A 72,089-nucleotide genomic window follows, 5' to 3' on the forward strand; every position below is an offset into this window, starting at 1 on the left:
AGCACCCAATTTAGGGGCGATCAAGTGATTCCCTGAGAGTTGTAAGCGGTACTAAATAACGCCTGGATTTACGGGTGTCACATGAGTACCTGGGTGTCACAAAAGGCGCCAAAAAGCACCCTATTTAGAAGGGATTCGTTGACTCCCTGAGAGTTGAAAATGGTTTCATATAATTCCTCTAATTAGCAGTGTAATATAAGTACCCGAATGTAACAGAGGGCGCCTAACAGCACCCGAAGTAAGGGGTGTCGGTTGAGGCCCGTGGACTTTGAGGGGGGTGCTAAGTGATCCCGTATATCTGGGGAGTACTTGAATTCCCCAACTTGAGAGGATACCACAAACACCCCAGGGGAGTCACATATGGGACACGGTCTAACTCCCCTGAGGGGAGTACCCGTATACACCCTTTTTTCTTAGAGTGTACATTGACTACTATACGCAAATATTAAAGAAAGACCCCCCCCCCCCCCTCTCCGAATATAATTCCTGCTGCACCAGTGGCTGTGTGTATGCATACATAGTAGACATATTCACCCCATAAAAGGCCAGTAGGATGTACAGGAATGCTGTTTTCCTGATTTCAAGTTCAGCCTGACAACTGGACACTGCACTTTCCGGCATTGTGGCAACAGCAATTCTTCATAACATGATGCTTGAACTTTTAGAAGCAGTACTCCCTGTGGATCTGAGGCTGTAAGGCGTTGGTGTGTTTTCCTAGCTGTGCCAACCGAACAGTCGCCTTGCAGACTATGATAAAAGCAGCACTAAGACCATTCTCATCAACTGTGTGTTTACGACAAGCCTAAGTGCTCCTAGGCAGACTTATACACGTTACTGAAAAATAGTAAGGAATTACATTTACAATTACTCAAGGCTAAATTGTAATTTATTACAATTACAATTACCCTCCCATAAAAGTAACTGACCGTTACCCCAGAAAGTAATCCATTACTTTCGTGGCGTTACTTTTAACATTATTGTCCTCAAGTAAGAAATAAAGGGAAGAGGGTTATTCAAGTTCTTATAGTTGCAATCTGTTCCATTTAATGACCTCGAGAATTTTGAGCAACAGCTGACTCTCAAAAGTCTCGTCAGACATTTTGCGTTATTTCTTACTCAATATGTCGACTGCTACGCTGAACACCATTTGAACTGGGTCACTGGATGGGAGTGCAATATTGTTCCTCACGAATGCTTCATGCTCTGCATTGAGCTTTTTCAGCGAAGCATTGGAAGTACTATTTACCTCGAATGTAGAGCAAATCTTCGTCGTTGCAGCCGTTGCCTGCTATTCGGGAGATTTAGTAGATCGTTCCGATACGTCCGATACCCGCAATAACGGTACCCGATGAAGATGTGATGCATGCGCCAAGACGGCGGCGAAGTATCGGATATCGTTATCGGAGTCATCGGACCTATCTACTAAAATTCTCCATTGTCGAAATTGCGAAGCTGTGGAAGCCATCATAGATATAGCCAAGAGTAGAATAAGAATTGATTTATGTCCATCTTACTATACCGGCATATACTGCCAGACAATAGCAAAACATACTTAACCCAGTAAACTTATAATTAAATAATAAATAATCTCTGGCTCGATATTTTTCTTCCCTTGGTTCTGAACAGTTCGACGTTGGTGAATAAAAAAAAAAGTTTCCACTATATAACTATAAGTAATAAAAGAAAAAAGGACACTCATAACAAGAGTTAATTAGAACGTCGGTTAAAACAAGGAAACGTAAACGCACGTTTGCCGTGTGTGCCATTCTTGGTGCCGTTCAAAAACGCACGGAGCACGAACCACTGCAGTTTACTCCGGTGTTCTCCAGATAGACATCCGCTGATGCCACGGGCAGCGAAGGGTAGAGTACTAAGTAAGCCGCGCTATGGCCCCACTCACGAGTTTCACTCTCTCCCCAAGCCCAGAATATCAAGTCTACGTCAGCCACCATTATGTTTTATGCGTAAAAATATCTGCTTCAGATAAGATGCGTCCTCCTGGGGCAAAACAGGAAGAAGAAGAAAGAAAGACTAGCTATTACCATTTTCGAAGTGCTCGCAAAAAACTGACCCACAAAAAGGGTGACTGAGACGCAGATAACCTGGCTGGAATTCAGAAATAAAGTGGGCCAACCATAGAAGTTGAACTGCAAAAAAGTAAGTAGCTTTAAAACAGGGTTAAATGAGGTGAAAGATGCAGAAAAAACATCCTGTTTTCTAAGAGAAGATGATAAGTGTGCAGCAACAAACGAAGATGCTTGTGGCAATAACACCATCACATATTATCACATCTCTTTTAGTGGATTTTAGGGTAGACGAAACGTTGTCTCGTGTTTTGACATCATGAAAATGGTCATAGTCACTATAACGGAGAAGGACATTGTTAATTATTTTCAGTGCATGCACTTACCACCTCGAGCTTCTCGAAGAGGCGCCGAATCACTTGGTGTACTTTTCTCCGCGTCTTCGATCGCAAAGAAAACACAAATGGACTAAAAGAGCGGATATAACTTTTTTTTTTTTGTAGAAATGTTTATTTGGATATTTTTATATTCAGAAGCTTGGTGTTGAAAAAAAAAAAAAAAGGTTTTGCGGAACTGGAGAGTGCCAAGCCTCCCTTTGCGCTGGTCAATTCGCGTGACAGTGTCACTGCGCTCAACTTAAAAAAAAAAAAAAATAATAATAATAATAAAAATAAAAAAAAAGTTAGAAAAGGGGGGGGGGGGGGTTGGTTCTGAGAAAAAATGTCACGGATTACAGGGAACCCGTTACGTAAAAAAATGTAAGGGAATTACTTTAAAATTACTCTAGAAAATGTGTAATCATTCCGTTACTAAATTACTGATAAATGTAAGGGATTACAAGTAATTTCGTTACTTGGAACGGATTACGTACAAGTCTGCTCCTAGGCATGGCTTCAAAATGCTGAATGAGCATCATGAGCGCCACCAACCTTTGATAAGTTCACTGGTCAACGAGTGGAGGCTCTGTAATGTAGAAAATCATTTTTACCTTCAGTTTTTATTAATTTGGCAGCTAGCTTTTTTATAAGTAATATATTTTACTGTACTCATGTATAATGGAGCAGCTTCTACAGTTATATTCTCCTACAATTCATTTGTGCAAGTAGTCTGGTACATCATTTGCACTGGTGTCACTGCCCCTAACCTCATTTTGTTATTGATAGACCAGAAGTCCAAGTTGGGCTAGTCTCACATTTGCAAAGAGGAGGAGGTGAACTTAACACTTTGCCACCCTAGGCAGTCTAAAAGTGCCGCCTCCCCCTACGCTTACATAAACATACATGCGCACAGATTGTTTCATCCCAATTCTAGGATATCCTTGATGGCGGTTAACAACAGCCTTTCTGTAACAACTTGTATGAGATCAAAGTTACAATTGTCTGCAATGCCGTCCAACGATGAGAAGTGCAGAAGTTTGAACTTGATTGTAGTAAAGTAATTTTTGATGCATTTCAAGCACAATGAAAATTGTTTGTTGGTGCAGTACCCCACAGACAAGCAGAGCAACACAAAACATATCAGACTGGATGAAGTCGACAATTCTCTTTATGAAGGCATCTACTTTTATCAATATCTTCTAGTAATCATTGGTTGGTGTCTCCTCCGTTCTCTGGGTTTTTCTTCTGGATCCGTGTTCCTTTAATTACGTGAATTTTTCGATATCTGAATCACATACTTGCCTAGAGCCACTTTTCAAAATTTGAAACCCACCAGCTTCTACCTATGCAGCTGCCATAAACAACTACATACTTTGCATATTGATAAGTTTCTCACTCGAGAGAGAAACTTTAAGGAGAAACAAGAAACAACTGGGATGGAGCACTAGATTGTCAACCTTGTAAGTGCTTATTTCAATTTTTCTTTATGTTTCACTTATTGCTGGTGTTTTGCTAGTCTCTAAGCTATCAGTTGTTTGTCTCGGTCTCTCCCTGTAGCTGTTTATAATTCCCTAACCACATACTAAAAATAATGTTAGGAATACCATAGATGTTTTCTTTTTATTTTCATCTGTAGTCAGGAACTATCAGGAGAATCTTTTAGTTCATTGGAACTAGGAAATATGTGAAAGCTGTGAAAGTGAAAATTGCATTCATAATAAGCTTAGAAGCACATGACACATATTGTTATCTAATAGGTGATGGCGTGAGTGCCAAACTGCATATACAAAGTTCAATGTGGCACAAGCCAAACCTATAGTCACAGTATTTTACTCGTACCTACAAGCCTCTAGTCAAAGTGACAAGTGTGGTGAATGTGCTCATGTAGAATACCATCTTGAATGGTACAATAATGGATTCAGCATTCATCTGTGTACCTAGGACCACACCGTACCAGAATCATATTCACCCTGTGATGCTGTGTACTGTGCCACAGCATATCTGCCATGGCCCTCTCGGTACAGATGTTACCACATGCCGTACAGTGTCGTAGAAGCTAACAATCGTTAGGTAATCATGTCCTTCAATATATTCTATTTCATTATTAAAATTAAATATAATTTTACCTCTGGATTGTGCTTTCTTGCAATGCACAAGTGTTGTGTGGTGAAGTAGGCATCATGAAAACACCCGACACTGGCCCACAACTTTTCTTGGCAATGCAGTGGAGGGTACAGACACGCGTTCCCTCTCCCATTTTGAGCGCTGAATAAATCTGTGCCCGGGCTCTCCTCCTCTTCACTGCATTGCCAAGAAAAGTTGTCGTTGAGTATAGGGTGTTTTCGAGATGCCTGCTTCACCAAACACCACGTGCGCATTGCAACAAAGCATGCCCCAGAGATAAAAATTCAATTTAATTTTTATAATGAAATGGAATATATTGAAGGACATGATTAACTAACCTAAGGAGCCGACCTAGTGTTTGTGAGAGGTGGCCCCCTCCGGACCACCTCAAACTACCTCCCTTATACACCTGTAATAAAGTTTTTCAGACAGACAGACAGAGTACAGTATTTTAGTATTTTGGCTGCAGTTCGCATTTCAATAGATATGTGGGCTTAAAGTATTCTTGGCTAATAACTCGGCACTAGCCCAAGAGTCATACCTTGCTTATTCAAACTTTTGATCATCAAATTGCTTACAGAAGAGATTTGCATAATTAGCAAAAACACAAAATGTTCATGAAGTCTGATTTGGGCGTCTTAATTATTTATTTTAGAAAACAATGTACTAGGTAAGGGGTCGGCAACCTGTGGCCCACGGGCTAGCAGAACCATAACCACCCATCTAGTACACAGAAGATCGGAAGGTAAGGTTTGAAAGCTGCATGAAAAAACCACAAGTTAGCAGTCGTGCTGCATATGGAAAGTTTGCCCTCTACAGCAGTTACACAATCCATCTAATTTCATAGCTGACTGACTCAGCACTCTCTGAAGATTAAACATCCCATTTAATTTTGACGTTTATGATCATTATAAAGTCAAAGTAGATAAGTTTGAATATATAGAAAGATATAAATCACATATGTAGTGGATATGACCATACAAGAATGCCTTAGTATAAATGCTATATGTATTCAGTTACCAAAATTGGCTGATGAAATAAAGAAATCGAGAAATACGTATGGTCAGAGCCAGAATATAGGCGCTAAAAAGGATTCATAATTATACGACAGTGATTACAAAATTATTAGCACTTTTGTTATCTTGCACCTAGAGTTGGTCACACTTTCTTGTCAGCCCTTTTCGTACAAGTTTGCTGTCTCTATGGTCACTGCTGTGCAGGCAGTTGTGACTGTGTGGTACTTGTGGCAGTGGTGCAAAAAAGAAAGGCTGCCCCGTCTGTAATTTGTATGCGGCTCTCTGGAGTCGAAATAAATATCTATATATCTATCTACAAGTGGAGGAGTCATTCTTTTCGTGGTCTGAAGGGGTGTCTGGTGCCAATATCTATCAAAAACTTTGTGTACAGTATATCATGGAAATGTTTTGTTGCAAAAAAGTGTGTTTCAATGAGTACATAAGTTATATGAAGGATCCATAAGTGTCAGCCATAACTGAGCTTATGCCCGTGCGTGTCGACGACTGATGATGATTATGAGTGTGCTTGTGAGCTCATTCTGCCGGATAGACGAGTCGCAGTAGATGATATGGTAAATAATGTGCGAATCAGCCAAGGCTTTCGCCATGTTATAATTCAAGACAGGCTTGGGTATTGAAACATTCTTATCTAAATAAAATCTACAGGCATGAATAATTCTTCATCACCCTTGTATTTAAAATTTTCCTCTTTTTTCCTCAGTTTATAATTGACAGATTTATGGCTCCCACCGGAGAGCATGGATGCTAGATTGTGCTTTGTCATTTCTAAGTGTGTTCTCTTTCAATCAGCCAGGTTTTTGCTTTAGGACAGTGATTTTCAGTGCCTGTAACCTCTTCCCTATAGATAGTTGCAACTGCCACAGTGAGAGAAAAGATCAGTATAGTCCTGATAAGTGCCTCCCGAGGCTGGACATGCTTGAACCATTCTTGTAGCCTCGTTTTGGAAGGTGCTGAGACACATCCGCAGGGCATTGGAGGACCTCCAGAGGGCACTGAAATGCTGAGGACTATCACGTAATCGTCGTCGTCCGCAAATCATAGCCAATCATTGGTCTTAGACATCGCTGTTGCGACAAAGATTTCTATCTGATGAATCAACGTCCCTCAGGACAGCACTGAAGTGATAAAAACTACCACGGGATGGTCGTTGTCCTCAGGTTGTAGTCAATCATTGATCTTAGATGGTGCTACTACAACAAAGTTTTCTATTTCGTAACCCAACTTACCTCCAGACGGCATTGAAGTGCTGAGAACTACCATGGGATGGTTGTCATCCTCCGATTGTAGTCAGTCATTAGTCTTAGACGGTGCTATTACGACAAAGTTTTCTATTACGTCACCCAACTTCCCCCCAGAGAGCACTGAACTGCTGAGAACCACCACGGGATGGTTGTCATCTTCCGATTGTAGTCTGTCATTGGTCTTAGACGGTGCTATTACGACAAAGTTTTCTATTTCGTGATCAAACTTGCCTCCAGACGGCACTGGAGTGCTGAGAATTACCACGGGATGGACATCGTCCACAGATTGTAGATTGATCTTTGAAATAAAAAGTGCGATCACTTAAAATTATTCAAAATTATTTACACATGAAAATGTAATCCTAACATGGTGCAAACATACAGATGCTTAAGCAACTAGATCATGTAAAATTTACTGAAAAGACAGACATAAGGGTACTTCAATTCTAATTACGGGTGCAACACTAACATTAAGCACATTAAGTTTCTCTAGGTGATATCTTACTGTGCTTAGGTGTTTCTGATATTTGGTGGCATAACCTGAATTGCCCTTTCCCATAATCAAACTGTACTGAATTTGTACGAGCTGCATTCTGTGCAAGACTTGCTACTCACGGTAAAAATCAAGCGAACAAAGCTTAGAGACAGCTAACCTGAGCCGTGGAAAAATAAATTAATGAAGCTATTCGACGACAGCTGTTAAACAAAAAACTGTGTTGAAGAAAGTGTTGTGGGGTTGTTAGCTTACATTTCAATCTATTAGGTGACTATGACTGACCAAGCAATATTTTATAAGCGAGACCTTCAGTGTTATGTAGAAAATAGCCTGATAAATAGAATTTCAGTTATGTAGTTCGTATAACTCACTTCAAGACTATGCAATAAGACAGACCATCGAAGGAAGCTTACATAATTGTTTATATAAGTGTCTAAATTTTATAAACAATCGATTCTCTTTAATTACATATACACTAGACAGGTACATATTTCCATAGTTTAACAAATGTGTTGTTTATGAAATGGTAAGTTGAGTGAGTTGGAATTCGCAAATAAAGACAACAGTGAGAAAGACAAATATGAAAAAAAAACACAGCATGATGCTTTCAATAAAGGGCGATCCTTTATAAATAAAGGCATAAGAATGAACAGCAACAAGAACTTTATTCTGACTAGTTCAAGCCACCTTTTGACATGACATACATTGGTGAGTTTAAAGTTCATAATCCAAGAGCTTCAGTGACCGAGAAAGCTCAAAATTTTCCCGATTGTGAATGTTTTAGCTTGTTTCCTCTACGCAAACAGCCTAGCTTCCGCCTCTCATCCTTTTGCAATTTGCAATAAATGCAGTCAAGGTCACAAAGAAGTTCCAGGGAAAAGTCTGGAGTAATTTGTCTTGTGTATTCTTTCGATACGCTAACCAAACGTCTCGGGTTTGAGTTATTGGTATAGGGATCCCAAGGCTGCTCAAACCGTTCACCGTGTTTGCCATTTTCAAGATATTGGCGTACTGGGGCATATATAAAGTTGACAAGTAATCTGTGCATGCGGAGGGACACATCGAGTAAAAATTTCACTTTTTGTTTTTTTGTGAACTTGACAGTGAACTGAAGTCTGTTTGAGGCTGCAGCTGACGTTCAACGACGGTGCAGTGCCGTTCTGTCACCTTGCTGATAGCAACGAGTACGGTCGATGCAAGGACCTTGCGACGATTTCTCGACGACTTCTATTCGGCGATTTCTAGGCATTTTCGCAACTGCCATGGCGAGTTCGTCACTGTTTTGGACTTCATCGGTCTCAGGCATGACTTGATTTTAGTAGTCACTTTACCTGCCAACTTATTCTCGACAATGTTTTGTCTTCTCTTCAGCGATGTAGCGAGTAGAGCGTCCTTCTCGCGTTCACTGAGATTTGGGGCCCCCGATCAAAATGTGAGCACGAAAACTACTGTTACTGTCAAGATATTCTGCTATCAACGGATATTAAACACAAAATCACAGATGTAAAGAGCATACGTGTTTATTTGAAGCTTTGCCTCCTCTTTTTGAAAGTTAAGCGAAAAAATGATTACATTTGGAGACCTTTAAATCGTCACTCATCGAAGAAATACAGCGAAAAGCAGACGCCTACGACGCCTACAGCAGCAGTTGTTTGTTTACATCACGTGATTCCTCTCCACCAATTGTATTCGTCCCTCTGAGCTTTCCTTAGTTTGCTCTGTTTGTTCCTACATTCCCTACGCAAATCCAGCGTTTGGCTAGGGGCGCGTCTGTAAAACCGGCTTAACGTTGGTGCAACCGGAATTTAAACCCGTGCTTACCTGAGCTCGGTTTAGGGCGCTAAGCCGGCTTAGGAAAGTGCCGCTTTGGGTTAAGGTAAGCGGCGGTGGTGCAACCGGCCCTTAGTATTTCTTGTTTCAGACACTAGGCCTAAGCGGCGCAACCAGAGTAATAGTTCATGTTTGAACAATGCACCCACCACTCCCAGGCAAACCCAATCTTTCTTGCTTCAGTCGTTAGATAGCGCCAAATTAAACATCATTGCAGGTCGCCTATAGTATACCAAAGACCAACAACAGAACGTGTATCGACCTCACGTTTAGCAAGAGCATATCCGAAGTCAAAATACAACAAATGGCGGTTAACCATAGCGACCATAAGGCAATGATCACTTTATTGATAAGAATTTGTTAAAGACAATTAAACAACGAACTCGTGTACGTGCCTTCATTGCAATCATATTTAAATCGTATAGATGTCATATAGTTCTCGTAAAGTTGTCGTAAAGATAACAGCTTCGCTGGTCCTCCACCTTCATGCGAGGTGGATGGGCTCTACAATTTTTGTACTACGCACGATAGGACTATATTTTAAAAGCCTCCGTAGTGTGCACTTTTTTTGTTTGCTGTGCTGTTTTGTTTCCTAGCACGTTGCATCGAGACGATGCATTTTTAAAAGGGGAGAGTAGTTCCAAGCGGCGAGCACGCGCCTGACCGAATGATTACAGTCATGGCCTCCTCTATACTCACAAAACCTGGCAGTTCGATGACGTAGCCATAGAGCGCCCGGTCGCAGATTTAAAGCGCGACGATGTGGTATCGCAGATTGTTTCTCGGGAAGTGCGGTAGTGAGCGCACAGCTTTTGAGCGGCGAAGACCCGAAACACACTGTTCGCTGTGGCTCGGGTGAAACCAATGCGAGTGGCTGCTGATGTCGAGGCTACGGCGATTGCGGCCGCAGAGAACTGTGGTGGAGGCTACGCGACAGTCCTGGGCACTCACTACCGCCCTCCAACAGCCACAGACCAGCCGAGGACGTCTTCAGGACCATCTGCGTTGTCTGGGCAGCATTGTGCCCTATGGCGCATCGACCGATGAAAACTCCAAGCAGGGGATGCTAACCTTTCGACGCTGTTCCCGTGTATCAATATCTGTAATCTCTAATCAATCAGCCTCGGCAGTTTGCCCCACAATTTCGAGCGTTACCAGTGGAACCAGCTGCACAATGAGGGAAGGAGAATAAAAAAAGAAAACGTATCCCAGGTATAAGGTTTAAAAGCGCGAACAGACAGGGACAAAAGAAAATAACACCAACGACAGGGACAAGCCGCCTTGTCCCTGTCGTTTGTGTTATTTTCTATTGTCCCTGTCTGTTAGCGCTTTTAAACCTAATACCTACCATGGACCAACTATCCCAAACCAAAGTTTTAAAGACTTATCCCTGGACTACCAACTATTTTAATAAATCGTCCTCCTCCTCTACTAGTTTGTATGCGTATCCATTTTTAAAAAAAAATCCTTAATTTTCTTGCTTCTTTTCTTCTATTTATACTGAGCCGTGTTGCAGTCCTGCAGAAAGAGCTTTTCTTAAGGTTACGGGGTTATTGAGGCTCATTCTTCAGCTAGTTCCACCCGTGATGTATAGTAACCAACTAGCTCAACTAATCTCTGTAGTAATTTTGAGCGCGTCACGTGACTTTCTGCCAGGCTTTGTGAGTATAGAAAAGGCTATGGTACAGGACTTGAATTTCGTGCGGAGGCCCCAGGTTAGATTCATGGGAGCGGACGCTTCTTTTATTTATTCTTTGAATTTAGCATTCTCATAAGTTCGATAACCTTGTCTGATATAGGTACGAATGCTTTACTCTCCAAACATTTTACGCCCAATGTTCCTGAGACCCCCGCGGGTACAAAAGGTGCTCCGCGTGGTGGTCCAAGATCAGTCTCTCGCCAGCGCTCGAGCCGGCATCCTCGCCGACGCCGACGCCCGCAACGACCTCTTATTATTCTAAGTTATTCCTGTTTTGTTTGTAGTGGCACAAGCTCGCCATTAAGCTTCAGTCCCTTTAGTTCTTCGCCGCCACATAATTTGTCACTTGTGACAATATGACTCTAAAAGGACTTCGTTTGCAGAGAAATACACCAAAAGTAATCAGTCAGTATTTCTTGTTCATTACAATCTAGCCTTTGATATCTCTAAAATACTTAACACTTCAACTTTACTTTCTAAAACTACTATAATTTTGTTGCTGAAGTGCTGCGAGAACAATATTGCCCGACTTATTGTGATACTGCCACATATTTGAGTTAAAAATGCCAGAACAAGGACAGGCCTTTTGTATTAACCTCCGCTTTGAAAATTGTAATTCCTATCGGAGAACTCTTGGTTCTAGAAAAAAGATATTGACTTTGTTACGGTTATTTTATATAATATCAGAGAACATTAAAGTATTCAGATTAATAAGGTTGGGTTGAGTTGAGTTTGTCGAGACTTCATCAATAAACAGTGAGCGTATCCCAAAAGCGGGCGTGGTCACCCGCTATCTGTTTTCGAAAAAAGTGTTCTTCAGCCCGAAATGATTTTATAAGAACAATGTAACAATGGGAAACGCGCAGAAAAAAAAATCTTTTCAAATTGAAAAAGGCCAAACTTTTTGCATATCGTGTTTCCGTAATGTAAAAACGTAAGAAATAATTTGAACATTGTCCTGTCTGTATATTTGCTCTTGTCTAATTCTTTCTTAAGTTTTTTTTTCACACTCTACCAAAGCATTGATATAAAAATATGTATGGTATGTAATTTATTGTCTACTATATTACAAACGCAAGCTTCGATCCTGACTGCATGAAGAAAAGACGAAGAACACATGATGAATAATATAGTAAACGCAGGAACGAACATAGCGCAGGGTCCTACGTTGTGGAATATTGTAAAGCCTATCGCTCTAGTAAGTGTAATCCGAAGTTAGGCGGTGGAGCGCATCGGGTGTGGGCGTTGTTAAATTATAATCCTAGATATCAGACGAGCAATTTTACTATGCAGCCGCGTTGTTTGAATGAAGTATATTCCCTCTAGAATTTGCCATCGTTGTTGTACGGCAAACGAATTGTTTGATGTCGCCATTTTTGTCATGAAAACTCGCTCAGACTGTATACAACACTCTAGGCTAAAACAAGCCTACAAATACATTTTGTTTAGGATTCCACGTGTGTGTCGCACGTATTAGTAAGGGACCCACTAAACAAAGAACGTTTGTGTCGAGACATGTATTTGTCCATTGCGCCCATTATGGAAGAACAAAGGAAGCCTCTCTCGGACCACATCCCCTCTTGCGAAGCTAAAGAAAAAACAAAAAAAACAGTGGTTTCCTCACAGTCACGAAGCCAAAACAGCCAATCCTGAGGACGAAGGAAAATGTTATTCTCTAGTGCCGTGTGTAATTGCATCACCGCCCCATAAATGCGAAAGCGATCCCCCCCCCCCCCCCCCATACAATGGACATAAAGGGAATACGTTGTAACAAGTAATTAACATAAAGCGTCACCGATTGACCTGTCGGATCAAACGGATGTAGGCCTTTCTTATGGGGACTTGCCCATTGCAAAATCCTATTATGAGGAATACACAGGCGCGGGCGCGGGTTCGACTTGAGTGTACGCAGTTTGAAGTTTGTAGCTGTTTGTAGGTCGCTACTTAGTAGAGTGCCTTCAACCAACTGTCTGGTGCACACGCACGTTATTCAAAGCGGCATTCTGCTTTGTTGTGGTCGATTTGTCCACGGCTTTCTGCGTGATGTCGGGTTTGTTCTTGCAAGGTTCGAAGGACGGCACCATGGCAATTGATGAGGTCTGCATCAGCTCCAAATTCTTGATGTGGCTCTGGCTGATTCTGACTGAACTTTACGTTCGTGTCGCCTCTGGAGCGCTCTGCATTTTTGCAATCTTCGTTCGCAAGGGCATGTGTGACACCGACACTGACATGGAAGGGAAGACTGTAATTGTGACTGGTGGCAGCTCAGGTAAGCAAGCGGCGCTGTTATGATTTGACCCTGTAAGCAGATAAATTCAAGCTCCTCTCTGAGGAACGGATTTAGTAAATGTTTTCTACTTCCGTTTTCCACACATGCTGATAACTCAAGACTGCAAAAGCTAATGTTTGCTAAGAGACTACTCTTATGGTACATTCTAGCATTTGACTTTCTTGCACTAATTCGTGCTCACGTAAGAAGAAAGCCAAACTCACTTTGATGCAGTAACGCACTTTTGCAAGGTGGATCTGAAACAAATCTCTTTTCGCATGATATTCGTTGCTTCGAAATTCATCCCAGAAATTTATAAGAAAACCTAGGTAGCGTTAGGTAGGTTAATAGGATACGGCGTTTAACCGAGTGGGAAATGCAGAGGCCAAGCATTCGCTGTGAAAGGGGCAAGACTACGAGAATAAAAGCAAAATCTCAAAATGTTCATCCTGTTTATCAGACAATACTAAATAGGACATGCCGTTGGCTGGTCTTCTGAAGGTCGTAGTGCAGTTATAAACAAGAGTTAGATTATAGTCTATCAATGGTGCAATGCGTTTCCCGTCTTCAAGTTTATGTTTTATCGTTTTAGTCGGATGTCAGCAGTTTTCTCGTTGTAAAAAGTTATACGTTCGCCGATCTCACACCCCTCGCTTCGGCAAATCGGTAACTGCAGTTCGCAACTCTAAGGCACGAATTAATCAAAAGGTGTATCTTGTCTAGCCTTTATGACTCAATTACCCGGGCTTGAAAGTGCGAATTTCGCTTGCACGAATGCATGCAACATACAGAGGCGTTCAACAAAAATGCCGCACGATGATAACATTGTTTTCAAACAGACTCTCAAATACCATCCTTTATTTAATCCCTGGTAAACGATTCGTACATGAGACACCAAATCAGATACTTTAATTGAGCTGAACAATTTGCGGCACACGCAACGCAGTTGTCAAATTCCGAAATATGAAAGATACTAAATTCAATGAAACTACAGGAGTCCATCTTTGAGGAGAAATAATGATATAATATGTCTTGCTATGCGAACGGAAAAGGAGATAAAGGGTACACAAAAACACTTCAGACACGCTGTCCGTGTCTGACGTGTTTTTGTGTGTTCCTTGTCTCCTTTTGCGTTCGGATACCAAGATGTTTACCAAACCCACTTTTACGGTTCTATCTATAATATGTCAACGTTCTTTTCATTAGGCAAACCTTTATAGATATCATGGGTTTTTTTCATCCCATAATTCGGCCTTCATTGTTTTACTTACAATGTAGCGTAAGAATTAGTAATCACCAAGCCTGTTAGTAAAATTGGTAAAGTTTCAGTGCTCCCTCCGTCCTATGTGTTTAATTCTTGTGCGTATACTAGCTTTAGAAGTGGGGATAATACTCGAGTACTTCAGAGCTCATTGTCTTTTACATTCAAAAGCGATTTCCGTAAACAATCAACAAAAGTGTGGCGACCAGTGATGTTTGCGAAGAACTAGTATTTAAGGGGTCAGCAGCAACAAAATGTATTATGAAAAAAAAATACATATATATATAATTTTTTCCATAATACATTTTGTTGCTGCTGACCCTTTAAATACTAGTTCTCCGCAAACACCCACTGGCCGCCATATATATATATATATATATATATATATATATATATATATATATATATATATATATATATATATATATATGCAGGGTGTTTTTTTTAAGCTTAACAGAATTTTTGAAAAGAAACCATGAAAGATAGAATAATGCGGTCTGCGCAGTTAGGTTATACGGCCAGGGGGACATAGTATAGGGGGCTAATGGTAACGATCAGTCGGCTAGTTAGTTAAATTCGTTAATTAACTTTTTCATTAATGAGAATAGAAATATAGTTCCAATCATAAACTTGCCCAGCGTCATCGAAAACCGCTAAATCAGTAATTTTCAGAAAGACTTTGAACGCGTGAGAACCGTAGTTGTGCACTAAACTTACCGCTCGTGGAGCAGGTACAAGGCTGGGGCTAGATAAGAGACGGAAAAATTACGCGGGCGCCTTATCGCAACCGCTAGCATTGTACGTGCTCCACGAGTGCTAAATTTAGCGCACTGCTACGCTTCTCACGCGCCCAGCAAGTTACTAATTAAAACTATACGTCTATTTTCATTATTTAAAAAGTTAATTAATGAATTTTAACTAATTAGCCGACTGATCGTTACGATTAGCCTCCTATATTATGTCCCCCTGGCCATATAACTCACCTGCGCAGACCGCATTCATCTAGCTTTCACGGTTTTTGAAAAAAAAAGTTATGTTAAGCTTAAAAAAAGGAGAGGATTTACATATGTATTATATATATATATATATATATATATGGGTGATTTCATCTCAACTCAGGCACGGATTTAGGGTCGAATTTTTAATTTTGACGAAAAAAATATATGTTTTGGGGCAACTCCTATAATAAAAGAAGACGCAAACGGTTATTTCGTCAGATTTTTTGTTCTCAAGTTATGGACCGTTGAAGCGGTCAAGGTGGAAATTGATGTATTTCCAGCCTATCGGAGGTGCCATATTTCACTCCATCCCTTTCCCCTACTTTTTACGCTACATCAATATAACTTTTTGGGAACACTCTAGACATAGGCGTTTTCATGCTAATAAACCGTCTAGGTCATAACATTCTTAATGATTTTTTTTTATTTGTCAAACCGCCTCTCTGTGACGATATTTGACGAAGTTCAGCAAGCTGTGCTGTGTGACCTAATCAACATATTTTTATGATCTTTATATCCCCGTAAAGCACCGATTATGCTCTTTCTTTTGAGTATAATTTAAATATTTTGCCACAAGTATATAATGCGCTACATGTGCCTGAAAAACGAATATATCGAAAAACTAGCAAGTTTGGAATCGATTTTCTAAAAAAACCCACTTTTATTTTTTTCATTTTTTATTCACAGTTAGTTAATATAGTAGTCTATCAGGAACTACCAACAGAAATTGTAATATATTGTTTGTATGGCCGCTATTAAGACTCGAATCTCGTGCTATGAGCGTTTTGAACGGGACTTCGCACAGGCGCTCTGCTGAGCAGAATTTTGGCCTATATAAGGTTTTCTATTTATCGTTAGCAGTTACGTAATATCCAACCATAAACATTAAAAAAAATTTTTCAGTAGTGCTCTTAAAAAAAAGTTGCTTAGAAGTCCGTATTCACAAGTGCGAGCGCATCTTTTTCTCCAAAACGGGGGAATGCTGATCGTTAAAGAAGTCCTCTGAGGCCTTTTGCTTTCGGCTCCGAAATTTTACAGATGCCACCCCAGTCAGGCGGCGTGTATAGAATACTTTATCTTGAACATCACGGGGCTATCGCCTCTATCTTCGTCGGGGTCCTGGAGCCTCTACGGATTATGCCTTTGGATGCGACCGACACGGAAACCCTGATTGTCGGGAGAACAGGCGTTTCGAGGTTAGAGTTTACGTCAACAAGCCCCCATCTGTCTCTCCAAGCTCCCCTCCTCGTCCTTCTAACACAACCGTGCCACTAATCCGCGGGCTCTAAAAGACACGCCGCTGCTTGGTACTCAGATTACGCGCGAGGCGGAGAGCGAATGTTTAAGTATGGACCGACGGGAAGATTGGGGACCCAAAGGAAGCCGAATCTTCGCACGTCGTCTAACTGATAATAGCCTTCTCGGTCCCTTTCTGGCTCTTTACTTGAATTCCTAAGCCACGGCGGAAAGCTGGTACTCATTCTACCTCCGAGCTGTCCGAGCTGGATGAACTTAAAACTGCTCCTGCTTTCAGAAAGCCAGAAGTGTTCGTTACTGCCATGGCTAATACATAATTCAGTTCAGACCGGAAAGTGTGCGCCGACTATTCAAGGAGACACAAGAGAAGAGTGTTTTACGGACGTCATTTTCGTCAAGTCTCGGAGCTAAACCTAAGTTTTCTTAAGCAAGTTCTACCGGCTGAGGACACCCAGCGCGTAAGCCCTGGAGATGTTCTGTGCAATTACTGCTACACAATGTTCTTGGGTCAGATTGAAGAACATAAGCAAGGACAGGAAATGTTGTCATCAAGCTCATCGTCATCATCCCTGAAACCAGCGGACAGATCATTCGTTGACGAGGAAGCCCTGGTCCAAGGAGTGTCTGAAGCAATTGATGCTGCCGATGTAAGTGTGACACCACTTAAACTCCCTTCTAGCGTGACCCCACGAAGTCGTACCGGCTATGTTAAGCGAAAAAAATCCGAGATAACCGCGGACTTCAAAAATAAAATTGGTCGTAAACTAAGTGACGTGTACGGAGAACCTACGGGCACAGACAAAGAAGATCCATGCTCCTCGTGCTCCGACTGGGTCAGCAATTTACGAGCAGCCTACGTCAAGAGCGCGTCGCAGCTAGAACGCTACCGCCTCTTAACTCTCTTTCCATCTAACCTCAAAAAGAAAGATATCCTGAAAGCAATTCCTGAAGTGACGAAGCATGCTTTAGACCAATCAAGAAAGCTGAAAAAAAATGGGGGTCTGTGCGTCACCTGACGCATACCAAGGACATGCTCTCAACGAAAACGATGTCGCTCTTGCGTTGACTTACTACACATCAGATGCGAAAGACTGCTCAAGACAAAGCCTGAACAAGATGGATGTCGTAAGGCTTTTTATTGATGGTCAGGAAGTCTTCGTCACAAAGCGATTTATGACGAGATCTATTAGGGAAACCTACAAAGAATTCAAGGCGGCCAATCCTGAGTCAAAAATGGGCCTAACAAAATTTTATTCTCTTCGGCCCAAGTGGGTTAAGAAACACCCTGTACATGAAGAGTGTGTGTGTGTATGCTGCGCCAACTTCATACTCTGTCTGACATCTCTGTCAAATGCGGCGGGGAAGACCATGACCTTTGAAGACGTTCAGAAAATTTTTCCTTGTGAAAATCCTTCAGAAAACCACTTCTTGCTGAGGTGTGAAGCCTGTTCGAACCGGAAGTCCCTCGAGATGCTAGGGATGAGCGCTGAAGATGAACTGGAGTTGGCACTGTGGGAATCTGGTGGCGAGTTGGTGAAAAAACATTTGGAGGCCACTGCTTTTCTTAACGAACTCAACAAGTGGACGAAGAAATACATACCCCACTATTATATTCGGCGCGCAGAACAGAGAGCTATATGGCTTGAAAAAGCAAATGTGAAGCCACGCGTCGGAGTCCTCCACTTTGATTTCGCCGAAAACTGGAGTATTGTGCTCCAACGTGCAGTGCAGGGATACCACTGGAAAACCAAGATGGTGACAATCTTCACCTGCGTTGCGACGACCAGGAAGGGAACACCAAGTTTCGGCGTCGTGAGTGACGATACCTGTCATGATTCTGCACACGCGCTCTTTGCGCTCACAATGATTGAAGACAGGCTCGAGGAACTCTTGCCCGTTTTTTTGGAGCTAATCTATGTTTCGGACGGCGCTCCAAGCCATTTCAAAAATCAGCACCAATTACACGATTTTCAGAAGTTTGTTGTCAGCAGGTGGATATACTCGGCGTCAGGGCACGGCAAAAGCGATGGAGTGGGTGGTGTGCTGAAGCATTATGCGTCACTGCATAACTTGAAAACAACTGAGCTGAGCTCCATAACTAACGCGCGTACGTTCGCTCCCTATTGAAAATCGCTCTGATGGGACTTCAGGATTTTTTTAAAGGGTGTGAAAGGGACTTCAGGAATTTCTGAGATGTTTGACGGGGGCACCGATATTTCCTGGTGGGTTCACTGGCCCCGTCAGAGGCTCTCCTGAAATGTCTAAAGTCCCCTTTACGATGCCTTGAAATGTCTGAAAGCCTGTCAAGAACTTTTCTAATGGGGTCGGGAAAACCTTCAGGCCTCTTGATATGTCTGTGTGGGCAACGGCCCAGGTGGAAAAAACACATTTCGCAGAATTAATGAACATAGCTGCTTATTGTACGCTACGGGGGAAAAAATAAGTATTTGGAGAATGCCGATCGTGTGTAAGGACGGTCAGATTTTTATAACTGCTCTTCTATCAAATACGAGTGGGCTCCTGGACCCGTCTGTCACTGCCCGGGTGTTCGGTCGCGAAAGAGCTACTGAGGGCGACCGCCCATGTGGAGAATTGACGAGCCGCGGGCCGAGTGGTGTTGGCCGAGCGGCGTTTTGAGGCAAACGCAATCCTGTCCGCTCGAGGCGAAATACGTGCAACCATGTATAAAAAAAAAAAAAAAAAAAAAAACAAGAAAAAAAAAAAGAACAAGCCGAGAGCAGTGCACGCTTTCCAGGAACAGGGACGCACGCGGGAGCGACTCGTTCCGGGAACCGGTCTTCCACGGGGGACTGTCCCCAAAAAGCAATCGCCTCTCTCCGCCCGGCGATGGGGAGAGGGTGCAGGGCTGCCAGGCCAGCGGTCGGGGGGAGGAGGGTGGTGTGTGCAAGCGGGGGAGGCCATAGCCATTTTCTCTCTGCTCGTGTGCGGTTCCGGTTATCCCACGAGCCGGGATGTTTGGAGCGGACCAATTTCCTCCAGGAAGGTGAGCATGCATGGTTTTGAGGGCTCGCCCCTTGGTCTGTTTTGATCCGTGCAGTTTCTTTCTTGGTACCGCAGGTGAACCATAGTTCGGCGCAGGCCGCCTTCAGCACCGCTCGAGCGCCTTTGTGTTCAGCGCATTCAAGGAGATGGTGGCCGGTGTCGGCTTACTCGCTGCAAAGCCTGGCAGTCGGGGTCAGCGTCCCACCGCATGTTGTGCCTGCGCACCGGGATTATGGCACTGTGGGTGTTGAGACAGTGGATGACGGCCGCTGTCCGGACTTGTTCCTTGCGCCTCTTCGTCCGTCCGACTTCCGACCAGCGAGCGAAAAATACGCCGAAGACTCCGGCGCGATGTCATCATGGACGAAACCGTGACTGTGCTCGGGATTTCTCAACGGCGGCGGGTGCTGCTTACGAGTTTGTGGTTTTCGCTAAACGTGCTTACTGAGACTGTGCATGTGTCCGTGAGGTGCACCTGCTCGGTTTTATTAGCTGAACTACCGTACATCAGGAATATACCCAGCGGCATTGTGAGTACTTTGAAAGGTATTTTTCTTTGTGATAAGGATGTGAGTTGTCCCTGTTTGATGTGATCCCTTTCGTCTACAGCTCCTTGCGCCGGGTTTGAACAAGCGTTGCTTTTTGAGTTATAATATGCATGTAAAACTAAATGTCGGCAATAAATTTTCAGTGTTTTGACCTGCATTTTTGTCTATGGTTCACAGTCATTTGGGCGTCTAAAGGGTTGATGGGCTAAAGGGCCTGACGGGTTAAAGGGCTGTGGGGCTAAAGGGTTTTTCTATGGGGTATCCTTGAAGGGTTTTTCTGTGGGGTGTTTTTGAAGGGTTTTGAAGGCCTGTGAGGTCCCATAATCATTCAAGGCTGACGGGCCCTTTAGAAATATTTTCAATAGGGCTGAAGCTCTCGGCCAGAAAATCAAGGGGATAACGCTTCTCTTCATCGACCAAGAGGAGCTGTCCCGTTATCGGGAGCTTAAAAGGAAGGGGTGGGAGAAGGTAACCCCATCGAAAGGCATGCAATCTTCTCATGTGTGGAGCAAAGCAATGGGGGAAGGGGGAGGTGATGTGGTCCTAGAAAAAGTTTACCAAACCCCAGAATAGACAGAGCTAAATGGTGGGACCGTGAAAAGGCCGCACCGTTCAAACAGTGCGTTCATCCTTGTCCCCCTGTGAGTGTGCGCTGTGTGATCAGACGACGCGCCATAGCCCTATTGAAAATATTTCTAAAGGGCCCGGCAGCCTTGAAGGATTATGGGACCTCACAGGCCTTCAAAACCCTTCAAAAATACCCTACAGAAAAACCCTTCAGGGATGCCCCATAGAAAAACCCTTTAGCCCCACAGCCCTTCAACCCGCCAGACCCTTTAGCCCATCACCCCTTTAGACGCGCAAATAACTGTGAACCACAGACAAAATGCAGTTCAAAACATTATTCAAAATTTATTGCAGACATTTAGTTTTACATGCATATTATAACTCAAAAAGGTGATAAAAAGCAACGTTTGTTGAAACCCGGCGCAAGGAGCGGTAGACGAAAGAGATCACATCAAACAGGGACAACTGACTTCTTTAACACAAAGAAAAATATATTTCGAAGTACTCACAATGCCGCTGGGTATATTCCTGATGTGCGGTAATTCAGCTAATAAAACCGAGCAGGTGCACCTCACGTACACATACACAGTCTTAGTAGGCGCGTTTAGCGAGAACCACGAAGTCGCAAGCGCTAGCACCCGCCGCCGTTGAAAAATCCCGAGCACAGTCACGGTTTCGTCCATGATGACAATACGCCGGCGTCTTCGGCGTATTTTTCGCTCGCTGGATGCTTCTGAAGTCGGACGGACGAAGAGGCGCAAAAACCAAGTCCGGACAGCGACCGTCATCCACTGTCTCAGGGCCCACAGCGCCATAATCCCGGTGCGCAGGCACAACATGCGGTGGGACGCTGACCCCGACTGCCAGGCTTTGCAGCGAGTAAGCCGACACCGGCCACCATCTCCTTGAATGCGCTGAACACGACGGCGCTCGAACGGTGCTGAAGGCGGCCAGCGCCGAACTATGGTGCACCTGCGGAACCAAGGAAGAATCAAAAGAGACCAAGGGGCGAGCCCTGAAAGGCATGCACGCTCACCTTGCTGGAGGAAATTGGTCCGCTCCAAAAATCCGCTGTGTGGGCTAACCGGAACTGTCCACGAGCAGAGAGAAAATGGCTATACTGGCGGCTGGCCTCCCCCGCTTGCACACACCACCCTCTCCCGCCGACCGCTGGGCTGGCAGCCCTGCACCCTCTCCCCATCGCCGGGCGGAGAGAGGGGCAGTGTGACTTGCTTTTGGGGACCGTCTCCCGTGGAAGAACCGGTTCCCGGAACGAGTCGCTCCCGCGTGGGTCCCTCTTTCTGGAAAGCGCGCAGTGCTGTCAGCTTGTTTATTTTTTTTTTTATTTATGGTTCCACGGATTTCGCCTCCAGCGGACAGGATTGCGTTCGCCTCAAAACGCCGCTCGGTCAACACCACTCGGCCAGCGGCTCGTTGATTCTCTACGTGGGGCGGTCGCCCTCAGTGGCCTCCTTGGCGACCGAACCCCCGGGCAGTGACAGACGACCCACTCGTAATTGATAGAAGAGCAGTACTACAAATCTGACCGTACATACATACGATCGGCATTCTCCAAATACTTTTTTTTCCCCGTAGCGTACAATAAGGCTATATTCTAATTCTGCGAAATGTGTTTTCTCGACCTAAGCCGTGGCCCGCCGACATCTCAAGAAGCCTGAAGGTTTTCCCGACCCCATTAGAAAAGTTCTTGACAGGCTTCCAGACATTTCAAGGCATTGTAAAGGGGACTTCAGACATTTCAGGAGAGCCTCTGACGGGGCCAACGAACCCACCAGGAAATATCGGTGCACCTTTCAAACATCACAAGAATTCCTGAAGTCCCTTTCACACCCTTTAAAAAAATCCTGAAATCCCATCAGAGCGATTTTCAATAGGGAGACTTTGACACTGAACTGACTACAATTTGGACAAAGCGAAAACTGGCTCAGAATTGCATCAACCTATTGTCTCGAAATGTGCTACGTCGAAAGATGACTATCCCTATCCCAGGTGTTTATCACTATTTTTGTGTGAGCAGCGCCGTGTAGTATTGAAAAGGTACTGCGTCGTCTATCCGTAAACCAGGCGGAATTTGGCGGTGTTCAATTCGTTTTCAAGTTTATATTTGTATTAACTTTGAGTGTATTTTGTGTTAATTAGGAGTATATGAGACATTTGGTCAACACATTTTGATATGTTTTATGCAATGAACATGTTTAGGCTACAACATGAAATATTACTTCCCTTCTCTGGTTACGTGTCGCATCTTGAGTTTAAAATTCCGAACTTTATATGTAATTGTCATATTTTCTTATGTCAAACAGATACGCAGTGCATATACATATGTGCGATTCAGTATCTGACGCTGAGGAAGTACGGTCTATTTTGTGCACATACGGCCTCTTTCGTAAAATAACGAACATTTCGTGGCGTGTAAGGACAAGCATTTCGTGGCGTGTAAGGCTTGAAATGCGTTAGTCATGTGTTTAGGTTTCATTTCTATTTGCAGTGATTCATGCCAGGTCACTTAGACTTTTCCCTCGTGACTTCCGTTTGTCCGTGAGTTTAGATGTTACGTACTTCTCCGTCAATACATAAGGCGATGCTCACACACATTTCAAATCACCCCAGTGCCAAGTAAATAAATATTGTAAGGATAAATTTGTTACTTCACTTGCTTTTACGCTCAGATATTGTGGTAAGTACTAACATTAAATAGAAAACTTTACATTGGCCAAAATTCTGCTCAGCAAAGCGCCTGTGCGAAGTCCCGTTCAAAACGCTCATAGCACGAGATTCGAGTCTTAATAGCGGCCATACAAACAATATATTACAATTTCTGTTGGTAGTTCCTGCTAGACTACTATATTAACTAACTGTGAATAAAAAATGGAAAAAATAAGAAGCGGGGTTTTTTAGAAAATCGACTTCAAAATTGCTTGTTTTTCGAAATATTCGTTTTTCAGGCAGATGTAGCGCATTATATACTTGTGGCAAAATATTGAAATTATAATCAAAATAAAGAGCATAATTGGTGCTTTACGGGGATATAAAGATCATAAAAATATGCGAATTAGGTCACACAGCACAGCTCGCTGAACTTCGTCAAATATCGTCAAAGAGAGGCGGTTTGACAAATAAAAAAAATCATTACGAATGTTATGACCTAGACGCTTTATAAGCATAAAAAAGCCTATGTCTAGAGCGTTCCCAAAAAGTTACATTGACGTAGCGTAAAAAGTAGGGAAAAGGGATGGAGTGAAATATGGCACCTCCGATAGGCTGGAAAAACATCAATTTCCACCTTGACCGCTTCAATGGTCCATAACTTGAGAACAAAAAAATCCAACGAAATAACCGTTTGCGTCTTCTTTTATTATAGGAATTGCCCCAAAACATATATTTTTTTCGTCAAAATTAAAAATTCGACCCTAAATCCGTGCCTGAGTTGAGATGAAATCACCCATATATATATAAAGCCTCTGCTGCGCTGTCATCGCGCGACGCAGCAGAGGCCGTTTGCACTAACTCTCCACGGGGCGCGGCGCCGCCCGGGCCGAGATGCGCTCCGATAGCAAACCGAAACTTTAAAACCCGGCGAATTTGTGCGGTTTTTCAGAAAGCCGTACAATGATGCGCGTGCCTTCTATCGTTCTGCAATTTGTTGATTTACTGTTTTTCGAAGATGCTGTACAATTTTCTAATTGAAACCATGCCCTTAAACACAATATTAAAAACTAATTACGCAAAAATAATGAACAACTTAATTATCACGGACTTTAATAATTTTTCTAAATGGGCCCCTGGCCCGGGACCAAAACGACACAAGCCTTTTTTTTTTGTTGCGATGAGTAGTTTTCGCAGGAGCGATTTGGCCCGAGTTTTCTGAAACACCCTATATATATATATATATATATATATATATATATATATATATATATATATATATATATATATATATACATAAGTCAAAGATGCGTACTGTTGGAGTTACTAATTCGAAGTTTATTACGACGTTTCGAGCTCGAAACGTCGTAATAAACTTCGAATTAGTAACTCCAACAGTACGCATCTTTGACTTATTAACTTTTCCCGGTCCATTGTTTTTATATTTACCTTACTGTACCTACATATATATATATATATATATTTATATATATCATAAATTTCTTTAATTTCTTATGTCTTTGCGTTGTGAAACATCTTATTATAAACGCCAGAGTTGCTTTGAGGTTATTCTATGCCGCTTAGAATTAGACATTTTCGTTTGACACATTCGTACCCGTTTAGTGGTAAGAATGTAGATATCTGTCACCATTGCGTGGAAGCCTTCCTTTCCTGCGATAGTTTATGCCACTGTGGGTATTATCACCAACTAGTCCTAGCCTAATTTCAAGAATTGTCTGGGGGTCATCTTCCCTTTCCCTTGCCCAAGCAGGGATGGGCAAGGAGACTGCCAGAGAGCTAGCTCGACGGAAGGCTCGTGTCATCATCGGCTGCTGCAACCTGGACGAGGCGAAGAGGGCGGCCAGCGAAATCTTCGAGGACACAAGGCAGCTCGTCATCGTGAAGTACCTGGACCTGGCCTCGTTCAAGTCGGTTCGAGCGTTTGCCAAAGACATCGTTGCGACGGAGACGAGGCTGGATGTACTCGTCAACAACGCCGGCGTTTTGCTTGGTGCGGGCAAAGAAAACTCGGCGAGCTATTTACGGTGACAATTTGTATTAGCGATGGCTTCGCTGCGAAAACCCGAGTTCCTTTTATGTAGCGTCTTCGTGGCAAGTGTTGTAACAGCCTCGCATGACTTCATGGTGTCGCGTGAAGTGATAGCGGGACGTGACGTCATGGTGCGACGTGACGTCAGTATGCAACGTGATGTCATACTGTGACGTGACGCCATAGTGGGGGCGTCTCGTCACAATATCGCGTAACGTAGCGGAGAAATGTCCTTGCTAAATCTAACGAAAACATCTATACCACTATATTTCGCGGTAAAATTTCTCTATAGATCTTTAGAAGCAATAAATCCGCTAAAGAAAAAATAGTCAGAATGCAGGCGAGCTGGTGTAAGTTGAACATGATTGTAAACCTGAGACTGGGGCTGGAAAGAGAACACAACAGAAGGTAGTAAAAGAGGAGGCAACGTCTCAAACTCAGCCTGAGTTTGAGACGTTGCCTCCTCTTTTAGTACCTCCTGTTATGATCTCTTTTCTGCCCCAGTCTCAGATTTACAATCATAATCCTCTAAAGTTGTCGACAAAATATTTGTGGGCAGTTTGTGTGTAGACCGTAGTAGAACACGGCAAGGGAGCCGTACTTTTTCTGAGGCCAGGGTACTCAGCCGGACCAGCTGGTAGTTTATTTGTATAATAAAAGATAAAACAAGGCACAGACCCGCGAAACACAAATATTTCACACTGAACCCGGTTTTATACTATGAATTCTGATACATTTCTCCTACCTACCGTATTTTCGCGATTCTAGGCACCCCCCCCCCCCCCCCATTTTCAAACATAAACACCCGAAAAAAAGTTTGCATGCAAATGTAAGCATGTTCCGAATCCTAGCACCCCCCCCCCCCCCCCCCCCCCCCCCCCTCTTTGAACATCGCGGGTATGAAAAAAAGGGCGTGCTTAGAATCGAGTAAATACGTTTTTATTTTGTTTCATGTTTGTGAGTGTGTTTGGAATTCAGTAAAGTGAATATCAGGGTTGTAGGCCTATTAAAACATTTTGAACCCAGTAAGAAATTATAATTATTCGATTGATTAATAGGTTCCAAATTTCAGAAAATATAAATATCACGCTCTATATTTCGAAGTATGATTCGCACACGCTAATATCCCTAGCGACGCCGAAAGATTACGTTTTAATTAAACAATTTCATTTAAATATTTGGTTCGCTTTTCGTACAACCTAATGCTTGACGCAAAACTAGAGGAGAGGACGGAACAATGCATATACATCTTTTTACTGGCGTAGATTTGATAAGTACGAAGTACTTTTAAGTAATTCGAAAGTGGGAAATACGTGTTTTTTACCTAGAAATATTTTTCCATTTAAATCTAGGACCGCGAATTGAAAAGCAGCTGTGCGGAACTCTACGATTCCTTGTTAACTTAATGGCAGTCGATGACAACAAATAAATAAACGAAAAAACATGTAAGACGAAACAGCAATGCCGATATAAAAAAAATATCCACCGACCGGAAAATGTAACAACCTTTAGGCGCGTGTTTTTCTTATAATTTTTGTGAATGCGGCACGTCAACTGACCTTTTCCAAAATACGAGAAGTTACAGATGACACAACATACCCTCGTCAATTCTGATGTATACTGCACTGCGAAGTTACACATAACATATAACGACGTAAACTATGAGATGATATGAAAGACAGTTAAGAACATGACGCACTTATGAAAGCGCAAACTAATAACTGTTTATTTTTCCTTTCTTCGCCGCCCTTTTTTATACCTTTGTTTTGAAGGATGAAGATTGCCTGATAATTCACGGAATTAAAAATTGACGTCTTTGCAGGCGCTTGTAGACAAGGTGTTTTAGGGGACAGATAAAGGCTGGAGTTTAGATGACGCGTATGTACCTTAGAAATCGTGGAAATGACATCGACGATTAATGCATTTTCTGTCATTTGCAAACAGTTGGTGTTGGTGGTGTTGGTGCTTATGCTGTTTCACCCTGGTGCTGATGTTTGCCCTGTTGATCTGCGGACTCTTTTTAAGCAGTTATATTTCTTTTTGTTTTAAAGCTACTGACGGGTTCACTAACGCAAATGCCATGCCTTCCGGAAGCCATATGAAAAGCTTCCATGATTTCGCGCTTGCGTCCTGTCTTGTGTTCTACTTAAGATGGTTGTATCTGCAAGGAGAGCGTCGCAGCTGCATCTTGCACAGTGTGCTACCAAGCGCACTATGAAAGGATTATGCGCGAATTCATGGAAACTTTTCACATAGCTTCCGGAAGGCATGGCACGAGCGTTATTGAACACTCAGCAGCCCCTAAACCAAAAAGAAATAGAACTGTTTAAAAAGATTCCGCAGCACAGCAGGACAAACATCAGCTCCAGAGTACCAACAGCATTACAACAACACCACCAACACCCACTGTCTACAAATGACAGAAAATACATTAATCGTCTCAGTCCTTTCCACGATTTCTCAGGTACATATGCGTCATCTCAACTCCTGTCCCCTAAAACACCGTGTCTACAATTGCCCGCAAAGAGATAAATTTTCAATTCCGTGAATTATCAGGCAGGTTTTATCCTTTAAAACAAAAGAATGAAGAAAAAAGAAACGAAAAATAAACAAATGTTAGTTTGCGCTTTCACAAGTACGTCATTTTCTTAACTGTCTTTCATATCATCTCACACTTTACGTCTTTATGTGGTAAGTGTAACTTCGCAGCGCAGTGTACATCAGTATGTCAAACCAAATAGCCCAAATTGAAGCATTGCTACCCTGGTCAAGTCAAAATAAATTAAAGTTAACTGATTGATCGATGCGACATTTTTTTATGCTGCTCTTGTCTCTCTTGACTGTAGATTCTAATTGGTTTTAGGTGTACCATAGTTTTGTGCATAATTAAGGGCGAAAAAAAAACAGAAGTTTGCAATGGTGAACTTTGGAAACGTACAGCCCTGAGGAGTCGAAGCATCACCAGTGAACAAATTTGTGATCTTGAGTTCGAAAGCGCCAAGGATAATGCACGTGATAGAAGTATTCAATTTTCGCCAGTTCATGGCGACGAATATTACTCAGCGATTAATCCGTTAGCCGATTAACCTGTGGGTTAATCGGTTAATTCAAAACCATTTGCGTATTCTATGTTTTCCTATGCCCATTGAAAACATAAGAAACGCCGGGGGTGGCGCTATGATGATTGCTGCCCTTACTTCGTGATTTGATCTTCGGCATTCTTATAGTCTCATGCAGCAATCTCTCCGATATTAGCCACGCCCGTGGTTATCCGTCTCTCAGTAACTGTGTCTTCTTTTTTCTTATCTGCTGTACCCGATACCTCACCACTTTCTAAAAGAAAACACTAATTGAATATAGTGTCGCAATTTTAATAAATGCACATTAATTCAAATAAAATAATATACAAATGGAGATGTAGGCCCTAAAAGCAGTGAAGCGAAAAAGAAACGAACCATTGTTCACATGTATATCGCTTCTTTATTCAGACGTTCATTGGCGCAGCACTGCTAGTAGGTTTCAGTGTTTTTGTTTGTTTTGGGTTTGGCCGTTTCTTAAAATTTATAGAGCTTTTGAGGTGACTCAAGTGATGTTTCTGCAGGGCCTGGTAGTCCCAAGCTGACAGAGGACGGCTACGAAACGGCCTTCCAAATTAACTATCTCGGTCACCTGTTGCTTACGCTTCTACTCCTAGGTGAGTCAACAATACGTTTGCATTAAAGCTGCTCGAGCGCTGTCATACGTCTTTTTTTTTTTAACTACCGAGAATGATTTAGGTTTTGTTTATATAGTACTGGCATTATCAATGCTGGAAACTTCAGGAAGCAAAGGTGTGGCTACCGGTGTGATACTCGTATGCAGAAAAAAAAATGCGTTGGGATGTTACTTTTAAGCAACTGTGGACATGAAGCGTTAAGGCTAAACTTTGCTAATCACTGTTTCCTAAAACTTGTTAAGAAGATAAAAAGACAAGAAATAATAACCCCAATTACAATTACAATATTGTTTCTTTCCCGAAGGCATGCATTTTTGAACTTTGGTCTGGGTGGCTGACAAGGTCTACTGGCAACATAAATAACGTGACGTAAAATGCTAGAATATATGGGCAGTACAGGCAGTTTCCGATAAATTACAAGAGCTTTGAGGGAGTGAAATTAAGGAACAAATGCCCATGAAAACAGTCGAAAAAAACCCCGGAAAATATAGTGTTATTTTACACTGCCTGCACGGCTTGCAAGTTGTAGACAAACAGGCCAATGTTTACCCCCACGTGGTGCAGCACTGCGCGTGCAAAAGACCCCCCCCCCCCCCCCCCCCGCTCTTTTAGGACTGTGTCTACCTGCCATATTAACACCATACCATATTCACCCCTACGCTGACAATGCGGGGGAAGCTACGCGCTGGTAGGACCACCCTTACGTCTATCTCTTTGCCACGTGACCATGCTCTCGCTCATACCCACGCGCAGAGAGGGGAGTCACGTAACAAAACAGAGGCTGTTAAATGGCCGGCGAGCCCGCAGCTCCCACCCCGATGTCAGTTTAGGGATGAACGAAGTGTATAGCCCTACTCACTTTTAAAGGTACGATTATTCTGCAAATCCTTAAAACGAGAGTAACGGAATGAGCAGCAAAGAAATAATAAATAATGCCGACGGTCGCAGAGGTATCTGAAAACGTTCCTCGAGGGTCCTTTCAAACATTTCGCTTTGGAGGCCCGAGATGTCGCGAGAAATCGGACTGCTGTCAATGGTTCTCGTCCCGCGCAGATCTGCTCAGGAAGAGCGCTCCCAGCCGAGTGGTGAATGTGTCCTCGATGCTGCATCACTTGGGAAACCTGGACCGCTTCGAAGACCGCGCTAGGGGAAGACATCCGGTCAATGATCCTGACGCCGCCTACTGCAACAACAAGCTCGCCGTTGTCCCCTGCACCAGGGCGCTTGCCAAAAAACTAAAAGACAAGGGTAACAAGGCTTCATTCAGTGTTCACTTACCAGTTCATCTAGAGCCCATTCACCTTGTACCACGTGACAATGTTGTCCACAAACAAACGACGTAGTTATAATATACAGGGTGTATTAGTTTAATTCGGACAGATAATTTTTTTAAAGGAGATGAGAGTTAGACGGGTGCCGTCTTCACCATGTATTTATCATGTTCGGCTGGACATTAGATAAGGGGATAGCCATCATAATAAGTTAACTAATATTAACTAAAATCCGACAATGAATTTTTAAGGGTTGGAAGAGTGACGTAGTCGTTTGATTGATGGAGACGTCTTGTCTAATTCGCTTGTGTGTGCTTGGTCGCTGCGCCGGCGACACAAACGGGACGTGACTGTATAATATAAGGATATTATAGGTATATTTTAATATAACCTAATGTAACATAATTACATAAATATGAATTATAATATAATACATAATATAGATGATGCAAAGTGACTTGAAAATTTTCTTTTGGGGTGCTCCAACTATGGTACGGGGAGGTATAAAACTCGCGGAACGCCTAATAGTGACTGCGCTGGAGAATGCGAAAAAATAGCTTCTCGGTTATAATTATAATGCAATTAAATGCAATGGTGAAAGCGAGCTGGACAAGCTGCATTTCAAGATTTGTTTGTCCTTTGTCCCTCTTGTTCCCCTTCTCGAGGGATTATTTTCGTCAGCCTCTAGGTCTTTTTCACACAAGGATACTGACAAGCGTTAAAGTCATAAGGTTAGCACCGCCAGTGTCATCCTATCTCTAGAACAGACCGACCTCACGCTCTAGTTTTTTTTTTTTTTCTTGCATATATGGTGTCGAAATTTTTACTTTGCTTTCCAAGAGAAAACTTCGAAAACAATCTTTGAGCCAAGGGAATTGAGCTCTGCTTCATATCCGCCCTTTAATTTTCACAATAGTGCCGCTCTCGGTTAATAATTCTTCACACTTCGCCGGGCAGGGCCTATACCTATTGGCTATTTTTGCCTTTGGTAGCGATAGTTCCCAGGACGGCCGTTGTGTATTGACTACCGAGTCAGGGGACGCTCACCAGCGGTGTCGATTAGCGCCACACTCTAAAAAAAGTCTGTGCGTCTACTTTCACGCACAAAACTCGGAGAGCCAATCACCGCAACTTACGGAGTAACTTCAGCGAATGACGATGCCGAAACATATGTTTAGACCGAAAAACGCAGTCTGAGTTGTGACATTAAGCAATGCAAAATGTCACGCTTGCATTGCTTAATGTCACAACTCCGTCTGCGTTTTTTTGGTCGAAAAATATGTTTCGGCATTTTTATTCGCTGAGCTGCCTCCGTAAGTTGCGGTGGTTGGCTCTCTGAGTGTTGTGCGGGAAAGCAGACTCACTTTTTTTTTTTTTTTAGAGTGCAGTAGCTGGCGGTAAACGAGCGCGAGCGGTGCAAAAGCGTATTTTATATTTTGAAATTGCGTCAGTGGAGCAATCTGAACTTCGCTGAAAAACTTTTGGACGGCCTGCTCCGAACCCGAGATAGATGAAAGTTGTAGTGCCGCCTGAAAGTGCACCGACCATGTACTTCCAGGGAAATTTTGACCGCGGCGTATCGTCCTTGTTTAATCTCCCTGATTTAACCCACTTTAATCCCCTTTATGACGCCATAAAAGTGTTGTGACGTCATAAATGTTGTCGGTGTCAAGTGTGGGCAGCCAACCTGGATGTGACACAGCTGTCGTGGTCTACGTGAAAGATGACTGTTCTGTGCAGGTCCTTCTTTAGCTTGACAGTCCAAGGAAGCTTTAGCATCCAGGTGGTCGAATGCCGTGACCACAGCGTTGGCTCATAGTTCTGTGGCAGAAAGTCTACGACCAGCGTCAGAATATCGGTACCTGACAAAGTGAAAGCCGTTTTCAACTCCCTGTAACGCCGAATTAGAGCGCAGCTCTTGAGGACGAGGAGGGAAGGGTACTGAGGTTCACGTGTTTTGGCCGGGGGGGGGGGGGGGCTCAAGTGACCTCGAGGGGAGGGTGGTCATGTTATCTTGGTGGGGTCACATGCCCCCCTCCCCAAGGTCACGGTGGTCACGTGACCTTGGGGGTCACGTGACCACGGGGGTCACATGACCTCGGGGGGTCACGTGACCCCCAGAGAAATTTTTCCGCTGGATTTAGCGGGGAAATTTTTCCCGCTAGATTTAGCCGGGAAATTTTTTCGCTAGAATTTAGCGGGGAAATGTTTCTGCTAGATTTAGCGGGGAATTTTTCAGCTAAATTTGGCGGGGAAATTTTTCTCCTAGATTTAGCAGGGAAAATTTACCGCTAAATTTAGCAGGGAAATTTTTCCGCTAGATTTAGCGGGGAAATTTACCCATAATGCGCCGCACGGTTACGCCGACGGCGACGCCGACGCCGCTCAGGCCGGAAACGGGCGCCTAAGAGCTGCGCTCTAAAAGGACGTGGCGGCTTCTGTGATGTCGTTTGTTGTCACTTTGGGACTACTTCCATGCGTGGATGGTATAAGAAAGTTAAACACGCCAGTCGATGTCGCACCCAGGATGGTATTAGAGGTCCCTGCCTTATACCCATCGTTTAAATTCTAATAAATTCAAGGACACTCGACCTTCACATTAAAGCTCAGCTGTAGAGAACTGTATTAAGCTAGTTGCGCTCTCCCCTCAAGATGTAGGGTCCCCTCGCTGAATCGACCAGAGAAATTGACTCGGCAGAGAAAGACATATATTTAAGTTTTTGTGGCAAACGTTAAGGGAGAATTCAACTCTGTGACGTCACGGTGCGGTGGTGGCGCGTCGGTCGCCCTTTTGGTCTGGGGCTGTGGGCAGAAGTCCCCATGCCAGACGTGTATTCCTGCGTTGTTTCGGGAAGAACCAGACAAAAGCCTGTCTTCTCGTCAAAACGCCGCGACTGGGGCCGTACCAGAAGTGTCGAGAAAGGTTTGAAGGTCAGTTTTCACGTGCTCGGTTCGTCCGAGAATCTGGATATGTGCCGTCAAAAGGGAAAAGCAGACGCCGTCGGACAACGATTGCTTGGGCGGGAAGCACTTTGGGTTAAATTCACAGATACTTGTGGTCATCAGATTTATTTGTTTTGTTCCAACATAAACGCCGGAAAACCTTCAAGTTGTACGGACCACCTGCGGACTACGCTCAGTGCGTCTTCAAGTTCGAACGGCCGCCTGATCGGTCGAATTGACGTCTGCTCTTTCAAACGTTTATGCTTGTCGTCTGCTCTCTTAGACTACACCGGCCCGAAGACCAAATGCTGGCCCGGTACTTGCGATAAGAAGTAAGTGCAGGCCTCAAAAGACAAATTTGAAGGTTAGAGAAGCAGGCTCGATGTAAACAGTATAGATACAAGGAGATGTTGATCATTGTTACCAGTGACCATCACTACTTGTTATGCCTGATTCACTTGGTCCGATTCTGCTTGTGATTTTCAATATCGACGTCGACCATCTCAGCTACGGTTCACGCTTTTGCAGCCCGAGCGGCGTCGCGACTGAAAATTGCTAACGAAATCTCATCATGCGAATTGGGCGGTAGCGTACATACTGCCGCGTCCACGCGGAATGAATCGCCACATGTCACATTATTCACGCGAAGTTTTGCGGTGTAACGAGCCTCGGTAATTTCGGTGACGCCGCTCAAGTAGTCAGACATCGCCAAGAAGACGTAGAATCACCGATTCGAACGCAAAAAAGGGCAGGGGGACTCACACGGACGCCGACAACATCACATTTCAATGGTTTGTTCATGGGCGACGGCGAGCCGTTTGCCCACACCCCCATCGCGCATGCGCGGCGCCAGTGGCGTCCGCTAGGCACGCTCCGCTTCGTTTGTAAACATGGGTTGGTGTATATGTATGTGTTATACGTCTGCGCGGACGTAGTTGCCGTGGCACAATCCTTTCAACAGAATACGAAAACAAAAACAAGAAAATGTAATGGAAATAGAACATTCCATTTTACGACGAGACATAACTGTCACTGCAATTTAAAAGCGGTCATTCTAATTTCAATATTTTTTGCAGAAACCACTTTTTTATTGCCGTGGAGAAAAGCCAAAACCACAGGGAACGCGCAGGGCGCGTCGCCTGCTGTCACATGACTCTCGTCACCGCTGAATCGCGTCTCAAGTGATGAGCGCACGAAGCTCAGCTTGACCACAGTTGGCATGCATTTCCCGTTGAAGTGGCAGGTCATACCAAAGCGGCAGTGGTGAAGCGGCCTTGGCTGTGATCTACACCAACCAGCGCTTCTTGTTACCAAAGGATGCGCGCTCTTGGATCAGGAGCGGAGAAGTGATCCAGCTTTTATAATCTTTGATGGCGGGTTTTGTGCGAGTGTCAACCGTTGTGTGTTCATTTGTGTCTGTTGACTTCGGCTTGGCCTTCTTTTGTTGGCCTTCCTATTCTTCCAAATATTCCCCCTTTCTCACGAAGTAACCATTAGTATCTGCAAGCTGGTTCGCATCTTCGTAATTTCTTAATTTATCTCAATGCCACAACTCAGGTGAGATTCTAAAGATGTGAAAATATTAGGGGACACACTTTTTTACAATAGGTAAATAATATGTCATTACAAACTTAAAAAAAAGAGAAAAACTCTGCACGCCATTGAGTATGAGAAACCTTTAAATATTGTTCAAGTATTAACAAAAAAAAATGTTTTCTAGTGCTTTTTCTTTTGTTTTAAAAAACTCTGAGTACTACCACGTAGACATAGCCATGATTTAACTGATTGAATACCTTCGTAGAAGCCCGATTAACAGCAGGATCATGTGTGCCGATCAGCAAAACCATTCAACGTGAAATGCGAAATGTTTTTTTCTTAGTAGACAAACAGCGATAATTTGGGTGGACACATGAGATCAAAACGTTTGGCAGGCAAGAACAAGGTTTAGGCTGCCTAGCGCATCCGCACTATGTAATTACTTCACTCGAAACACAAACCGGTGACAGCAAATTATTTAGGCCGTGTACAAAAAAGAAAATATTAATCGAAAAAAAATATATTAGACGTCAATTATAAGTTGTGTTTTCCTGGTTCTCAAAGATTTATTTTACCAAGACGTTAAGGCTGGTTTTTTTTGTTTCTTTTTAAGGATCTGTTTTAACACGCGTTTTTCTGGTGCCTTTCGAACTGCAGGCGTAACAGTGAACTCGGTCCACCCTGGCGTTGTGAAGACTCCCATTGCAGTCAACTCTCCGAGAGTGGTGGCGTCCTTCTTCTGTTCGCTCCAGGACATCTGTGGCAAGGTAATGAAATGCGCAGTTTGCTCACGGCGTGCAGTTTGTCTCTCATGCAATATACTCTTTTCAAAAGTGCGCCCCATCTGGTGGCTGCTTCGCTCATTACCGGAGTCAGCCGTTGTTTTGGGCATGTACTCCGAATATGTATTAAACACGAGCGTTGTTTCTGCATTCGGCGCGGATTCCGATCAACTCACATGCTTCGTGACCAAGGAATGGCGGCTGCCAATGCGGCTTGATGTTGTTTCAAAAGGGGTATATTTTTCCATAGAAAAACCACGTGGCTTAGCCATCCCGTTAAGAGCAATGAAGGTGCGATATCCCTCGATTTGGTTAATAACGCGGAGTGCCTTCTACCCGAATTTAGCAGAAATATTTCTCCCATTAAATGAAGCGGAAAATTTGTGACGTCACGTCACGTGACACTGGGGCGCCACATGACGCGGTGACGTCATAAAACAGCTTGACGTAACGTCAGGTGACACCATGATGATTTGGACGCCATATTATAAGGGGAAATTAAAGTAACGTCACCTAGTTGTAGCACTTGACACCACGACTTCAAACTGTGACGTCACTTTGCGTGACACCATCGCGTCACGCGACATTATAACATCACGGGGTCAGACTAAGTCGAGCGAGAAAGGCACGTCGAAGGGCTTTCATATCAAGCTATCGGTTTGAAATACTTAAGGTGCCAACCAAAGTTTTACGGACAAATTTCGATTCGTCCAGGAAGACGATCGTGTGAACGGTCATCCAGTGACACATTCGACATGACAAGTGATTCCAAACGTCACGTAACGTCACCGTGTAACGTCAGACCATGAAATCACGTGGTGGCGTGATTACACTGTCACTGCACTTTGAAAAGGCGCCGTGTAACTGAGACGCGTCTGCACGTCGAAAGTTTTCGACGTTCGTCGAACGTTGAAAACAATAGTTCGCCTTCGCTGCGGTGTGCTAGATGTCCTCGGTTGACCGGACAGGAAAACCACATATATTTGCTCGCTAATATTCCTTGGAAATGGAAGCAGGCTAGTGAGAATCGTGATGGCGACGAGTTTAGCGTGTCACAATGTGGGTATACAAAAAAGGCAGGTCATCGGACAGAGGATCCAAGTTCCCTCCGCACACCCCATAGATTGGGAGGCTAAGATGGCGCTTTACTTCCGTGACGCCCAAATCAGACATCTTTAATACGTAGGGCAAGTTTGTCTGCATCAGACTTGTACGTAATCCGTTACAAGTAACGAAATTACTTGTAATCCCTTACATTTATCAGTAATTTAGTAGCGGAATAATTACATATTTTCTAGAGTAATTTTAAAGTAATTCCCTTACATGTTTGACGTAATGTATTCCTTGTAATCCGCTACATTTTTTACGGGACCCCCTACCCCCCCGCCCCCTAAAAAAAGATTTTTTCTTGCGAAGTTGAGCGCAGTGACACTGTCACAGGAATCGAACAGCGCAAAGGGAGGCTTGGCACTCTTCAGTTCCTCAAAGTCTTTTTGCAACACCCTGCCCCTGAATCTTTTCTTTTTTTTGACACTAACAACAGTAAAAAAAATCCAAATCGGCATTTCTACAAAAAAATAAAGGAAAGGAGGGAGCAAGTTATCTCCGCTTTTTTTTTTTGGTTTCTTGTTTTTCTTTGCGATTGAAGGCGGGGAGAGGAGGACACTAAGTGATTGTGAGCCTCTTCGAGAAGCTCGAGGCGGTAAGTGCACAGACAAGAATTAAAAATGTCCTTCTCGGTTACAGTGACTACGACCATTTTTGATAATATCACAACACGAGACAACGCTCCGTCTAACCTAAAAACCACTAAAAGAGATGTGATAATATGTGGAGGTGTTATTGTCAAAAGCATCCTCGTTCGTTGCTGCACACTAATCATCTTCTCTTAGAAAGCCGGATGTGTTTTTTTTTGCTTCTTCCAACTCATTTGACCCTGTTTTAAAAGCTACTTACTTTTTTGTAGTCCAAATTTTAGGGTTTCCCCCCCTTTATTTGTGAGTTCCAGCCAGGTTATCTGCAGCTGAGTCACCCTTTTGTGAGTCAGCTTTCTTAGAGAACTTCAGAAATGGTAATAGTCTTACTTTCTTGTTCTTCCTGTTTTTACCCCAACCGGGCGCGCCCTATCTCAAGCAGATACTTTTACAAATAAACATGATGGTGGCTGACATAGACTTGATATTCTGAGCTTGAAGGAGAGTGAAATTTATGAGTGGGGCCATAGGGCAGCTTACTTAGTACTCTGCCCTTCGGTGCACGTGGGATCAGCGGACGTCTATCTGGAGAACATCCGAGTAAACTGCGGTCGGCTCGTTCTCAGTGTGTTTATGAACGGCACCAAGAAAGGTACACACGACAAGCGTGCGTTTACATTTCCTTTTTTTAACCAACGTTCTAATTAATTGTTTTTATAAATGTCCTCTTTTTGATAACTTAAATTTATATACTGGGAACTTTTTTTTTATTCACCAACGTCTCATCCGAGGCTCGACCTGTTCAGAACCAAAAGAAGAAGAATATCGAGGCAAACCTTGTTTATTATTTAATTATCACCTTACTGTAACAACTATGCTTTGCTCTTGTCTGGCAATATATGCCAGTATAATAAGATGGACATACATCAATTTGTGTTCTAGTTTTGACTACACGTATGGTGACTTCTACAGCTTCGCGATTTCGACAATGGAGAATTTCAGTAGATCGGTCCGATGACTCCGATAACGATACCCGATACTCCGCCACCGCTTTTGCGCATTCATCATATCGTTATCGGGGGCATTGGAGGTATCGAAACGATCTACTAAAACTCTTGAATATCAGGCAACGGCTGCAACCAAGAAGCTGTGCTCTATTCTCGAGGTAAATATAGTACTTGCATTGCTTCGCTGAAAAAGATAAATGCAAAGCATGAAACATTCGTGAGGCACAATATGCCACTCCCATCCAGTGTCTCAGTTCAGAAAGTGTTCAGCGTAGCAGTCGACACATTGAGTAAGAAATAACGCAAAAAGTCTGACGAGTTTCAAGAGTCAGCTGTTGCTCAAAATACTCAAGATCGTTAAATGGAACAGGTTGCAACAATAAAAACTTGAATAACCCTCTTCCCTTTCTTCCTTAATTGAAAACAGTAATGCTGAAAGTAACGCCACGAAAGTAACGGATTACTTTTCGGGGTAACGGTCACTTACTTTTATGGGTGGGTAATTGTAATTTTAATAAATTACAATTTAGCCTTGAGTAATTGTAAATGTAATTCCTTACTATTTTTCAGTAACGTCTACAAGTCTGGTCTGCATCCTTTGCAGGGCTTGTGGTTCGTCAGAACGCCGAGCTCTTATTGGCTCTAATTTCAGGAGAGTGGGTAGAACTCAAATCAGGCTGCCTTGAGGTCTACCCACTATCCTTCGATCAGAGCCAATCAGAGCTCGGCCTTCTGACGTAACCCCAACCCCTGCAAAAGAAGCAGACGAACTTGCGCTCCGCATAGGCTTGAATGTGCGGGATTGTTATTTTTAATGTGTAATTGAAAGCGCATAAAGGAAAATCGGACGCCGAGTGTGATAGGGCACCGCAGCTCGGACGGAGCACGCGCGGATGATGGTCGGGATGCAGAGCCCAGGGATCATGGGTTCAATATTTACTCATGCCCGTTTCCTTCTGGAGGATCGTGTCGGGGAGCAGTCGTGTACCACTAGCGCACGATGCACGTCAACGATTCCGGGCTAGCAGTGGCACTGTGCTGGCTAAATTTCTCGTCTACGGCGAAGACTCCGGAAGCCTTCTAGGGCTGACTAACTCTACCTAAAGAAACTCACAATAAACTTAAGTTACTTGCGGACGACTAGCGTGTTCACTATTACCAAACTTTAGCCGTCGTCTTTTAACGAATTCTCGTTTATAATCAAGTAAGTTAGAAAAGCATGTTTGAGACTGATCGTTTTTCTTTCAATTTACTAATTCGGCTATTATTACCAGCAACGGTGGTTGAGCTGGCAGCATAAGGCTCTCTAGTTAAGCCTTTGTGATACTTTTTTTCCAGTTTCACTTGGTTAAAAAATATTATGCACATTTCTTGTAAGGTAAAAAGAAGAAAACCTAAAAGAGTCATGAAACACTATTCAGTATAAATGCTACGCACAGTGCCCTCGGTTACCCAATTACTGATTTATTACGGGATGCTAAAAGCTAAATCGTCACTGCAACAGCTGGAATGTCCTCCTCTGGCTGGGATGTAATCAGGCAGTGCATATCTAACCTCACAGTTCCACCGGTAGGCCCAAGAATAGCACAAAGCACGTCAGGAATATATCATGTCATGGCGATCCTAAGTTCGGAAAGCTCTTACCTACGCCATGCATCCTGACACAAGGGCAGCACAAGTATGCTCCATCGCTACGCCACTGAGCAAGAGGCTTATTTGTTGCGGTATAAATAAATGAAGACAGCGTAAAGAAAGGACGAGGCACAAGTGAACGAAATGTCCACACCAGGCCGTGCGCTAATTCACAAGTTATTTTAATAAAACAAAAATACCAATTCCCGCAAATACACAAAAATACTACTACACCAACTCACCTATTCATTTTCGCAATGCGTCACCAACTTCCCCAAGTTTGCACTCTTCTAAACTTGGTTGCGGTAGAAGTTTGCAGAATTTGCTGATTTAGTCTGGAAACGTATTTGTCTCTGCCTGTAATTTGGGCACGCACGCATTATAGTTACCAGTTAGGTACTGTCAAGAAAAGTTGTGAGAACATTTGGAAAGCGCAGATTAAAGCATTCTCGTTTGGATGCCATATTTTGTTGTGTAAAGGCTGCTTCAGAAATTTTCGGCTTAATTCTTACTACCGTGTGCATTACAACCTCTTCTCATATCTTACGAAGGGAGACACACTGGCACGCTAGCGCCATCTATGAGATGGCCCTGCAACTGCATTTCCTTTAAGTGAGGTTTTAGCACTATTTGCGAGAGCAGCTGTCTGTACTGTTTATTTTGAAAAATGGCACATTATTACATTTCCAAAATATTTTCAAGAAGGATGCGCGGAAATTCTAGGAAATGAACGGAAATCGCAAGTATTTTATGGCTACCCGGTAGAAAGCGCCAATATATTATCTGCACTATCCGTTTTCTGAGCTGTGCTTTGTTTTATTTTTTTTATTTTTTAATATATAGTGTAGGCGAAAACATTAGATTATTTCTAAAACATTCTTGACTAAAAATATACATCATAGGGCCTTGTACCTTCACGCAAGTTATATTTGATGAAATTATTAATAACTAGTTAATAAAACAAACAAAACGCAACGCGTCAGTCGTAACATTAATTTCGCCTTCTTTATAGTATTAGTACCTTCATATTGAGAATATTTTTCTGTTACAATATTAAAGAAAACACTATAATTATGACCAAGCGACACATCCTCAAATATCTTGGGTCAAATAAAAAATAAAAGAGCGTCCATTCAGTGAGAAAACCGAAATTAGAATTGATAAGCTCATTTGCATATTTTGTCAACGATGTTCTAAATTGAATCGGAAATAAAAGAAAAGCCAGAAACGCATTTCGTTTGTAACAATTCTCATCTCGAAGTGTTCCTTTACTTTCGAATATATTTAATACTTACAATGGCTGCACTCACTTTGTGGGGCAAAAAAACTTAAAGTGGACATTCAGAACGAAGAAAAAGAAACATTCCCGTGTACTCATTTTTATGCGTAGTATCAAACACCAATGAATACAACTATAGTGACACAAACAGATGCGCTAGGTTCGCAATGCTGGCTATCACGAGCACCAGCCTCTGATAGCGCTCGTGGCTTGGGAGCCAGGGAAATAAAGAAAGAAAATTGACTCGAGCCAAAGCTCTGGCTTGGACGCCTGCATTTTTCCTTTGACGTTTATAGAACACCGCCGACAAACTGGCGACTCCGGACGTCCGACCAACATGAACCAGAGTGCTGCTGGCATCTCTTCCAACGGCGACGGAGCTTCCTCCACGGTCCATCTCCGCCTTTCAGCCTTCTGGGCGAAAAACCCTCGGGCCTGGTTTTGCCAAGTGGAAGCACAATTCCTTTTGCGGCGTATCACAAGCCAGATCGCCCGCTACTACAATATGGTTTCCGCTCTTCCCCCAGAGGTGGCTGATGAGCTGGAAGACGTACTGGCGTCTCCCCCTCCTGACGACGCGCACGACTACATTAAGCGGACGATCCTCGCTAGGAAGACGGAGTCGGAGGCTTCAAGAATACAGCGGCTCCTGAGCACAGAGGAGCTGGGCGACCGTCGATCCTCTCAGCGACTTCATCGCATGCACCATGCAGCTGTTTGGTGAGCAAGCTTCGGACGCCAGCAATCCGATTCTACGGGAATTGTTCTCCAGCGCTTGCCAGAAAGCGCTTGCCAGAAGGCAGCGTATTCCGCGTCGCGGGGTACGCTGCACCTGCCCAGTCAAGCGTCACTCATCACGCTCAACAGTGTTCCGCCATGCGAGCCCTTGAAGCTCGCATCGACGCCCTCACAACAGCCGTCGCAGCACTCAGAACAAAAAGGAACGACTCGCGATGTCGTCGGAGAAGTAGATCCTCTCGACGTCGCAGTCTTTCACATGGACGGACAGACGTTCTCTGCTGGTACCACCAGAAATTCGGTAGCGACTCACGTAAGTGCCAACAGCCGTGCGATTTGCAGGAAACCACTCCGTCCCGTCGTTAGAGGCGGCAAGTGACGCCGGCCCAACAAAAAGCCGTTTGTTTTTTGTCATAGACCGAATAACGGGCGGCCGTTTCCTTGTCGACACGAGAGCTTAAATGTGTGTCCTTCGATCTACACCTGCGAAGAGGCGACGTTACCCCTACAAAAATATGTATGGACGTCCTATGTCCATACTTTTGCCGTTCTATTACCCCTTTGTCCATCCTATGGATTCCTGTAGACAGTTCTTAGACCGTCTATGTACCATTGGTTTGCCACAGAATGGACACAAAAACGCTATAGAGATCTTCGCGAAATAAAAAGTTTTTCATTCCTTCCTATTTCCGTTCTATGGTCCCGGTGAGTCTATGGTCATCCTATTGCCTCTCTATGGTGTGAGCTATATATTGGGGCATTAACAAAGTGATGCCGGGTAGACGTTTTCTTTAGGTGTAGTGAGGTGTCCGAGTTAAAGAGTTGTTAATTAAGTTCCGGGTATCAATATGTTACATTGATGTCTAGAGGCATATCCAACCTCAGGGTATACTCATTGTGGAGATGGAAGTGTTTAGTATGTGCCGGAATAATGTTTTTACTTTCTCAGTGGGAGGTAGGTGTATGTGGGTCACTGCGGCCCCTGTAGATATTCGCAACTTTCACAACCCATAGTGGGCGCACTGGTGCCTATCAAAATTGCGGTCATCTGGATGATCGTCGTTAAAAAGTGGTATACTAGGCTGGGTCTGCGCGCGACGCGTAAGTAATTGTAGTTTTGCTATATACGCGCAGTATCAGAGATTTACTTTATGTTTTTTTTCACGTCATGAAAGTGTAGGCAAGCCATTTTATTATGATGCCAATCATCCAAGAGCTAGGGAGTGCGATTCTCACACCGCGGTACCACCATCGCTTAAAGAGGCTTCTCTATGGACCCCGTACGGACTCCGTGCAGACCCTGTATTGCTTCTCTGCAGACTCCATGAGGAGCCCGTGTAGACCCTGTATGGCTTCCCTGTGGACCCTGCATGGCTTCCCTGTGAACCCCTTACGTACTCCCTATAGACCTTGTATGGCTTCTTTGCAGAACCCTAAGGACCCTACACTCTTCAAAATGACTTTTACAGAGCACGGTTTTGCGTAAAAACAAATAGGGAAAAGCTCTTTTTGTTGAACCCTTTATTGGAGATCAGTACAAACTGACAAGAACGTGATGTTTGCATACACCTTTAGCTTTCAGGGTTTTGCGGCACAATTAATATTTTTTTTACAGCCATGCCTCACCGGCTACTTCAGGTAGCGCGTCCCGATTTGGGTGCGTCCTAACTTCGGTGGCTATTCGCGGCGTGTCCGCCTGGGAGATGGGGGTTGGCATCCCTGAAACCCCTCTTCTACGGTATATGTTTCGGCGCCAAAGTGGCCGATTAAAGCCAAAGCAGAACAGTCACATGCTGTCGAATGTCGATAGTCCCAAACCAACACACGCAGTCGTGCAGTTATCCGAGGGGCCGCTGCGGGTGGAATGGTGGCGTTGCGATCGCAATTAGTTTGGTTTTCGAGTACAGATCGGTGCCACTTTTTCAGAGCAAGCTCTTTAGCAGTTTCCCAACTGACTTGCTCTAGAAACGTTGGTCGGTGCGGACCCCATAGCAGACCCCCTGCAGACTGAGTGGCTTCTCTGCGGACCTTGTAGCGACTCCCTGTAGAGCTTGTATGGCTTTTCTGCAGACCCCATGAGGACCCTGTGTAGACCTTGTATGGCTTCCCTAGGGACTCCTTGTAGACTTCGTATGGGTTTTCTACAGGCACCCTATAGACACCGTATAGACCCTGTGTAGACTCCCTATAGAGTCCCTATGGACTCTATTTGGCACCTTGCCACAGAGAGGATATAGGATGACCACACATCATCCATAGAATAGGACGTCCATAGAACGTCCGTTGGCCAATATTCTATAGGGCAGCCATAGGATGACTTCACGGAGGCAACAGAGGTCGTGGTCCGCCTATAGATGCCTTTTGTCCTCCCTATGGACGCTAGTCTATAGAACGTCCTAGAAGTGTCCATACATATTTTTGTAAGGGTAGTTGCCCGGTTCGCATCTCGTCGCGGCAAACGGACCAAACATTCCAACATATGGATGACAATCTCTGGCCCTGGACTTAATGCTTCGTAAGCTGTTTGGATTGATTTTCATCAATGCCGACGTAACCTACCCAATCTTAGGCTCAGAATATCTTTCACACTTCGATCTGGACGCCAGCATGCATCATCGACGCCTTATTCACAGGAAGACTCATCTGGCTGTCAACGGCGTGTCCACAACTCTACCCAGGGGCGGGTCCAGACCTCCATTTTAGGGGGTGCGGTTCCTCAGTGTAAAACGGCGGGGGGCGGGGGGGAGTGTTTATATTTTTGTGGAGTTATCGTTTTTACTCTCTGATAACATAATATAGACCTTGAGAGCTTTTGTATCGGTTTACCTGTCGGGGATGAACTCTTTGAATTAAAATCTTTCGGATGACCCCGCTAGAGGTAAGTATCTAGAAAATTGTGGTGGCACTATCCTTTCTGAACACCATAACGCAACTGGGGATGAATGTTTGGTGCTATAGCGGCTGTGACAATCGCAGACAGTGTACCTTGATGGCTCAGATATCCCCGGCGGGGCTAAAACTTTTGGGCTCCTTTTGCTTGAATATTTATATATTCTCGTTACACCCGCAGAGCATGTACGGAGAGCGAAGCTTTGCCAACTATACGGAGGAAGCTCATGCAGCTAATGACAATGCGAAAAACGTTTTAATCTAAAACTCGGCTGTTCTTTGAGATTAAGCTTGGCATAGTATAGTTAAAACCTTATATTCAGTGCCAAAATGCAAAACCTGCTTTTAAAACATACTTTTCATTGTCGCTGGTTGCTCCAATGGAGCGAGTACGTTGCAAACAAGCGACAAAAATGGCCCGGCGGCTTCGACGCTGCTCGCGGCGTCAAAACACTGTTGACGCAGCGAGCGAAACGAACGCTGCCAGGCAAGTTCGTCGGTTCTTCGCCGTGTATTTGGAATGTCCAGAGCGCATCACATGCGGCATTGCCAACCCAAACTCGTTTTTTCACCTGTTCTGGATGCAACTCGAGAGAACGAAAGCGAATAATTGTTAAATATTTTTGAAAGCATGTTGCAGTTCGGCAACTCTAACTTTTAAACTTAGACTAGACCTTAAACCAGCAATGGATCCTTCCAAATTATATTCAATTGCACTTCGTCTGGATATTTTCTGTATGAAAGGAACAGTTACTTGTTTCTGGGTAGTTAGCTCATTCGTCAGGGTCGAGAGGGCAGGTGCACAGATATGATGGGGCAGAGCGGTTGTCCGGTCGGCGAATCTCAACTGGGCTAAAGGCCGATCACGAGTGCAGCATGGATGTTTGGGAGTCGGTGTTCGCTCGAACTGGCACAGGCACTGCCTATTTAAATTATGTATAGTCGCATCTTTGACAGGGCTCGTTTTCCCCAAGTCCCTACGTAGGGAATTCGAAGCCGCAGTTGCAAACCAGCAAGCCCCGCATCTGTTCCGTTCGACGCACACATATTCGCTCCTGCAAAGCCGCGCGAAAGCAAAGCAAAGACGGCGCCAAGGGGAGACAAGGGGTAGCGGGCGCCTTTTGTAAAATATGTCCCACCACCCTAAGTTGAAACGGCTTTGTATACAAAGAAATGCCTACGGCGCCGGCTTGAGGACCCCGTGTAAGCAACCTCCAGCCTTTAGAGTGCTCGTACCGTTTATCTTTCTTTTATTAGCTTCCCGCCACGAGAAGTCGAACCGCAGGCAGTATGAAGCCCATCAAGCGCGATCCAAACCAGCGCTTCTTTTTGCGCCTGTAGGTCGTGCGGCTGCGGATGTGACGCATTTCGTGGCGTTTTTGCTGTTTCCGGGCGCGCTTTCTGAGTCAGAACCGTGCGCTTTGGTTTGGACGGGCGAAACTTTGGGCGAGCGCGCACGCGCGCACGCGCGCACGCAGGCACGAGCGCACAAGCAAAGTGCAACTGCGACAGACAGGCCGGCCAGACGGCGAGAGAAAAAGAGAGAGAGAGATCGCGTTGTCATGTTGGAAGACAATAAAAGGGAGGGAGGAGAGGGCAGCCAGACGGCGAGAAACGCGGAGCCGGAACTAGCTGGCCCTCCAACGATTGGCCGGGACACAGGAGCGCCCTACTACGTCACCGCACGTTTTTGTGCGCGTTGAGAAGAAGTTGAAATCAACCAACTTTCTTGTGCGCGCCCGGAAGGAGCGAAGAAGCGGCGCGACGTCACGAAAATACATCACATCCGCAGCCGCGCGACCTACAGGCGCAAAAAGAAGCGTTGGTTTGGATCGCGCTTTAGAGGAAACATCTCCCCCTTCTGGCCCTCGTCGGCTTCTTTCTGTATTACGCGCTGCGGCGCTGATCCTCGGTGAGGGATGGAGGCGAGGACGAAAGCGGGCTTACGTTTAAACTAAGGTCGGGGGGAAGTCTGGAGCGGCTTCAGCAGAAGCTCAGACACAGACGGCTCTGTACCCAGAGCACTTGCTTCCTCTCTCAGTTGAGAAGAAAAGCAATGTCACCTGGTTGTACAAGCTGCACACCCCCCCCCCCCTCCTCCCCCCCCCCCCCCCCCTGGAACGTCTCCTCCTGGTACGTCCTCTCCGCACTTCCCTTGGCAATGAGCACACCGTGCCAATAAGATACCTTTGGTGAGCCCGTGGTCGACACCATCTCAACGCAAGCCAAAAAAGACATGCCAAAAGACAAGCCCAGAACCACGAAGAAACCATCAAACGAAAAGTGATGAGAAGGCGGCCGCTAGAGAGGAAGGATAATCCGCTGTGTATACACCAACTCATGTTTACAAACAAACCGGAGCGCCCCTAGCGGACGCCACCGGCGCCACGCTTGCGCGGTGGATGGTGGGCAAGAAGCCCGCCGTCGCCCATAAACAAACCATCGGATTGCGTTGTTGTCGGCGTCGGTGGGAGTCCCCGTGCTCTTTTTCGCGTTGGAATTGTTGATTCTACGTCCTCCTAACAATGTCTGACTACTTGAGCGGCTTCAGCAAAACTAACGAGGCAAAACTTTGCATGAATAATCCGACGTGTGGCGATTCATTTCACTTGGACGCCGCAGAATGGGCGCTAAAGCCTGTCTCCCACGATGAGATTCTGCTCGCTATTTGCAGTCGCGACGTCGCTCGGACTGCAAAAGCGTGGACCGTAGCTGAGATGATGGACGTCGATACTGAAACCCCAAATAGAATCGGGCATTACAAGTCGCTGATGGCCACTGGTAACAATGATCAACATATTCTTGTATCTGTTTACACTTAGCCTACTTACCCCAACCAACCTTCAAAAGTGTTTTGAGGCCTGCACGGCGAGGCGTTTGGGGGGGGGGGGGGCGATCGCCCCCACCGCCCCCCCCCCCCCTTGGATCCGCCACTGACTCTACCTACCCTTTCCATCCGGAATATCCTGCCTCCTTCGATATTCTCAGACATTCTTAAAGAATTCCCTGAAATCTAGAAGTCGTTCAACACGGCAGAGCCGCCACCGCATGCAGTGTTACACCACATCGTCACCTCCGGCCCTCCCGGTTTTGCTCGCCCTCGTCGTCTGTCTGGTGAATGCCTGGTAGGTGCACGGGCAGAGTTCTAGCATCTGCTAGAACTAGGCATAATTCGACCATCCAACAGCTCTTGTTCATCACCACTCCACATGAACCCGATCACTAAACACTACCTCATATACATGACTTCGCCGGGCACCTGGCAGAAACTTCTATATTTAGCGAAATCGACATGGTGAAGGCGTCTCACCACATCCCGATCGAGCTGCAGATATTCCAAAGACGACCATCACAATACCATTTGGCCTCTTCGAGTGCGTTCGCATGCCTTTCGAAGTCAAAAACACGGCGCAAAACTTTCAGAGATTCATCCACGAAGTTCTTCATGGACTGCCGTTTGTATTTGACTATGTGGATGACTTGTTGATCGCGAGCAAATCCCACGAGGAGCACGCAACGCATCTGAGCCATCTCTTCGAATGCCTCCGCGATTACGGGCTTACAATTAATGGGGCGAAGTGTACCTTTGGTACTACGGCACTGGAATTTTTAGGGCACTGCATTGCTCCCGATTGCATCGAACCTTTTCAATCTAAGGTGGAAGCCATACAAAACTTCCCACAACCCAGATCTTTACGTAATCTGCAGGAATTTCTGGGCCTCAATAATTGTCATCGGCGTTTTATCCCACGTTGCGCAGAAATACTTCAGCCTCTCACAGACTTGCTCTGAGCTCCGAGCAAGTCCTCGGCACAACTATCATGGACCACCAGCGCAGTGGAGGCTTTCACTGTCGCCAAGCAAGTCAAGCAAGTCCAACGACCACGTAGCTTCCAACGCACTGTCAGCTTAGAGGTGAACGGAGCACAGTTCCATGTCGGTACCTTTTCTGCAGTCACTATCATTCGTCGCCTCAGAATGAAATGATGTTTTTTTTTTTTTTTTTCGCATTATTTGAAGTACGAAACGTTAAGCTCGCTGCAGTAAATAATGCTGGGAGCTCAGTGAATAGCTGGGAAGCTCGTGCCCACTGTGCCGTCAACGTTTTGATTCAACAAAAATAGTTGCCCAACTGCAGTATCCCCGGAGCCATATCAGGGATTCTCCAATGCCAAGGCCATAATGTTGAAAAAAGACCTTGGTCTGCTTGATAAGAAAGCACCAATGTCGCATTTACTGCACCCTCTACCCCTCTGATGAAAGAAATAAGAAAGAAAACAGTCTCTTGAGCTATCGCTTGGGGGTCACCGATTTCTTGAACGTTGTAACGAGATACATTAGTCCGAAATTGTATCGCGATACAAGCAATACACCAAAAATGCGTTTGCGATACTCAAATGCAGATACCTAATGCAAAAATATATCGCGATACAAAAATACAAATATTAAATTTTTTTTTATATATTGTGGCGATACATTTTCATCGCGACATTGCCCAGTTCTGGTACGCGTTACTGAAAAAAGTAACCGATTACAGTTAGAATCACTTTATTGAAAAATGCTACTCATTACAGTAATAAAATACTGTTTTACAAAAGTAATTGAAAAGTTACCAGAAAGTAATTGATTACTTTCACGTTACTTTTCTAGCTTTATTTACGAAATGAAAATAGCATACATATGTTCAAAGTGGTTAAACTTTGTTTCGTTTTGTCATTCACGCAGCAGTCCTTGTCCGGAGTTCTCGTCAGTTATCTTCCATTTTTCCCGGTGAAGAGATGTGCCGCGACGCTGAAAGGCCTCTCGACGGATGCACTTGGAAGAGCAGCGGTGTTGTAGCGCACAAACACTCTGCGTACTAGTTCGGGGTTGCGCGGTGCTTCGACGGGCGCTTCCGAGTCCTCTAGGAAGCGAAGCGTATCACTGTTAAAACCGCCTGTTGAAAATGTTCAGGTGGAGTCAGCGAAAAGCTGAAAAAATCGTCCGGGGACGGACTCTCCGGAGCTTCTGCAGAGATGGCGGCCGTTGCTCTTTAGGACAGCGAGAATTGATCAGTTGTAATTGTGTACAGATAAATAGTAATTGGAATACAGCGAATGTTTCCGCAGAAAAGAGTAACTGAAGCGTTTAAAAGTTACAATAAAAATGTCATTAATTAAGAGTAATCAGCTATTTGTAACTCGTTACGTTCATGCCTGGGTGTAGGCGGTACAGCTCGTGCTTAATTTGTTTTTTATATCTAGTTTTCTTAACGTCCCAAAAAAGAAATTAGTTAAAAGTGCGGTTGCGTTAAGGTCACTATTGAGTGCTTGCTACTTAGACCTCGCGAGTACAATTGCACCGGGAAAATGCGAGTATTAAAATAAGGGACGGCGATCATGGTTTGCGTGACCTTGAATAACAAAAATATTTACAAAATTTAGAAGTCAGACAAAAGAACATTGAGTTTTTCATGAAGCTCACAAGAGCCATAACAAAGAGTCAGAATTTCTTTCTGACTCTTTGTTGACCAAACGAACCTATGTGATGAGCGCAGAAAATAAAAAGTTAGGGCACCTATCCCCGTTGTGAAAGTGGTTGGCGAGCGAAGCTGCGGTATCACCCGCAACGATTGCCCTCTGCACTAAACCAAATGCCGCCGCTGGTCGCAGCACGTCGCCGGTGGTCGCATTGCCGTTTTTGTTCTCCTCTGCCGCTCCTCCTATTCACGCTGCTCCTCGGGAGTCCTAACTATGGTGGCCTACCCATAGTGGTGCTGCAACAACAATCAAATCAGTTGCTATACTCCGTTTGACCTTACGTCCAAGCTCACTTGATGCTACGAGCCATCGGAACCAATCCAAGGCGGTGTGAGTATATCACGTGACCTTAGGGAGGGGGCACACCGACACGCGGAAAGAGTTCACGGGCGACGTCTACAGAACGGAATTCGCTAGGATAGCTCCTATCGACCTCTGCATCCGGTCGTGAGGTGAAACGGAGTATAGAAAAGGTTCTTCTTTTATATAGAAGAGGCTAGTGACGTCACTCCCCACGTCGCAAGCTGCCGTCGCCACGGCAACTTGCGCAATGGTAATCTCTTCCGGAAAATGTATGCGGTGAGCGCTACGTGCATCGCAATGTTAGCAGGACCGCCTTATCATATATTCTCTGGTTAGGATGCTTGTTTTGTGCTTGTTCTTTATTGAAACGAATGCTGTGTTGTATTTTGTATGGGTGATGTGTCCACTTTTCGCTTCAATCGCTAAAATTTTTTTTTTTTCGTTTTCTCCGTGACGACGCCGACACGAAAAAAATCTGACCAACGAGTCATAAACAGCTTAACTGTAAATAAAAGAACCATTTTAAGTGAAGAGCAACCCTAAAAATGGGCGGGCAGTTTTTCTTTGCTTCTTCCGTCTGATAAACAAGTAAGCCAATGCCCCTTATAAAGTAACTCCACATAATGCTTCTTTGACGTGAAACAAGCCCCTCGATGTTGGGCTCAAATTTAAAGGGATTATGAAAGGTATAACCTCTGTGTAACGCATAAGCATCACCTGCGATCTTATTTACGACAAAAACTGGTGGCAAAAAATTTCGTCAACCGCGAAGCAAAAGTGCACGTATGGTTAAAGAGTCGCTGGTCCTCATCTCTTTTATTCGGTCGGTTCGATGTAGGTAGGTATGGTGGCACAATGCTGTCAAAACTTTAGCCTCGGAAATGGGAGGGGGGGGGGGGGGGGGGGGGGGGGGGGAGGGGCAGGGGGGTGGTTATGGTCTCCAGGGATCTTCGAGCCGCAATTGTACCTTTGAAGAGTAGTATGCGTGTCGTGAGCCGCTGTTTGGCCACTCCTGCTATAAAGTGCACAGTTTGAAAAGTGCGCATATATCGCATTCCGAACTAATATTCAGGTTAATCCATTACGAAAGCATATATGGGAGAGATCATAATCTTCTATTTAATTGAGAAGTAATGCGTCTCACCTGAGAAAATATTTGCTCTCGTTGAGTTTTGCTCGAACGTCCGCGAAATATGCAGGCCCCGCTCTTCTTGTCAATTTCAGACCGCTCTGCAAGGTGCTCAGACCGCCATCTTTCTCGCGGTCCATCCCAAGGTGTCCCGAGAAACGGGCAAATACTACTCGGACTGCAAAGAACGCTGGCTCAGCTACAAAGCGAAAAGCCTAAAGGTGGCCGAAGACGTCTTGCAGGCTTCCGTCAGGCTGCTGCATCTGGACGATTCCATCGATCAGCTTTTGAACTAGTAGGCGGACGTGCCATGTCGCCAGCTTATTCTGGAAAAAAAAAACATATATGTATATATACAATATTAATACTCCCAGTCTTGTACACGCTGCTTGAAAAAAATAAACAAATAACAATTACAATTACTCTAGCTTAAAAAATGCAATCAGATTACTCCATTACTTGAGATGAAAAGTAGTTGACCGTTACTTGAAAAAGTGACGGTTACTTTTCCGATGACTTCAAATTTTAAAATCGACAGATCTTTTTTCCAGTTTGAAAACGGGTCCTTTTTACTGTCCATTGTTGGATTAGGATGACCGAATTAGAAACTACCTATCTCCTTAATCAACCGAATTTAGCACACCATTCTCTGCCGAAAACTTGGTTCGAGGATTCCTCGGTAATAAACTTGCAGAAACAAAGTACGCAATTTAAAAAAAGCGAAGGAAGAAATAGTAGCAGTTACAAGTAAGCTTGGTACTTCCAAAAAGAAATCAACTTGCTAATTTACTCCAAAAGTAACCGATTACAAGTAATTGGATTATTGTAAAGTCCGGATACACCCAATTAATTTGTTCCTCCATGTTTTTTTTTTAGATTCTTGGGAAAAGAGGGAAAAATTAATATGTAATTTAAGATTTGTTTGAAGTAAGGAACAACGTGTTCACAACGTGTGCTTCAGTACTGGGTGCTCCTAAGTAGAATAATTAAAACACGAACAAGAAAATGAACTTAAAGTAAGATTTTGATAGTAATTAAACGTTTAAGAAACGCAATTCCTGGTGATTCGCAAGCGTCTTATTATCTACCCGCAATCAGTGACATGGCGACACTGGCATCGAATGTCCCAAGCGCACCTTCGGCTGTAAAACGAGTCGCAAGAACCGGCGCCTGCTCATACAATCTCAGACAGAGAGGGTCTATTCTTACACCTCTTGTCCCATATAAGGCACACCAATATTTACGTTCGACTTACAGTGTATTCACGTCGAACCGACGGTACCAACTTTCACGAGAAGTTTAATAGCCGTCTGGTAAGACTTACTAAAATAGATACTCTACGTGTTACTGGCTACAAAAAATAATAATACTTCGGGTTTTCTCGGCTTTACTGCAAAACCTCAGCCTTTTCTTTCTGTGGTCTTTGATACATACTTTAGCTCTTTAATACGTTACATCATAACGTTGTAAAGCCCCTCGTAAAATTTGGGTCGTCTGTTTGACTACAGTGCGCAGTACGTCGAACTGAAGTTATGAGACGCATTATATGGGACACAAGGGTGTAATGCGACACCCTTGTTTTGTAAGTGTATAATGCTTAAATTTTCACCGAATGTGCACCGACTCCGAGCAGGTCAGCTTTACCAACCCGCGGAATCTTCGAGCGACTTCCAATCAGCTGTTTGGGCGTAATCTCTAATTCGCTGGAATTTACTTAACAACTTCCGGTTTTCGCGGGACGATGCCCTTCATAACATGAGAAACATACTATTGCTGCTGTTTACAGATTTAAAAATTTAACCCGCTGAGGTGAAACAAATGTCTTGGTTAGCTCAAGTTTCGCCCTCATACGTTTCTCTCATTGGTCGGCTGTTTTATTTTTTATATTTCGCCCGCTGATATATAACAGTTGCGCGTCGGCTGCCGCGGGTGCATGCTGCGTGGGCTGCTCGACGGCGCTTGTTCCAGAAATGCGACGGTGCTTTTGGTTTGTGGCAGCGGGCGGTGGTGTCGGTCCGCTGGTTATTGGTTTATTTTGTCTGCCAGTGCGCCGAGCAAAAGGCACGTTTTCTATTGCTCGGCTTGGTGGTGCTCGAATTCCGGTGGTGACAGCCCTGCCAAGTCCTTTGGGTTCCCAAGTGACGAAAAGTAAAGACAGGGTCTGCTTTCTTCTTTCGATTATACAGTTTCGCATTGCCGAAAATTTGCTTGTGCATGTTTCATATTGGTAGAGTTATCCTACAAGGTCAGAAGGAACGGGGCATTTCAGTTAAGATGAGCCGTACGGGGATTGGTGCTAGAGCACCGCAGCTTGGTAGCACGTGCGTGGAGCGAAAGCTCGCGCTGCAGAATCCGGGGATCCTGGCTTCAATCCTCACCCCTGCACGTTTCAATCTGGATCAGCATCGTACCAGCGTGCGGTCGTGTATCACCACTGCCTGGTGCGTGTTAAACACCCAGGCTAGCGGTTGTACTGCACTGGCTAAATTCCTCATCTACAGCTTGGAGACAAGTCGCCCGTTGAGGCAGACTATGTTCCAGGCAGTATTGTCACAGGTGGTGACCAAACAAAAAACAGGAAATAAACAGAAAGAAATAAACGTTTAATGTGGCGAACTTGTGCCAAAAAAAAAATAAAGAAGGAAACAGAAGAAAGCAGAGCGTCGGGGGCGTCGAAGTCGGCGTGTCAGCAGAATCGAGCGCTAGGGCGAGACTGACTCGACAAGGTCGCGGGCGGCCTCTTATCTAGAGTGCGCCGCTATCTCGAAGATTCGGCGAAAGCGGTTCGAGCGTCGCGTGATCGGGGCGAGAATGAACACGCACTTTCTAGAAAACAAAAGCAGGGATAAATGATAGAAGTTACGTGCGGTACATGAATAAACGGGAACTTTCTGAAGGACCGTGACCGAGCGTTGCTTTCTCAGCCTTGCGTGAGGCATTACTCCCCCTTTTAAAAGTGCATCGCCCCGATGCAGTGTAAAACAAATCAAAATAAAAAAGAACGATAAACCAAAGAGTCTTTTGGAGCACAAAAGGTCCACAGTCCTATCGAGCGTAGTACGGCTTCAGGCGCACGACGTGGACGATCTCAGGTCGTGGTGGGCGGCGTGACGATGTTCGTGTTCCGTCGGGCATCACCTCGTAGTTCAGCTCGCCGAGGCGACGAAGTACCTTGTACGGTCCAAAGTACCGTTTCAGCAGTTTCTCACTGAGGCCGCGGCGACGGATGGGCGTCCACACCCACACCCTGTCTCCGGGCTGGAAGTGGACGTCCCTGCGACGAAGGTTGTAGCGGCCGGCGTCGACGCGTTGCTGGTCTTGAATCAGGAGTCGGGCGAGCTGGCGAACTTCTTCGGCGCGTTGAGCAACCGCCTGGGCGTCGTCGCTCTCGTTGTCAGATGGCTCATGGGGCAGCATGGCGTCCAGCATGGTCGTTACCTTCCGACCATGTACCAGCTGGAAAGGGGTGAATCCAGTGGTCTCTTGAACCGCCGTATTGTAGGCGAACGTGACGCAGGGCAGCACCTCGTCCCACGTCTTGTGCTCTACGTCGACGTACATAGAGATCATATCGGCGATTGTCTTGTTGAGTCGCTCGGTCAGTCCGTTGGTCTGCGGGTGGTATGCAGTGGTTCGACGATGGCCGGTGCCACTGAGACGAAGGGTCTCTTGCGTCAGCTGGGCCATGAACGAAGATCCGCGATCTGTAATCAGAACCTCGGGAGCGCCGTGCCGGAGGACGATGGACTCGATGAAAAACTTGGCGACTTCCACAGCAGTCCCTGAAGGAAGAGCTTTCGTTTCGGCGTACCGCGTGAGATAATCTGTGGCGACGATGATCCAGCGGTTCCCCGACGTCGAAGGCGGAAAAGGACCAAGTAGATCCATTCCGATCTGCTGGAAGGGTGTAGTTGGAGGAGAAATGGGCTGCAGAAGTCCGGCCGGCCTCGTCGGCGGTTTCTTGCGTCGCTGGCACTCGTGGCATGATCGTGTGTATAGGTGGACGGTCTTGGGGAGCTTCGGCCAGTAATACTTTTCACGAATACGGGCCAGTGTCCGGCTGTAACCAAGGTGTCCGGATGTCGGGTCGTCGTGGCAGGCTTGGAAGATCTCCTCTCGAAGGTCACTCGGGATTACCAGCAACCAAGGTGTGTTGTTGTTGCCGAAGTTCTCTTTGTAGAGTACACCTTGTCGGATGGCGAAGGTCGGCAGTACTCGTGAGAAGACACGTGGCACGGTACTCCTGCCCCCTTCCAGGTGCTCGATTAATGCGCGCAGCTCAGGATCGTCCCGTTGACGTCGTGCCATATCGTCGGTGTTCACTGCTCCTAGAAAGCACTCGTCGTCATTGTCGTCGCTGCAGCCGGAAGGGGTTTCGACGGGGGCTCTGGACAGGCAGTCGGCGTCGCTGTGCTTGCGGCCCGACTTATAGACCACTGTCATGTTGAACTCTTGTAGTCGAAGACTCCATCGAGCGAGGCGTCCTGACGGGTCCTTCAGCTTCGCAAGCCAGCAGAGCGAGTGGTGGTCCGTGACTACACGGAACGGGCTGCCGTACAAGTACGGACGAAGCTTCGTTATTGCCCAGACGACCGCAAGGCATTCTTTCTCAGTTGTGGAGTAATTTTTCTCTGCCTTGGACAATGTCCGACTTGCGTAGGCGATGACTCGCTCGACGCCTTCTTGCACTTGGACTAGTACTGCGCCCAGTCCCGCGTTACTTGCGTCCGTCTGAATTTCTGTTTCCGCATCCTGGTCGAAATGTCCAAGCACAGGAGGAGTCTGGAGTCGTCGTTTCAGTTCGTCGAATGCCTGCTGTTGCTCCTCGGCCCATTCGAACTTCTTGGCGTCCTTCGTGAGATTCGTAAGTGGTGCGGAAATCCTTGCGAAATCCCGAACGAAGCGTCGATAATAGGCACAAAGTCCAAGGAATCTTCGCACGGCCTTCTTATCTGTCGGCGCTGGAAATGCCGCGACGGCGCGAGTCTTCTCGGGGTCTGGGCGGACGCCTTCGTTACTAACCACGTGGCCAAGGAACTTCAGTTCGTCATAGGCGAACCGGCACTTTGACGGCTTGAGTGTGAGTCCGGCGGTCTGAATGGCTTGAAGAACAGCTCGGAGTCGTCTCAAGTGCTCGTCGAAGTCAGCTGAAAATACTACGACGTCGTCAAGGTAGACGAGACAACTCTGCCACTTCAGCCCTGCCAGTACGGTGTCCATGACACGCTGGAAAGTTGCTGGCGCTGTGCATAGTCCGAAGGGTATCACCTTGAACTCGTACAGTCCATCCGGCGTGACGAAGGCTGTCTTCTCTCGGTCCCGTTCGTCGACCTCGATTTGCCAGTAGCCGCTCTTCAGGTCCATCGATGAAAAGTATCGAGAGTGGCGCAGCCGGTCTAGAGTGTCGTCGATGCGGGGGAGTGGGTAGACGTCTTTCTTCGTAACCGTGTTGAGCTGCCGGTAGTCCACGCAGAACTGAAGAGTTCCGTCCTTCTTCTTAACCAGCACGACTGGAGAGGCCCATGGACTGCTTGAAGGTTGGATTATGTCGTCATTCAGCATCTCTTGAACTTGCTGATGGATCACCTCCCTTTCCTTAGCGGAGACTCTGTACGGCGATCGATGCACAGGGCGCGCGTCGTCCTCAGTAACGATGCGGTGCTTGGCAACCGCGGTCTGGCGCACCTTCGACGACGTCGCAAAGCAGTCGCGGTATTCGGCGAGGAGGTTAACCAGCTGACGCCGTTCAGGGTCCGGAAGCTTAGGGTCAATGTCGAGCTGCGCTGGCGACGTACTGTCTTGCTGGGGCGGCGAGGATTCGTCAGAGATCGCAGTGATTTCGGCGGGGTTTCGGAGTTTCTCGACGTGGCCCACTGCTGCACCTTTCGTGAAGTGTTGCGTTTCGTTTCGGAAGTTCGTCACGAGGGCCACAGTCCGCCCATCCTGAAGTTCAGCTACTCCCCTTGCGACGCCTATGCCTCTTCCCAGGAGCAATTGGAGGCTTCCCTCGAGAAGAACTTCGCCACAGGAAGCTTCATCGATCCCGACAAGTACGAAAACACTCGACCGCGGTGGTAGGTTTACGTGGTTTGCGAGGACTCGGACCGTGGGTGACGTCGCTTCGGGTTCCTTCGCTGGTGGAGCAGGTTTTCGTAGCGTCAGCCGGTTTGTTCCGAGGTCGATGACGGCGCCATACTCGCAGAGAAAGTCCATTCCGAGGATAACGTCCCTCGAACAGTCTTGCAGAACGACGAACTTGACAGGGCACGTTTCACCGTGGATTTCGACGCGAGCAGTGCATCTCCCGACTGGTGTGATGAGATGTCCTCCGGCGGTTCGTATTTGGGGTCCTTCCCACGGCGTCATGACTTTTCGAAGGCGGTGGGAGAGCCTCCCACTCAAGACTGAGTAGTCTGCTCCGGTGTCCACGAGTGCAGATGCGTCGTGGCCGTCGATGATGACGTTTAGGCTATTGGACACCACTGCAGCGGCGTCGTTTTGGTCTCTGGTAGCGTTCGAGTGGGGGCCCCCCGACGTTCGTGGAGGATCTTGGCGTCGGTCGTCTTCGGCAACTCCACCTCCAGGGGTTGCCGCGCCTAGTTTCCCCGGCGAGGAGCGAGGGGGGACAGGCTTTCACGTCGTGGTCGGTGCATCGGCGAAGCTGGACGTCGTGGCGATGGCGACCGGAACTCTCGGCGGGACGCAGGCTCGGGGGACTGGGGTCGTCGCAGGTACTCGTCGATCTCCCGACGGCGTTCACCACACCGGGGGCGCGGGTCGTTTGGGTGGAATCCGCGCAGCCCGAGTCGTCGGTATGGGCATCGGCGGTACACATGGTCGGCTTCCCCTCAGTGGTAGCAGAGCGGGCGTCGGTCGGCCGTTCGCCACACGTCGGTCTTCCTCGACGAGGGTTGCTCCGGGCGAACGTCGTGAACTTGTCCTTCCTGGCGTCGAGGATACTGTGGCATCGGAGGGTCTCGTCGGGGTGGCGCCGTAGTCTGGCGGTTAGCTTGCGGCGATCTTCGGGCCATGGCGGCGTAGCTCAGAGTAGGCTCCTCTGGCGTCGTCGTTTTGATCGGAATCTCAGGTTGGAAGGCTCGGTGGACTTCCTCTCGGACAACCTCGGCGAGCGACAGGGAGGACGAGCGATCCGTAGCGGGGAGCATCTTGCGGATTTCTTCCCGGACGACTTCACGGATGATGTCACGGATGCCTGGGAGGTCGGTACCAAGATCGTATCCGGATGTCGCCAGAGTAGTCACGCCAGGGTGCCGCTCGTAGTGTCTGGCGCGTGCTAGTAGCGCACGCTCCATATTCGTCGCCTCCGTGACGAACCCGTCGACAGTTGTCGGAGGATTGCGAATGAGACCTCCGAATATCTCGCTTTTGACACCCCTCATCAGGTGTCGCAGCTTCTTCTCCTCTGTAGCCTGAGGATCGGCGCGGGCGCTCAGGCGAAGAACATCCTCAACGAAGCTGGTGATGCTTTCATTCAGACCTTGGGTCCTTGTTCGAAGGATGTCTTCGGCCCTCTCGCGTCGGTGTTGGCTGGTAAACGTCTTCACTAGCTCTTGCTTGCACACCTCCCACGAGGCTAAAGAAGCCTCGTGGTTCTCCAGCCAGTACCTTGCAGTACCTTCCAGCGAGAAGTAAAGGTTCTGCAAGCAGTGCTCAGCTGACCACCCGTTATGTCGGGCCACACGTTCATAATGTTGCAGCCAGTCCTCGATGTCCTCGTGGGTGTCTCCGTGGAAAGGCGTCGGAGTTTTGGGTGCGACGGGCAGGTATACGACGCTGGCGGTGGACGGGTTCTGGGACGACTGGCTGTCCATCGTTGGCCTCGTTGGCTGCTTAGTCTTGGGCGGTAGAGGTCCGAATTCCGGGTGTAGACCTTGGGTGCGACGACTGAACCGGATCTCGGAAGTGCTTTCGTCGGTTCTTCGTGGGCTAGGCGTCGGACTTGCACTGTGGGCCCTCGGAGGGGTACGCGGCAGGGGCATGCGGTACCCCGCACCTCCACCAAATGTCACAGGTGGTGACCAAAAAAAAAACAGGAAATAAACAGAAAGAAATAAACGTTTAATGTGGCGAACTTGTGCAAAAAAAAAAATAAAGAAGGAAACAGAAGAAAGCAGAGCGTCGCGGGCGTCGAAGTCGGCGTGTCAGCAGAATCGAGCGCTAGGGCGAGACTGACTCGACAAGGTCGCGGGCGGCCTCTTATCTAGAGTGCGCCGCTATCTCGAAGATTCGGCGAAAGCGGTTCGAGCGTCGCGTGATCGGGGCGAGAATGAACACGCACTTTCTAGAAAACAAAAGCAGGGATAAATGATAGAAGTTACGTGCGGTACATGAATAAACGGGAACTTTCTGGAGGACCGTGACCGAGCGTTGCTTTCTCAGCCTTGCGCGCGGCAGTATGAACATAGCCACTACCCATTTTTTTTTCACCTATCTTAAGCCGCTAAACATCAGCGGCTGGCGCACTTTGCATTCATTGATTGGCGATTTAATGAGAAGTGGCTATCACTAGGCATGCACTGTTGCCGAGCCGATCTCAATCCAGCGACTGAAAGTCAAATGCGAGCATTAAAAAAGCGTGGAACGTTAGCAAAAAAAAAAAAAAAAATCAAACCCATACTTTGTTTTCAGAAAAAGAAATTGCAATTACATTGTTTTGTAAAAGAACGAGAAGGCGGCAATAGGATGCAAGTTGGTTCTGAGTGCGGAGGCTGCTCCGAACTGTGATCAAACCTGCAACCTGTTTTCGCCAAGGATAAGAGAGAGAGAAACAGGAGGGACAACGTTCCTCACACTCCCTCTTATAACTTGGCAATTGCCATGACGACATCACCCGTATGTTTTTTTTTTTTGTTTTTTTTTTTAAATTTCTTGTAGTTTTTGTAGAAACCCAACGCCCGTTAGGGCAAATTTGTCGCTGCAGTACGCAATTGGAGTTCCAATGGCATGTATAGGGAGATTCAAGAGGTTGGTTTTACCGCTCGAAACTAAAGACGTAGTTCTGTTCCTGCAAAAAATGAAAGCAAAAAAAAAAAAAAAAAGCCAAAGTTAAAGTTGGGCGCGTTCGCAGACTACCGAGTTTTTGTGACACATTTTACCTACTTGCAAATGAAATTAACCGCGATCTTGCTTGAAAGACACGGAAAGGGAGAGATAGTTAAATGTACCAAGGAAGGCTCGCTGCTCGAACGAAGGCAAGCAGCAAGTCCAAAATATGTTCCTGGTGGTCGAGTGGCTGTGTGGGATGAGGATGTGTGCACTCTGCGTAAGTCATGGGCCGGCAGCTCGGTGGAAGTGAATTCAGGTGTGGCGGTCATGTGTGTGGAGTGCTGAGGGCACTATCAGATAATGTCAGGGCATGTCGCCTGTACTGAGCACTGTGGTCACAGCGGGCTATAGCCGACGTCATTCGGGGAAGTTGGGTGGTGAAATCTGGCGATCTACAGTGGTGTTAAGACTGTTTGGGTTTGGAGCTTCTGGGAATATATCTTCTCCTATTTTTGGTAATCAGACTGGAGAGGACATTCCTAAGAAGAAAGAAGCGCAGGGAGACGGCGCTTTCCTGGCGGCACGTGCGGCCTCTGTGGGTTCGCGTGGGTTCGGTGTGTGTGTGGGGGAGGGGGGGGGGGGGGGGCTTGGGTGGGTTGGGGTGGGTTGGGGCGAACGCAGCATTTTGAGGGTTCAAAAGTACGTAATACATCTCTCGCGCCTTTGTTCGCCTTTTCATTACCCGGTATGCCTGCGTTTGGGTATTAACGTGGCTGTTATTTGGCCCACGTGTGTGGTCTGTTCGTCTTCACTGTCCGATCAGACCGAGTCCTTTCACCTCCAAGAAGACCACACAAGGCAACGCTATCAGTTGCCCCGTGTGAAGTTGCTCTACGGCGGTTGCCTCAGGTTCCGGGAGGTCTCGGTACTGATTGGAGTCGTTCTCTCGTACACCGGGCTCGTCTCTTGGTTTCGGTCTCTGCCAACGTTACCAAAACACTCAGTGCAAACTCCCCCTTGACACCTGGACCGCTGGCTTCCGCCGAGGCCAAGCTAAATGCCATTATTATTAGAATGCAATTATGCAAAGGGGCAAGCGAGCTGGACAATAATTTTTCATCATTATTGTCCAGCTCGCTTGCCCCTTTGCATTTAATTGCATTCTAATTATAACATTAAACTGCAAGCTTCACCCTTGTTAGTGTTAGACTGGTGGCAGCTGATAAAACCCGTTTGCTCTACTGACGTCTAACCCCTGGTTAGCTCAGTTGGTAGAGCGCTCCACTTGTAATGGAGAGGTCCCGGGTTCGATACCCGGACCAGGCGGATTTTTTCGGTCGCTCACCAGTCACCTAGCTGTGTTTGGAGATTTATGTTTGTCCCTTGTCCTTCTTGTTCACCTTCTCCAGGGATTATTTTCATCATAAATGCCATTGCAGCGCCACCCTTTAGCGACGAGTTGAGACATTAAATTTGCTTTACATGACTACTGCTAGAGTCACTGAATGTTTTCAGAGTACCGAACCTCACAAACTTGAGGTTCCAAGAGGGCGGCTGAATCTTGTCTCTTTACTGTGGTCATCATGAGCTTTTAAAAAGCATGTTTATTGCGTAAGAACAAAAACACAACATTCTGTTATAGGAAATTTTATTGGAGAGTTGTACAAAATGACAGGAGCGTGAAGTTTGCATACATTTGTAATTTACAGGGTGTTTCGGCACAATTAGTACCATTTTTATGCAGCCATGTCTCACCGGTGACTTGAGGTAGCGCGTCTCGACGTGGGTACGTCCGAACTTTTGTGATCTACCGGGTGACACAAGGAGACGGTAGGCTCTTTAAATCGACCGGAAAATTCGGTTTCTTAACCTATCGCGCTACGACTTTGTGCAGCGTTGCCCACAGATGGTGCATTTTTTTCGTAAAATTTGCAAAGAGCGAACTTACCTGAGGAAAAAGTAAAGAAAGAAAAAGGCCTAGCTCGTACGGAAACGCAGCGACGCCACCGGTCTGCAATCAACACGGCGCCGTTTCGCACGGTAGACAAGAGATGGCGCAAGCGGTCGCGACCCCAACTGCCGCCAACGAACGAGCAGACGACGCCGAGAACCGGCGTTTTTAGCAGACAAGGAACTGCAGTTGCTTGTTGTTACCGCGCCTGTTTTTGTTTCTGCAACTGTCGCCGTTTGCGGAACGCGCGCCGCTTTTGATTCGAAAAGATCGTCTGCTAAAAACGCTGGCTCTCGGCGCCGTATGCTCATTCGTTGGCGGCGTTCGTTGCGCCATCTCTTGTCTATTGTGCAAAACGGCGCCGTGTTGATTGCAGACCGGTGGCGTCGCTGCGTTTCCATAGGAGCTAAGCCTTTTTCTTTCTTTACTTTTTCCTCAGGTAAGTTCGCTCTTTGCAAATTTTACAAAAAAAATGCACCATCTGTGGGCGACGCTGCACAAAGTCGTAGCGCGATAGGTTAAGAAACCGAATTTTCCGGTCGATTTAAAGAGCCTACCGTCTCCTTGTTTCACCCGGTATTGCAACGCGTCCGCTTGGAAGACAGAAATTGGCCGTTAAGATGTTTGCTCGTTACCTCCGCCCATGGTTCTTTGTAGCGTACACCCGCCGGCAATATGAAGGTAAACATCTTACCTGGTTTCTTGCCTGCCTGTTTTAGGCTCCTTAAATCTATATTAACTCTCAACGTCTCAAATTGTACGTGGCCAAGGGTCTAAACTTTGCGTTCTAGCGCTCTTTTCTGGAACAGAGCTTGTTCCAAAACTTGCAGGAGCGTCAAAAACAAGAGGAGGGCTGTTCACCTTTATATCCCTCACGTATGTACGTGTTCCTATTGTATACCCGTTTCCCGGTGCGATTTATGTCTTAGAGTTTACAGTGTCAATTCATTTGTCTTCATCCCTCCTTTCACTGTATACGTTTCGGCGCCCAAACGGCTGTTCAAAGTCAACATTCGACAGTAACAGAGGACGCTATCGAATGCGATACTCTGGATGCTGCGAGATGGCGCCACCGGCACTTGGGCGACTCGACTTGAACGTCAGGTCAGGTCAGGTCAGGTAAACTTTATTGAGCCTTCATCGTACAAGGGGGTCGGACCCGTGAGGGTCCGAGTCTGGTACAATATTTAAACTTGACCCGGGGGGATGGGGGATGAAGGAGGATCGTTGAGATATCTTCTGCGCTGGAGCTGTTCTTTAAGAAGCTCGAAGAGTTCTTCGGCCCTTTCTATGAGGAGAAGCTGTATCTACTTGGTCTTCTATTTGTAATAAAGAGGTCCAGCGCAGAATCATCGTGGCTGCGTTTCCTACTATTACGGATTTTAGCATTTCCGGAGGAGCAAAGTTTGGGCACTCCCAGAACATGTGTTCAAGGGAGCCGGGCTGGGGTGTGTCTTCAGGGCCTGTACATATTGCGCAGGCACCATCGAAGAAGTGCGGTTAGATCTTGTGATAGTTTCGGGGAGTTGGTATGGCGAAAGCTTGTAATCTTCGCCATTAGCGTGCTTGTCGGTGGTTGAGCTTCTTGTATGGAGGTGGGAGTGCTCCTTTTTGGTCCGTGTAGGCTCTGGTAGCTTCACTAAAGGATCTGTTGAAGTCTTCTGAGGGAAGGGCAGTGAAGTTGTGTTCTCTAGAAATTGTCCATCCGGTTGCGACGTCGTCTCGGTTTGATAACCCTCGAGATGCCATCGAATGGGTGGCTTCGTTACCAGAGTGATTCGAGTGCGCTGGGAATCATATAACCTTGAACTTGCTGTCAGCTGTTGGTGACCTGAAGCTACTTAGACGTTTTCAAGCCGGACTGCCTATCCTACATCGCAGGTAGTCCACGATGGCAGTTCTTTAGTCTATAGCTACGGTACCGTCGTTGGCGGTTTTGGCTGCAGCTAGCATGGATAGTGCTACCGCGGCTTCCTCCGCTTCGTCAATGGTGTCATCTCCGACAGAGGCAACATGACTGTGTTCAAGGTTGAAAGCTGTGATCACATACTTCTTTGGTTGCCCAGGGTATGGGCTGGCGTCCGCATGATAAATGGTGGGGTCCCCGTTATGAATCTTGTTGAGGGCTTGTGTTCGGGCTTCCCTTCTTCCGTTGTTGTGTCTGGGGCCCACATTTCTCGGAAGCGGTTCAATGACGATTCTTTTACGCCATTCCTTAGAGATGCGTGATTTGTGTGGTAGTACCTGTCCGTACTGTAGGTCGACTCTCTGGAGGGTTCTACGCCCTCTAGGAGTTTGTGCCAGTCGATGATGTTGCGCCTTCCTTTGAGCTTCACAGAGATCCTGAAATGAATTATGCAGTATCATGTGTTCCAGTCTGTCGGTAGACGTATTCTGTGGTAACCCTAAGGCCGTTTTGTACGCTTTTCGGATTATTGCATCGATTCCTCTTATGGCAGTTTGCGAGAGAGCCATGTATGGTGCAGCATAGGTAATTCTGCTTAAGACGAAAGCTTATGTAAGCCTGCAGGTATCCTTTTCTCCTAGACCATAATGTCTGTGAGAGATTCTTCTGATAAGGTGAGCGACGTTGTCAGCTTGCTTAAGCAGGATGCCAAGTGCCTCCATGTTCCCTCCGTTCGCATGTGGCGTCATGCCTAGTACGTTAGTGGATTCCACCCTTGGTATGGGTTGCCCTTGTATTTGCACTTGACAGTTTAGCAGGGCTTTGCCCTTCTTGAGTGGACTCCTTGCAACTAGCGCTGACTTCTCGGAGGCGCATTCTAGTCTTATACGTGCTGCTTCCTCCACCACTATGCTTGTACCTTGTTGTAGTGCTTTTGCTATCTATGGCGGTGGGGCATTAGTCCATAGGGTAATATCGCCCGCATACATTGCATGCTTGAGAATTTGGGACTTGCTCAAGTCGTTGAGATATGAATATCATAGCTAGGTTAAAAAGGAGAGGGGAGACGACCGCTCTTTCCGGTGTGCCCCTTCCTTGATACATGGCAAAGGGGTCCGACACGTGATCTCTCAGCTCGATTTGTGCAGTTCTAAGTGTGATAAAGGACTTCACGTAGTTGTATGTTTTTTCGCCAAGATTTAGACGTGACATCTGTTCTAGGATGGCAGAATGTGCTACCCTGTCAAAAGCTTTACGTAAGTCAAGCGCTGCTACTGCTTCCCAGCGGGTTTCTCTAGAGTGATAGTCTTTGTGAAGTTGTACAAAGATGTCCTGTGTTGACAGATGGTTTCGGAAGCCACACATGTGGTGTGGAAATAGCCCTTGCTGTTCCATGCGTTCCTGAAGGCGTCGCTGTATGACTTGTTCCATGAGTTTTCCAACACGTGATGTCAAAGATATAGGCCTCAGCTTCGTGAGTGCCAGTTGTTTATCCGGTGTCGGAATAAAGCGTACTATTGCGTGTCTCCAACTTGGAGGGACTTCTCCCGTCTCCGATATCTCATTGAAATATTCTGTGATTCCCGTGACAGATTCATCGTCCAGATTTCGAAGAGCTCTGTTGGTGACCTTGTCTGCCCCGGGTGCCGAGTTAAGCCTAATGGTTTTGCATGGCAGCACTTACTTCACTTTCTTCGATTGGACGGTCGATGTCTGGGTTGTCTTCTGAGTAGAGTCGGCTGTGGGCTTGACCTCCTACAATTCTGAGTGCTTGGAGGTATGTCTCTTTGAGTGTTTCACAGAAGGTGTCTTTATCGTCGGGTATGTCTCTGAGTATCTTTGTTAGGGCTTTACATGTTTCTGTTTTTGTGCTTTCTGAGTCTAGTAGATGCCGATACAAGGCCCAAGGGCTCTTGGTATGAAGTTGACCCTTGAGTCCATCGCATGTTTGCTTCCAGTATTGTTCATTCAGGTATTTTGCGTGGTCCTCTATATCTTGAAATAGTCGCACCGCTCTTTTTCTCAGTTTCGTGTGTATGTTGCCAGTATCTTTCCATCTTCGGTACAATGAGTAGTATGCTTCAACCATGTTTTGCATTCTGGTGTCCATTGCTCACTTTTGCGTTGGGTTGGGCGTGTCCCTCATGGCTTCCCTGCGGTCTTCGGTAACTTGCTTTGCCCACTATTCTATCGATGGTATTGGTCCTCGACCTCTTCGCATTTCTCAAAAGGTGTCCCAATGTGTAACAGAGCATGTTGGAGGTTTTCCTTGTCCTTCTACCTGAGTTGCCAATGTAATTTCCAATATGAAGTGGTCACTGCCTAAGTTTTCTCCAGTCTTTCGCCAGTTTGCCTCTGAGATGTTAGCCATAAAGGCTAGATCAAGGTTAGTGTCTCTGTTTACACCATTACCCATCCTCGTTGGGTTCGTCACGTCGTTTAGGAGTACCATGTCTCTTAATGTGACTTGCCTGTTTACTGCCTTGCCCTTCTTGGAGTCTGTCCTGTATCCCCAGGTAGTGCTGTAAGCGTTGAAGTCTCCTAAGATGATTGTCGGATTGCTGATGGCGATTTCTTTGACCAAGCTTGGTCTAGGTGCCTCTATGAACGTTTCGGTTTTCCTCTCGTAACGTCTGCAGTATCCCACGGGGTTCACACGGTGCGTATTGGATCCTATGATGACGCCTCTGTTGTCATACCATTGACAAATTACAACGCCACTGTACTTCTCTGAACGGAAGCAAAAAACAGCTCGACCTTCGGAGTTCAAGCACTTCTCGCTCTTCAGTGGGCAACGCCCCATCCTCCCATTCCTCAGAGTAACAGTGCATCCCATCCCGCGTTGCTTCATTTCAGTTAGAAGTTCAACTCAGGCAAAGACGTTGTCACAAAATATTTATTTGCACTCGCAGCCATCAGTAAGTCGCACTACAATCTTTCCACGTTCACCAATGTCGTTTTCAATGTCTTCTGGGTCAACGACAAGGTTGTCGCCGTAAAGCTGGATTTTATAGACATAGCCTGACCTTCCAGCAAGAGTCCAAACCATATAACCCCTCTTTTTCGGTTTTTTTATCATATAAAGCTTCAGGCTGTGTCTACCCTTGAAAGGTATCCTCATCTCGTCCACTGCAAGGCAGGGCTCCATTTCTGCGGCTTGCTGAAACTTCTCATTGAGAGTCTCAATGATGTGACGTATCTTGTAAAGCCTGTCATAACCGGCCTCATGTTTTTTTTTTTCATCATCATTGTTGCTGGCGCGGAACAAGGAAATCACTTCATCGAAGCGATTACGGGGCATGCACTCGGCAATCTCTGACTGGCGCAACAGCCGCGACCAATACATGCACCTGAAGGGCAAGGACACTACGGACATAGAGAGAACCATCCCAATAAACTTTCTAATGGGCTTCACCTTTGTTTTGTTCTTCTGGATCCTGTAGCGATTTGTTTCAAACGTGAGATGTTCTATAACATCCTCATCAACGAGCTTAGTGAACATACCCAGTGGTGTTTCTGCTTCTGCTGCCATCACCCGTGGAATTATTTCACTTGTCTAAAGCCCTTATTGAGTTGCGAATCTGTTTTGGCCCAGTGCGATGTCTTTTTTACCTTCTTCTTCACAGTTGTTGATTCCTGCACTTGTGATTCATTTGTGTCGGATGCGTCCGATGAATACTCGTCGGAGGAATTCTGACTGGCTGGGGTTGTCACATAGTTATCATCCGAGTTGTCGAACTCGGAATATTCGCTACCACTTGGGCAGTCAAAAAGAATATCTTGAATATCTTCTTCAAACAGGTGAGGCCTGTCACAGAAAAAAAAAAATGAAAGACGGTTAGAACACCCTGTAACACCGCATTACAGCGCAGCTCTTGAGGAGGAGGAGGGAAAGGTAATGTTGGGAGGGTATACCCCTCCTCCCTTATCCTTCCTCCTTCTCCCCTCCCCCTTTCTCTCTCCCTCGCGGTGCATTACGGAAAACGTCCGATAATGTAACGCGCGCGTCACTGCAGTGCATTATAGGACGTTTCGTATAATGTACTGCGCAGTTACGCCGACGGCGACGTGTTACGCTGACGCGTTACGGTTACACGGACGGCGAGGCGTCCCGTCGACGCGTTACACCAACGCGTTACAGTTACGCTGACGGCGACACCGATGCCGACGCTTTGCGCCGACGCCTTATGGCTATGCCGACGGCGACGCCGCTCACGCTGGAAACAGGCGCCTAAGAGCTGCGCTCTAAAAATGCTTTTGAGAACACTGTCATTGTGTGCATAAGCAGACACACTCGTTTTATAACGTATATATCACAGAATACGACTCAACGCAACCACGAATGCGGCGAGCGAAAACATAGAACACCACTTTCCTAACGCCAACGCATGTGGACGCTGTCAAGACAATATGCGGTGTGCAAATTCTACAGTACTTTTATTCTTCAAAGATATGCAGAATGCAGCGTCAGGAATTCCTAACTATGCAAAAAAGTTAAACAAAACTTAAAGGGTGTATTACGACAAATTGTTCAAAAACAAAGGGAACATACCGTGAGCCGCACCTCGTGGAAGAAGCCATTGTTCTGTTCTGCCCGCCGCACTTTTCTGGACGCCTTGCGCAATCTATTCGGAGTTATTTGAAGCGCGGGAATGGCACGGACGTGGCCGTTGGGATTCGAAAGTTCTGCCCTTTGCAAATGACCTATAATAAATAAATTCCGTTTGCCAACATATGTTGCCATTGGTAAATAAAGGGTCAATATGTCATATGACACCGGCATCAAGCCTCTCGTAAAAGTTGGGGCCGTGTGTTCGGTGTCAGCGCGCTGAACTGAAGCTTTTGGGTGCCTTATATGCGGCAAGGGGTATCATGGCTACAGCCTCTTTTTAGAGCGTACGAATTGCGAAGAGGCGAAAAGACAGTAAGACACGTCCGCGTCTTTAAGTTTCATGTGACTATAATACACTGCAACAGTGTTGAAAGCTGGGCCAGTTGGTACTGGTTCATTATCAAACTGAGCGCTCCAGAAACAGAAAGAAGACTCGTACGACAGACGAAGCTTGCCTGTACTACGTGTTTTGCCATGGTCCCTACTCTGAAAAAAAAGGGTGCAGGCATTACACCCCTTCTGACATATGCGACATCCCAAAACTTTAGTTCGACTTAGAGCGCTTTGACGCCGAACCGACAGCCCCAACTTTTAAGAGAGAGTTGATGGCGGTGCGATTTAACATATTAAACAGCTAAAGCACGTATCAAGGTCTACAGAAAAAACAAATCACAGAGGTTTTGCCGTAGAGCAAGGAAAACCCGGATAACTTTTTTTTTGCAGCTAGTTACACTTACTTTAGCTATTTTAATAAGTTGTACAACCCGGCTATCAAGAAGCTCGTGAGATTTGGTAGCGTCGGTTCAACGCCATTGCGCTGTACGTTCCACTAAAGTTCTGGGGTTTCGTATATGTGACAAGGGGTGTAAGAATAAAGCCTTTTTAGTATGTATTTTTGAGCAAGCAACTTTTATTGATTTCAAATATCCACGAGCTTACTTTACTTTCAACCGTAAACGTGACAAGCACGCTGAATCTACTATTTCTTCTCGGGCCTTTAGAGATCGAGGGTACGTTAAATGCTCATTAAAATATTCTACCCAAGAGGTTAAATCATTTGCGTATAAAACCCTGGTTATGCTATTTTAAAGTATGAATCCGTTACTTAAAACCCTTATTTATAAATCAAACAAATCTAGGTTAATCTTTCCGATTACTTTCAGGACTTGGGGATCGAGTTCTTTTCTTTCCGGTTTACCGTATCGCGGCTAGAAATTTTACATAGAATTGTTAGTGAGGACTCTGACACTACCGTATTTACTCGAGTAATAGCCGCACTGTTTATGAAGAAAACCTGAGGGTTCGTTTTCCCGTGGAGCACGCAGATTGCCAAACACCGCGATCGACAGCATGACTTCAGCTGTTTAGAGGACAAAGATAAGGTTTTCGTGCGAAGATACCCTCTGTGAAGAGTGCATTTGTATGAAGAATCGTGTTCTCGATCTCGTTATTCGCTACATTATTTATACGCAACACAATGATTGGCTGTACACGTGTTCTGTGGGAAAGTAGACACGCAAGAGCTTCGTTCATAAATAGTGCGGCTATTACTCGAGTAAATATGGTTCTTCAAGGCTTTCTCACGTACTAGATTATTTTATCATTTACACAATGTGTCATTTGAATGAATGAATGAAATCTTTATTTCCAGAAATTTACTCTGGCGGACATCCAGAAAAAACCTACCATATGGTAACTTGACGGGGTCTGGGGCCCTCGAGCAAAACAAGCATCGCAATCTGGCTGAAAAGTGTTATACATTGAAAATACTCTTTATACATAGAGTTTTGCTTACCAATTAGGCATGTACTTAAGTAACAATAAACAGAGTAAACAAGTGAGAGCGCAAGAACGTTTGGCAGCAAGCATATTATGCAAAAGCGAGAAAAAGAAAAATGTCATATACAGAGATCCTCGTTAAATAAAACACTGATACAATTCAGCTCTAGTCAGAGAGTATATATCCATGTTTTCTAGATGTTACCCGCTGAGTAGAGAATGTAACATATGGTGAAGGGATTGTAAAGCATGATTCGTGCGGAAACGAGGAACATACCATAGTTTCGTAGTAATTCTTTTAAAAACTTCTTTTTTCCACGTACGGTTGGGTTGTGGATTAACGTCAACTGGCCCACGCGCATGCTTGAAAACAATTGCTTTTTTTCGGAAATAATGTATCTTTCCTTGTTTTAATCTGTTTCCAGTCAATACTTTCTGCGTTTTTTTTTCTTTTTTTTTTTTTTTTAGAGAGCACTTTTTAAGCGTTTTTCCAGGGTTGAGCGTCGGCGTCGTCGGCGTCGGCATGACCGCGAGCGTTGTATTCTGGCAAATTGTTTCCGCTAAATTTAGCGGGATAATTTTCTGGCTCCATTAAGCGGAGAAATTCACGTCACATGACCTGAGCACCAATTCAGTTTCGCCGCTAAATTTAGCGGTAAAATTGTCGCTCAATTTCTCCGCTAAATTTAGCGGTAAAATTCCCCTTGTTAAATTTAGTACGAATATTTACCCGCTAAATATAGGGGATATATGTTTGCTAAATTTAGCGGGGAATTTAGAAAAAAATATACTGCTAAATGGGAGGGCAGCAGGCCAGGAGGAAGGGAGGTAACGGAGGGGTACAAGATGCATAACCTCCCTTACGTACCTTCCCCTCCTCCTCAAGATCTGCGCTCTAATTTGCCGTTACAGAGAATAATGAACGTCTTTAATTTGTCTTTATTTCTTAT

At 45.6% G+C, this 72,089-nt stretch overlaps 1 protein-coding gene across 1 annotated transcript; it reads left to right on the forward strand.

Moving 5' to 3' along the window:
- The first annotated feature begins 12,910 nt into the window (after positions 1-12,910).
- Positions 12,911-52,181, forward strand: LOC8030777 (retinol dehydrogenase 12-like). The gene is made up of 6 exons (XM_042294008.1): positions 12,911-13,097; positions 25,170-25,409; positions 29,050-29,142; positions 30,217-30,411; positions 35,571-35,680; positions 51,981-52,181. The coding sequence occupies exons 1-6, from the start codon at positions 12,911-12,913 to the stop codon at positions 52,179-52,181; spliced, it is 1,026 nt and encodes a 341-aa protein (XP_042149942.1).
- Positions 52,182-72,089: the final 19,908 nt, after the last annotated feature.

Source organism: Ixodes scapularis, unplaced genomic scaffold, assembly GCF_016920785.2.
Source record: "Ixodes scapularis isolate PalLabHiFi unplaced genomic scaffold, ASM1692078v2 PGA_scaffold5__190_contigs__length_132052651, whole genome shotgun sequence".
Lineage (NCBI taxonomy): Eukaryota > Metazoa > Arthropoda > Arachnida > Ixodida > Ixodidae > Ixodes > Ixodes scapularis.

What these genes read in the sequence shown, in the direction of transcription:
- LOC8030777 (XM_042294008.1), top strand. Translation starts at nt 12,911, where the DNA reads ATGGCAATTGATGAGGTCTGCATCAGCTCCAAATTCTTGATGTGGCTC. An exon ending in TGTGACTGGTGGCAGCTCAG is followed by an intron (nt 13,098 to 25,169) that starts GTAAGCAAGCGG and finishes TTGCCCAAGCAG; the next exon opens with GGATGGGCAAGGAGACTGCC. An exon ending in CAACGCCGGCGTTTTGCTTG is followed by an intron (nt 25,410 to 29,049) that starts GTGCGGGCAAAG and finishes ATGTTTCTGCAG; the next exon opens with GGCCTGGTAGTCCCAAGCTG.